This window comes from Hordeum vulgare, chromosome 2H, assembly GCF_904849725.1.
Source record: "Hordeum vulgare subsp. vulgare chromosome 2H, MorexV3_pseudomolecules_assembly, whole genome shotgun sequence".
In the NCBI taxonomy this organism is placed as follows: Eukaryota; Viridiplantae; Streptophyta; class Magnoliopsida; order Poales; family Poaceae; genus Hordeum; species Hordeum vulgare.
Genome location: NC_058519.1, coordinates 234,318,404 through 234,390,492, shown reverse-complemented (window position 1 = coordinate 234,390,492; position 72,089 = coordinate 234,318,404).

The following is a 72,089-nucleotide window of genomic DNA, read 5'->3' as shown; positions in this document are numbered from 1 at the left end:
GAAGAGGGAAATAGCTTTGTATGTCGCTAAGTGCGACATATGCCAGAGGGTCCAGGCTGAGCACCAACGACCCGCTGGGCTGCTTTAACCTCTCAAGGTGCCAGAATGGAAGTGGGACAGGGTTGGGATGGACTTCATCACTGGCTTCCCAGATCAAGCAAGGGACATGACTCCATCTGCGTCATTCTCGATCACCTGACCAAGGTGGCCCACTTCATTCCCATCAATACCACCTATGATGGTATCTAGCTAGCCAACCTCTACATCAACATCATCTTGAGCCTTCATGGAGTTCCAAAAGAGATTGTGTCTGACCGAGGCACGCAATTCACCTCAAGATTTTTGAAGAAGTTCCAAGAAGCCATGGGAACCAAGCTCTCCTTCAGCACATCTTTTCACCCTCAGACCGGTGGTCAGACGGAACAAGTAAATCAAATACTCGAAGATATGCTCCGCGCTTGTGTTTTGGCATATGGAGCCAAATGGGAGGATTGTTTTCCCTTCGCCGAGTTCTTCTACAACAAATGTTATCAGTCCAGCCTACGGATGGCACCATTTGAGGTTTTGTCTGAACGCAAGTGCCGCACTCCCCTCAACTGGTCAGAGACCGGAGAAGGACAGATATTTGGGCCGGACATCCTCCGTGAAGCCGAAGAGGAAGTCCAACTTGTCAAGGAACATCTGGAAACCGCCAAGTCACGACAGAAGAGTTACGCCGACTCACCCCATCGTGAAGTGGAACTCAACAACGGAGACTACGTATACCTCCATGTCACAACTCTCAAGGGAATAAAGCATTTCCATGTCAAGGGGAATCTCGCACCGAGATACATTGGCCCCCTCAAGATAACCGCAAGGCGAGGAGAAGGTGCTTACCAGTTGGAGGTACCTTCTAAGCTTTTGGGTGTGCACAACGTTTTCCATGTGTCACAGCTCCAGAAGTGCCTCCAAATTCCCTACTGTCCAGACCTCTACAGGGACATCGATCATCACGCCATCGACCTTCAACCAGACCTCACTTATCGCCAGAGACCGATCCGGATCCTGGATGAAGTCGAGCGTCACACTTGAAGCCGCACCATCAAGTACTTCAAGGTCCAGTGGAGCAACCACACCGAAGTAGAAGCAACATGAGAGCGTGAAGACTACCTCGGATCCGAGTTCCCTTATATTTTTAGCGCTAAGCCTAGAAATATTGGGGACGAGATTCTTCTAAGGGGTGTAGGTCTATCACACCTTGTGTTTGTACCACATTGACACATTATGTTTTACAAAATTTGGAACCAATTAAAACTTTATCAGTGATTGTGATGACTGAGTTGATTGCAACTTGCTTGTGTTTTAGTTCACCAAAACTACTTTATTTCTAAAAACTCCTATCCTTGGCCCCAAACACTTACCCAACGATCATCCCATGTGTATAGGATCATAAACTATTCTCAATAAAATGTTATTTCAGCAAAAGGCGTTTATTTATTTTTAAAGCTTCAAAACCCCTAAATTGGGATTTGCACTACAAGTCCTTAATTTAGGAGTGATGTTTTACCCCAAAGATTTTCCTTTGATTATATTATTAAAATGACATCCCAAAACCACAAAATAATTATTTTAAAAGTTATTTTCCTATTTTATTTAAATACCCTTTTCTGAGGCCAGAAATGGTATTTCACAAGGAAAATTTATTTTCCTACGTGAAAAAGATTTGAGAAAATTTAGGGAAACTCACACTAATTATTTTCCATATATGTGAGTTTCAACACATGGTCGTGTTTAAGATATTGGGCAAAATCCCTCAAATCTCTTTCTGCCTATTTTATGCTTTTGAAATATTTCCATAGGAAATATTCTTAATAAATCGCAGGAAAATTCTACAATGTCCCACATGTTATTTGAGGTGACCATGCAAAGTTTCAACCCCATCCAAGTAGATTTGGTTCACCAAATAAACCCAAAACAATTCCTGTCCAGAACCAAGTTTGAACAACTCTACATTGCCAAGTTTGCTCTATTGCTCTCAAACACTTCATGAGCGATCCAACCCCCAAATAAGGATGCCACACCAATTTGTGGATTTTTGGTAGTTGGTTTACTCACCTTGGTTCATAGGAACCTGATTCTGCCCATTTCTAGGGTTTTTCCATGTCTACATTGTCAATGTTGGGGAATGTAGCATGGAAAACAAAAAAATTCATACGCACAGCAATACCTATCCATGGTGATGATCATCTATGAGAGGGGAGAGTGAATCTACATATCCATGGTAATGGAACATATTTGCGATTCAAATCACAGCTCGTCCCGCTATCTCATCACGATCCGTCCCGCGATCCCATCAAGATCCATCCCGATCTAGTGCCGAACGAAAGTCACCTCCGTGTTCAGCACACGTACAGATCGATGATGATCCCTGCCTTATTGACCCTGCAAGAGGGGCGGAGAGGTAGATGATTTCTCCAGCATGGTGGCGTGGTGGTGGTGGTGGTGGTGAACTAATACAGCATGGCTTCGCCTAAGCACCGCCGAACTAGACTAGAGGAGAAACCGATCTAGATGAAGTAGAGGGAGCATGTGTCAGTTAGAGTTAGGGTTGCCTCTAATTCCTCTAGTATATATAGGAGGGAGGAAGGGGAGGAGGCAGCCTCAAAACCTCAAGGTTTGGCCGAAATTGGAGGTGTAGGAGTCCTACTCCAATCCTACTAGGAGTAGGATTCCTCCTCTCCACTTGGAAACCCTTTCCTCCTCTTCCACCTTTGGGTTTTTTCCTTCTCAAATCTCATGGGCCTTAGTGGGGGCTTAGGCCACCCCACTAGGGGCTGGTTTGTCTCCTCCCACAGCCCATGAGGCCCCTCGGGGCGTGACACCCCTCCCGATGGTCCCCGGCACTCCCGGTACACTACCGAAGTACCCGAAACTTTTCCGGAGACCAAAACAGGACTTCCTATATATAAATCATTACCTACGGACCATTTCGGAGATCCTCGTGACGTCCAGGATCTCATACGGTACTTTAAACAACTTTCGGTTACCAAAACCTATAACTCAACTATACCGGAACGTCACCGAACCTTAAGTGTGCAGACCCTGCGGGTTCGAGAACTATGTATACATCACTCGAGACATTCTACGGTCAATAACCAATAGTGGGACCTGGATGTCCATATTGGCTCCTACATATTCTTCAAAGATCTCTATCAGTTGAACCTCTATGTCAAAGATTCAGTTAATCCCGTATGTTGTTCCCTTGGTCCTTCGATATGTTACTTGCCCGAGATTCGATCGTCGTTATCTCCATACCAAGTTCAATCTCATTACTGGCAAGTCTCTTTAGTTATTCTGTAATACAAGATCATGTGACTAACTCCTCAGTCACATTGCTTGCAAGGCTTGTTGTGATGTTGTATTACCGAGTGGGCCCCGAGATACCTCTCTGTCACATGGAGTGACAAATCCTAGTCTTGATCCATGCCAACCCAACAGACACCTTCGGAGATACCTGTAGAGCACCTTTATAGTAACCCAGTTATGTTGCGATGTTTGATAAACACAAGGTATTCCTCCGGTGTCTGGGAGTTGCATGATCTCATGGTCATAGGTACAAATACATTGACATGCAGAAAATAGTGGCAATAAACTAACACGATCATATGCTACGCTCATATTTTGGGTCTTGTCCATCACATCATTCTCCTAATGATGTGATACCGTTATCATGTGACAACACTTTTCTATGGCCAGGAAACCCTGACCATCTTTGATCAACGAGCTAGTCAACTAGAGGCTCACTAGGGACAGTGTGTTATCTATGTATCCACACATGTATTTGAGTTTCCAATCAATACAATTCTATCATGGATAATAAACTATTATTATGAACAAGGAAATATAATAATAACCAATATATTATTGCCTCTAGGGCATATTCCCAACAGTCTCCACTTGCACTAGAGTCAATAGTCTAGTTCACATCACTATGTGATTGTAATGAATCTACAACCCATTATGGTCATGTCTTGCTTGTGAGAGAGGTTTTTAGTCAACATGTCTGAACCTTTCAGATCTAAGTGTGCTTTAAAAATCTCTATGTCATCCTGTAGGTGCTGCTACCAACGTGCCATTTGGAACTATTCCAAATGACTGCCCTACTATACGAATCCGGTTTACTACTCAGAGTTATCTGTATTAGTGTTAAAGCCTGCATCGACGTAACCCTTTACGATGAACTCTTTAATCACCTCCATAATCGAGAAAGTTCCTCAGTCCACTAGTTACTAAGGATAACTTTGACCGTTGTCCAGTGATCCTTTCCAGGATCACTCTAGTACCCCTTGACAGATTCATGGCAAGGCACACATCAGGTGCGGTATACATCATGGCATACTTTAGAGCCTACGACTAATGCATAGGGGATGACCTTCGTCCTTTCTCTTTCTTCTGCCGTGGTCGAACTTTTGAGTCTTACTCAAATTCACAGCTTACAACACAGCTAAGAACTCCTTCTTTGCCGATCTATTTTGAACTCCTTCAAAACCTTGTCAAGGCATGCATTTCTTTGAAAGTTTTATTAAGCGTCCTAATCTATCTCTATAGATCTTGATACTCAATGTTCAAGTAGCTTAATCCAGGTTTTCCTTTGAAAAACTCCTTTCAAACAACCCTTTATGCTTTCTAGAAATTCTACATTCTTTCCGATCAACAATACTTCAACCACATATACTCATCAGAAATTCTGTAGTGCTCCCACTCACTTACTTGGAAATACAAGTTTCTCATAAATTAGTATAAATCCAAAAGCTTTGATCATCTCATCAAAGCTTATATTCCTACTCCGAGATGCTTGCTCCAGACCATAGAAGGATGGATGGAGCTTGTATACTTGTTAGCATTCTTAGGATCGACAAAACCTTCGGGTTGTATCACATACAATCTTTCCTCAAGGAAACCATCGTGGAAACAATGTTTTGACATCCTATCTGCAAGATTTCATAAATAATGCAGCAACTGCTAACATAATTCCAACAGACTTTTAGCATCGCTACGAGTGAGAAAGTCCCATCATAGTTAACTCTTTGAATTTGTCTAAATCATCTTTGCGACAAGTCGAGCTTTCTTAACGGTGACATTCACCATCATTGTCTGTCTTCCTTTTAAAGATCCATCTGTACTTAACAGTCTTACAACCATGACATATTTCTTCCAAAGTCCACACTTTGTTTTCATACATGGATCCTCTCTTGGATTTCATGGCCTCCACCCATTTGTAGTAATTCGGGCCTACCATCGCTTCTCCATAGCTCGCAGGTTCATTGTTGTCCAACAACATAACCTCCAAGAGAGGGTTACCGTACCACTCCGGAGCAGTACGTGACCTTGTCGACCCACGAGGTTTGTAGTAACTTGATCTGAAGCTTCATAATCACTATCATGATCTTCCACTTCAATTGGCGTAGGCGCCACAGGAACAACTTCCTGCTCCTAGCTACACACTGGTTGAAGTGACGGTTCAATAACCTCATCAGGTTTCCACCATCCTCCCACTCAATTCTTTCGAAAGAAACTTCTCCTCGAGAAAGGACCCGTTTCTAGAAACAAACACTTTGCTTCCGATCTGAGATAGGAGATATAGCAAACTGTTTTGGGTATCCTATGAAGATGCATTTATCCGTTTTGGGTTCGAGCTTATCAGACTGGAAATTTTTCACATAAGCGTCGCAGCCCCAAACTTTTAAGAAACGACAACTTAAGTTTCTCCAAACCATAGTTCGTACGGTGTCATCTCAATGGAATTACATGGTACCCTGTTTAAAGTGAATGTGGTTATCTCTAATGCCTAACCCAAAAACTATAGTGGCAATTCAATAAGAGACATCATAGTATGCTCCATATCCAATAGGGCGCGAGTTTGAAGTTCGGACACACCATCACACAATGGTGTTCCAGGTGGCATGAGTTGTGAAACAATTTTCACATCTATCTATCTATTATATACTAAAAGGAAAATACGGATAAAAAAATAAGAATTAGCTAGAAAATCCCACATTAATTAGAAACATCCGGCCATCAGTTTAATACTTTAATTCACCCCAAAATAACAGCCATTAGATTTGATAATAGCACTAGGCACTAAAGTTCAGAGAAATAACCACCTTTGCCATTATAAAAGAAAATGTTTCATCTCATTTACACACATACAACATCAGAAATAGATCAAAAAATATTTTCCTCCGCTGCCTCTACTTTCACAATCACACGTTCTTCCATTGGCCATGGAATCCTTCGCTCCAAAGCCCTGCCTCCTCCTACGGGCGGTCGAAACGAAGAACCCTCTACGGCCTCCTTCAGTTGGCTTCGTTAAGAAAGCCTGCTGCTACCGCTGTTCTCTATCCTTCCCCCAGTTGCTCTCCCATTGTTCTCAGTTTCAATCATGGCTGAATCTAATGTCGAAAAGAACATCCCTTTGTGGCTTCATTCCTTGAGAGACCTGGCCGCTGCCATTGTTCTTTAGCCTTGCCGCAACTGCTATCTTGATGTTCTCAGTTTCCATCTTGCAATCATGGCTAAATTTGTTTATTCAAACATACGACCAAATGTAGGCTCCTCGGCTCTCCTCTCTAATCTCCTTATTTTGGTTTGTTGTTAATAAATATCTTTTGCTTTGCCGCCGCCGTCATCAGGAGTCCATCGTGTGCCGCCTGTGTTGTTGCGATATGAATACTTTTCGATGGAGGCACGCACATAGGTGCGGGCATGAAGCATACTTTTCCGACGAGACATAGTTTTGTTATATAAGCACCTATGGCGATTTTTTCTGAAGGCTGGAGCTGGCTCGCGCATTTAGCGGTTCGATCAAGCTGACTCGATGCGCAGGTACAGACTATACATATGCACATTGCACAATTGGCAGACTTGCATACGTACGTCTTAGTAAGACCAAACTTGCTTCATTTAGGTCCTGGTCGTTGCTCTTGTTGCCAGAGCGCTGAAGATGTAGAAACTGAACAAGACAGGAGTCATCGGCCTGGACAAATTACATGTACAAACTATCACCCAGGGAACGAAGGAATAAGATCCTAAGCAGGAAACTATATGTATACTTAAAACCATGTATATTCCATCACCCTGTTTTGTTGTCTTTCAATTTTACTACCTGCATGCACGTGATGTACATATTGCTGTTACACTTCACGGTCCATGTCAGGAAAAGGATATATGCCATTCCCCGGGTTCATAGTTGGCGTTGATATAGATAAATATTATTATATAATTGATAAATGGAGTACTAGATAATATTAACAGTCTAATTTTAGTTTTTTTTGCTAATGAAGTTTAGGTATGTAAGTATTTAGTTCATGGTTGAGCTCGAACTGATGACAATTGATTTGAAACAAATTGGTAGGCTGCCAGCCTCCATGGAGCCCAGTGTTTCATCTCCCATGATATGACCTGTCGGTGCCACTTCTTCTCTCACCGCACTTCCTGCTGGAGTTGTGTGGTTGTGCCCGTGAAAAAAAGGAAGTCCAAGTGTGAGATGGACCTTGCATGGCTTGCAGCAAAAAGGAAGTTTATGTAAGTGCACAACGGTCTATACAAACATTTCCGCACTGAGATGCATGTTCACTAAATCAGCTACAACGAATGTATTTTCTTTGTACAAAACAGCCACGATTTTTTCTGTCCTACTTTATATGCTAACTTATTATTTTGAACAAAATACAGATATTATGCTGGGCTACAAATGGTGGAGGCGGTAGATAATGAAGATTGGAATATATATGAAATTACATGTTGTAAGCTAGCATGTATATATTCTAACTAACCCAACCAACTCCAATGCGTGAATAAGGACACAATGATTCAGTTTGATTGGTATACCATTTGCAAACCCAAGTAGTTATAAATAGTTTACTCTCTCTAAACCGTTTTTGATTTTGAGGAGTCAATATCAGGTAAAACTAACCAATCTGCTTAGAAAAGTGACCAATGGACTAATCTACAGTAGTATATTTATTCGTACCAACATAAACATAATCTTAGTAAAAAATGATAATCTACAATTCCATACTATGGTCCGTGTTACATTAAAATGTATCAACCTCTAAATTGTCGTGTGTTTTGCAATAAATAGGGTAGATATCTATATTTTCAATTGAAAACTGTTCATCCAGATATTACCAATAAAGATGATATTCTATTTAATTTGATTTTAGTGTTCATCCAGAAGTAGATAGGATAAATTTAAATATTCAACACTTTCAATGTAGTAAAGATGATGCCCTCGCATTTGCGAGGGCCATCATGCTAGTTGTCTTAAATGTAAACTCGCAACTCAGATATTCATCTCTACGATCATATCGTAGACATTTCATCCTCTTGTCACGACGATCTTCAACTTCACTCTGAAATTACTTGAACCTTTCAATAATTCATACTTGTGTTTCATCAAGTAAATATATTAGTATCTACTCAAATCATCTGTGAAGTAAGAACATAACGATATGCACTGCGTGCCTTAGCACTCATTGAACTGCATACATCATAATGTATTACTTCCAATAAGTTACTTTCTTGTTCCATTTCACTCGAAAACGAGGTCTTCAGTCATCCTGCCCATGTGGTATGATTTGCATGTCTCAAGTGATTCAAAACCAAGTTTGTCCAAACGATCCATCTCCATGTAGTTTCTTCATGTGTTTACACAAATAGACATGGTTCGCATGTCTCAAACTTTTAAAAGACGAGTGAGCCCAAAGATCCATCAGCATGGACCTTCTTCATGTGTTTTATACCAATATGACTCAAGTGGCAGTGCCAGAAGTAAGTGGTACTATCATTACTACTTTATATCTTTTGGCATCAATATTATGAACATGTGCATCACTACGATCGAGATTCAATAAACCATCCATTCATTTTAGGTGCAAGACCATTCAAGGTACTATTCAAATAAACAGAGTAACCATTATTATCTTGAAATGAATAACCGTATTGCGATAAACACAATCTAATCATGTCTATGCTCAACGCAAACATCAAATAACAATTATTTAGGTTTAACACTAATACCGATGGTAGAGGGAGCGTGCGATGTTTGATCACATCAACCTTGGAAACACTTCCAACACATATCGTCACCTCGCCTTTAGCTAGTCTCCGTTTATTCCATAGCATTTATTTCGAGTTACTAACACTTAGCAACCGAACCGTTATCTAATACATTGGTGCTACTAGGAGTACTAGTAAAGTACACATCAATATCATGTATATCCAATATACTTTTGTCGACTTTGCCAGCCTTCTCATCTACCAAGTATCTAGGGTAGTTCCTCTTCAGTGATTGTTCCCCTCATTACAGAAGCACTTAGTCTTGGGTTTGGGTTCAACCTTGGGTCTCTTCACTAGTGCAGCAACTGGTTTGCCGTTTCATGAAGTATCCCTTCTTGCCCTTGCCTTCTTGAATCTAGTGGTTTTACTAACCATCAACAATTGATGCTTCCTTTTGATTTCTACTTTCGTGGTGTCAAACATCACGAACAGCTCAAGGATCAGCATATCTATCCCTGATATGTTATAGTTCATCACGAAGCTCTAGTAGCTTGGTGGCAGTGACTTTGGAGAACCATCACTATCTCATCTCGAAGATTAACTTCCACTCGATTCAAATGATTGTAGCACTCAGACAATCCGAGCACATGCTCAACGATTGTGATTTTCTCCCTAATTTTGTAGACAAACAATCTTGTCGGAGGTCTCATACCTCTCAACAAGGGCACGAGCCTGAAATCCCAGTTTCATCCCTTGGAAAATCTCGTATGTCCCGCGACGTTCGAAACGTCTTCTGCACCTCAATTCTAAGCCGTTTAAGCATTATGCACAGAACTATCATATAGTCATAAAAAACGTGTATGTCAGATGTTCGCAACATCTATAGACAATGCTAGGGGTTTAGCACACCAAACGGTGCATGAAGGACATAAGCCTTCTGTGCATCAGTGAGGACAATCCTCAGTTGACGGACCTAGTCCGCATAATTGCTACTATCATCTTTCAACTAGATTTTCTCTAGGAACATATTAAAGACAATAGAGCTACAACGCAAGCTACAACATGATTTGCAAATACCTTTTGACTATGTTCATGATAATGAGTTCAACTAATCATATTTCTTAAGAACTCCCACTCAAATTGACATCCCTCTAGTCATTCGAGTGTCGCATGATCCAAATTCACTAACTCCAGTCCGATCATCACGTCAGTTGACTTTAGCTTCAATGGTGAACATCTCCATGTTAATCATATCAACTATATTATTCATGCTCGAGCTTTTGGTATATTTTGTTCTAAGGCCATGTCTATACATGCTATGCCCGTCAAGTTTAACCCTAGTGTTCTGCGTGTGCAACTGTTTTGCACCCATTGTATGTGAATGTTGAGTCTATCACACCCGATCATCACGTGGTGTCTCGAAACGACGAACTGTTGCAACGGTGCACAGTTGGGGAGAACACAATTTTATCTTGAAATTTTAGCGAGGGATCACCTTATAATGCTAGCGTCGTCCTAAGCAAAACAAGGTGCATAAAAGGATTAACATCACATGCAAATCATAAGTGACATGATATGGCCATGAACTTGTGCGTCTTGATCTCCACCATCAAAGCACCGGCATGATCTCCATCATTGTGCTGCCATCGAGGTTGTCGCGCTAACTATGTCGTTACTACTAAAGCTACTGACTAGCGATAAAGCAAAGCATCTCCAAGTGCAAAATAATTAAACACAACCCTATGGCTCCTGCCGGGTGCCGTAGCATCGACATGCAAGTCGATATTTAACTATTATACAATGATCATCTCATACATAAAATATATCAGATCATTTCATTGGCCTTATCATATCACAAGCATACCGTGCAAAAACAAGTTAGACGTCCTCTAATTTGTTGTTGCAAATTTTACAAGGCTGCTATGGATATCTAGTATGATCGCATCTTACTTACGCAAACCCACAATGGTGATATGCAAATTTATATTTAACCTTCTCCAAAGACCGCCTCGGTCAAATCCGATTCAACTAAAGTTGAAGAAACAAACACCCACCAGTCATCTTTATGCAACAAGTTGCATGTTAGTTGATGAAACCAGTCTCTTGTAAGCGTACGAGTAAAGGTGGTCCGGGCCGCTTCAATCCAACAATACCGCCGAATCAAGAAAAGACTAAGGAGGGAAGCAAATTGAACATCAACGCCCACAAACTCTTTTGTGTTCTACTCGAGATATCATCTAAGCATGAACCCAGATCATGATGCCACAGTTGGGGAACGTAGCATGGGAAACAAAAAATTTCCTACGCACACGCAATACCTATCCATGGTGATGATCATCTACGAGAGGGGAGAGTGAATCTACATACCCTTGTAGATCGCTAAGCGGAAGCGTATATAAGACAATTGATGTAGTGGATCATCTTCGCAATTTAAATCGCAGCCCGTCCCGCGATCTCATCACGATCCATCCCGTGATCCCATCATGATCCATCCCGATCTAGTGCCGAACGGACGGCACCTCCGTGTTCAGCATAGGTATAGCTCGATGATGATCCCCGCCTACTTGATCCAGTAAGAGGGGCAGAGAGGTAGATGATTTCTCTAGCACGGTGGCATGGTGGTGGTGAACTAATACAGCAGGGCTTCGCCTAAGCACCGTCGAACTAGACTAGAGGAGAAACTGATCTAGATGAAGTAGAGGGAGCACATGACAATTAGAGTTAGGGTTGCCTCTAATTCCTCTAGTAAATATAGGAGGGAGGGGAGGGGAGGAGGTAGTTTCAAACCCTCAAGGTTTGGCCGAAATTGGAGGTGGAGGAGTCCTGCTCCAATACTACTAGGAGTAGGATTCCTCCTCTCCACTTGGAAACCCTTTCCTTCTCTTCCACCTTTCGGTTTTTTCCTTCTCAAACCTCATGGGCCTTAGTGGGGGCTTAGAACAGCCCACTAGGGGCTGGTTTGTATCCTCCCACATCCCATGAGGCCCCTCGGGGCATGACACCCCTCCCGATGGTCCTCGGTACCCTTCCGGCATTCCTGGTACACTACCGAAGTACCCGAAACTTTTTGGGTGACCAAAACAGGACTTCCTATATATCAATCTTTATCTACGAACCAATAAGGAGCTCCTAGTGATGTACGGGATCTCATATGGGACTTCGAGCAACTTTCGGTTACCAACCTATAAATCAACTACATCGAAACGTCACCGATAGTTAAGTGTGCAGATCCTGCTGGTTCGAGAACTATGTAGACATGACACGAGACATTCTCCTGTCAATAACCAATAGGGGGACTTGGATGTCCATATTGGCTCCTACATGTTCTACAAAGATCTCTATCGGTTGAACCTGATTGTCAAGGATTCAGTTAATCCCCTATGGTGTTCCCTCTGTCCTTCGATATGTTACTTGCCCGAGATTCGATCGTTCGTATCTCCATACCTAGTTCAATCTCGTTACCGGGAAGTCTCTTTACTCGTGCAGTAATACAAGATCCCATGACTAACTACTTAGTCACATTGCTTGCAAGGCTTGTTGTGATGTTGTAGTACTTGCCGCCCTAGTCCTGAACCCCATACTAGACGGCTTCAAACTCAACAAAGTACTGATGGACAGGGGCATCAGCCTCAACCTCATTTATGAGCACACACTTGAAAAAATGCAGTTCGACCAATCTCGAATCGAGCCGAGCACAACCACGTTTCGGGGTATTGTCCCCAGGAGGCCCGCTGCACCGGACCAGTAGCGCTCGATGTAGAATTCTACAAACCCGATAATTACCGATCCGAACAGTTTCTCTTTCATATCATCTCGTTCCACAACGGTTACCACAAATTCTTGCGACACAAAGCCTTCACACGATTCCAGGCCATACCACATTACGGGTACATGAAACTCAAAATGCGAGGGCGAAACAGAGTGGTCACAGTAAACAGTGACCCCAAAAGAGGCCTCCGAGCCGAAACAAAACGACACTGCTCGCCCTGGAGGTGCTAGCAGAGACCCTTGCCGCAGAAGAACTCACGACACTACGTGTCGTGGTGGACAAAGGAGACTGGCCCAAGTCCACATCCTTCAAACTGGTTGGCGAAATCGTCAAATACCAGGTACATCCAATTGTCAGTTCACTAGAGACTGTGGTCTCCTGTGCCCCAGACTTGTGCACGGGTACCAACAACACACTTGGTGGCAACACACCAAGACAGCCGATGGGAAAAGGAACCCCTGGCTCACCAAGACTATGAGGTGTGAACAGCCAACCCAGGCTATGAGGCCCCAACGAGCCCTCATCGCCGGGAAGACTCACAAGGCCCCGGCGAGCCCTCCTCGCCGGGATGATCCACAAGGCCCCGACAACCCCTTCTTGCCGGGAACACTTGCAAGGCCCCGGCAAGCCCTCCTTGCCGGGAAGATGGCCAAGACCCCAACAATCCATCCTTACCGGGAAGGTGGGTATAGCCATGGGCAAGGGCGCCAGGCCGGCAGGCTCTCTTCGCCCGCCACGTGTCCCTCCTGCCACAGTGCCGCCGACCGCCACCGCTCCAGCGCATCCCTCATGCGCCAGCGCAAATCCCAGGTGTGAACACACCTGGGCACGTGCCGAAGCCACCTTGATGCAGGTCAGGGGCCAGACAAGGCATTTACTGCTCCTGACACCACAGTAGAAAGATAAGCGATGAACCCTGTTCACTATGCAACCCGTGAGCGCACTGTTGGTGACCCCTTTGCCTATAAAAGGAGGCCCAAGGCTCATTTTCTATGGGTTGGACCTTTTTGGGTTTTGAGACTCCCTAATCACCAGCTAAATTGTTGTAGCAAATAACCCTACAATAAGCTCCCAATACAAACAAAGTAGAAGTAGGGTTTTACGCGCCAAGCGGCCCAAACCTGGGTAAACGACATTGCCGGTGTTGATCGCTAGCTCCGCTCTTAGAGCCACCTCTCTCCCTCCGCTGAACGATCAAGGCACCCATAGAGCATCCCACAGGTGCGTCGGTCTCCCCGACATCTTTGGCGCGCAAGGTAGGGGGCGCAGCTGCTGAGAGCTTTTTTGCGGATTCGAGCAAGTTCCGCACCAGATCTTGGGAAATTGAGCGCACCGCCGCGGTTCCGAGAGGCGGAACGCAGCGGTGATTGCTCCACTTCGCTATGGCCTCCTAACGCCTCCGCGAGTGCACCACTGCGCGAGCACGGGCCAAGGAGGTGGAGACACCGAGCTTGATGGCATCAGGTTGATGCGCCACTTCAGGACAGTGCGATGTTGTTGAATGTGTGCCTGGGGGCTTGGCCGAGGATGCGCCGCTCCAGGACAGTGCGACGTTGTTGAATCCATACTCCGGCCGACGCACCTCGGCGGAGTGATGCATAGCCGTCGAGGATGCACCAACAGGCCCTGAATCCCAGGCATGCACTATAGCAGAAACGTTTCCCCCCTTGGAAGCGTCACGTCGCCACCGAAGATGCGCTCGGGGGCCTCGCCAACACAGCGTGGCAAAAGAAGAAACGGACTTATACTCCGGCAACCCCTTTCCTGTAAGATAGTCAAGGACTATTGGCATGAACCTTGCCGGAGGGGAAGTTGCCAGGAGAGTGTAAACTCCTGCTTTCCGGGGATCTAAGGCTCGGCAAAAGACCTAAACGCCGCAGGAAGAAGTGTCGCGGCACAACAGATAAGTGAGAGAGATTCTCGATGAAATTTCAGAGTAGACAGGTTGTTTCCTTTCTAGAAATCCCAATCTTTGTTTGAGAAACCTGCGCGCAGTTGGAACCTTGTCAGGATCAGTGCATCTTGGCTCTGTTTTGACCTCGTTCAATGACCTGAATGGCCACAGAGCGCCTTCAAACTGTTTCAAACTGGTTCAACAGACCAAGCGGCTACGCAAAGCCTTATTTCGCCTCGAGCCGCGCTCAACGATCTAATGGTTGCACTGAGTACAGCAAGGAGCCTTTCCGGTAACGACCCCTCAATTGAACTACTAAGGATCCATTCCTCCAAGCCCTAGTGGCAGGACCAGTCACGCCGGCAAGCTTCCGGAAAACACAAAGGGTGTATCATACAAAGAGAAGGATTAGATGCAAAGGAAACAACATTTCATTCATCTGTTTGAGGCAAAATCGAACATATTACATGGATGATTTTTACTACTCTAACCTATGATACTCTCTTTTGGCGAGGGACATGCTTGCCGGACAGAAGTTCAAGAAGATAAAAAGTGGGACGGCCCCCGACGCAACCTAGGCTGGTTTCTCCTGGACCAGCACTACGCAGAGGAGAACGGGGCCGGAGGACAGGGTGACAGGAGGGGATGAAGAAGACGGAGCCCGCAATCGTGCCTCCTCAAAGACGAGGCGTTGATGCCGGCTCCGGCAAGGTAACCCCGCCGGGCGGGGGAGAGGCGTGAGCTGGCCTCGGAGGCGTGGCCGGCGGTCAGTTAGAGCTCGGCGTGTCGTGCTCCGACTTGATGCCCCGAGATCGTAACCTGCCAAGAGCGCCACCGCCACCGCTGTCCTCCTCGTCGCTATTGCTCGAGGAGGGACACTCGGCGTCACTCGAGCTCTCGTCGCAGTAGCCGAGACGCACACCTGAGCGCCCATAAAACTTGACGGATAGCATATTATCTTCCGCTAGCTTGAAGCGGAGGACATGCCCATCCTCGAGGCTGTGGGCGTGGGCGAAGGCTTTCGAGCCGCGCCCGAGCAGCATGGAGCGACATTTCAGGTACTCCACGTGCACTTGCATAGCGCCGTGGGAGCAACCGTATGCCCGCAACCACAATACGGGAGGCTTGGCGGCCTCCATCGCCCTAGCAAAGGTGCAAGGTAGGTGCAGATGGCCCCGGGGAATGTCGTGCAGATCCACGACAAACTCCAATGTTGTCTCGTCCGAATGCTCGCCCCACGAAAGATAAGCTAGCACTGGGGGAGAAGATAGGGGTGCTGGAGTAGCACTCCGCCTTCCCCGGCCACGGCCTCCGCGTTAACCGCGGCCACTCGCCCCACTACCACCTTGGGCGCTCGGGCCACCCTCCGAAGTTGCGGCCCCTGAAGTTCTGGCATGATCCGAATGGGATCCTCTTGCCATCCTGGCGGCCGATGGTGGCCGCCCTTGTCCCCTAGCCATGATTAGGGGCGAGCTCCACCTGATGCTGAAGAAGACACCGCAGACACGAGCCGGGGATGCTGAATGTTTCAGGAGTTAGATGGATGAGCAAAACTCCCTCGCAAACTTCCTAATTTATAGGGTGAGGCGTGGGGGCTAGCTCTCCTCACTCTAGAAACCGCTGCCACTCTCGCCCAATCACTCATGATCAAGGGAGAACAGGGAACCGCCCTGTTGCACCAATGCATGCGGGGGCGGGCCCTACCATGACTGCAGCCTTTAAGGCGACGAATGCCACTTGCCTTACCATTATTGTGCATGCCTCACGTGTGGCAGTAATGCTTCGGGAGGTGGGGAGGCCACTCCGCGCGCACCTCTCCACCCCGCGTGATCGATGCGTGATGTGGGGAAGGGCCACTTGCAATGGCTACGATCTACCAAGCAGGAGCCCGTGCACCACTTTGGGCATGCATGTGTGGCCCAGGCCTGGGGGCTCCTGTCGGTGCACTAGAGACTGGGGTCTCCCGTGCCCCAGACTTGTGCGCGGGAACCAGCAATACACTTGGCGGCAACACACCAAGACAGCCGATGGGAAAAGGAACCCCAGGCTCGCCAAGACCACACCCCACCAAAGGTGTGAAGAGCCAACCCACGCTATGAGGCCCCGACAAGCTCTCCTCGTCGGGAAGACTCACAAGGCCCCGATGAGCCCTCCTCGCCGGGAAGACTCACAAGGCTCCGGCATGCCCTTCTTGCTGGGAAGACATGGAAGGCCCCGGCAAGCCCTCCTTGCCGGGAAGATGACCAGGACCCCGGCAAGACATACTTGCCGGGAAGGTGGGCCAGGCCATGGGAAAGGGCGCCAGGCCGGCAGGCTCTCTTCGTCTGCCAGGTGTCCGTCCTCCCATAGTGCCGCCGACTGCCACCGCTCCAGCGCATCCCTCATGCGCCAACGCAAAGCCCAGGTGTCAACACACCTGGTGCCGGTGCACTAAAGACTGGGGCATCCAGTTCCCCGGACTAGTGCGCGCACACCGGAAGCCCCTCCGCAACGGCAAGGCGCGTCGCTGGGGCTTAGGGCGAAAGCAAGACTCAGAAGCCACCAATTGCTGATTGCAAGCCCCGGCAAGCACTCGCTTGCTGGGAAGGAAGAAGAGACCCCGGCAGGAGCTCCCTGCGAGGGAGATAGACAATGCCACGCCGAGACCCTCCCGCCGAGGAAGAAGGGCTGAGCCCCGGCAAGCCACCTTTGCCGGGAAGATTGACAAGGCCTTATTAGGCCATCACCTCCATGCCGAGAGGAACAGGAAGAGCTCTGGCAAGGTAACCCTATCGGGAAGGGAGAGAAGGCCTGAGGAGAGGTGCGGGCCCAAGGCACCCTCCGTGGGGCCTGCGAACGCCACCACCGACGAGCACGCCACCAACGATGCATGAGCCATGCGTCCGCCCACACGCCAGCGCAACACCCTGGAGTTGCCACGTTTGGGTACGTGTCCACCCCCCCCCCCCCCCCCGATGAGGTCAGGGAAGTCTGTCGAAGCATTTAATGCACCTCAGACAAGGCAGTAACATTGTAACTGTCGGTCGGCAATGTTTCACTCGTGAACCCACCGTTCACCCACTGAGCCACTATGGTGACCCCTTCGCCTATAAATGGAGGCCCGAGGTTCTGTAGTAGGGACTTTTGGCTTTTTGACCAATCGAAAGGTTGTAAAGAGGGACAGATCTACAGTAACCCAAAACGAATAAGTAAACGCATGCAGGAGTAGGGTTTTAGGCACCATGCGGCCTGAACCTGGGTAAAAAGATCTTGCCGGGCCCTGACTGTTGGTTCTGCTGTTGCCGTGACCCTCTGCCCGCCAAACTAGCAAAAATGGGACCATTGAGGCCTCATATGTGACGATCCTTCACCGACATCTTTGGCGCCAGGTAGGGGAAGGAGGGTCGCGTAGACCTGATCTAGCGGTTAGCGGCTGGATTTCTTCATCCACACCACCGCCATGGCTCCCAACAGGAGGAGCGTGATGACGGCCGAGACACCCATGCCCAGTGCACCTGCCACGGTGCAGGCAGGAGGGGGCACGGGCGTGGGAGACGGAGGTGGAGCCCTGGAAATCCCACAACATTCCGTAAATCATACGCGGGCGAGCGGGATCGTCCACGGCCCTGGCGAGTCCGCGCGCGCCAGAACGTCCAAGGACAGATATGCGCATCCAACAGGCAGCGTGGCTACTTCTAAGGACACCAGAGGGCCTGCGACGAGTCCTACGTCGCCGCCTTCCCAGGCCACGCACGACGCGCGGCCCCGGGATGGCGATCCTTCGCCACCGCGATGACAAACCCGTCGTCCTCAAACCCAGGACACACACGGGAGGCTGACGCGCACAACCAGGAGCAAGAGCCCCTCGTGTTCCACCCACGTGTCGCCTCCCCCCTCGTGGGCGGAAGCGCTGAGGCGCACACAGTTGCTCCTAGATTTTCCTCCCACGGTGAACAAGCTCAAGGAATGGAGGGCCACCATCCAGAGCCTCATCGCCCTCGCCAACGGAGACGGGCCACAGAAGCCAGAGACGTCGAAACGACCCTCCAACAGGCCTGCCCGCGTCCACACGAAGAAGGGCAGAGATGTTTCCGCCATGGTGTATTCCCCGCCGAGGCGGAGGCAACAGGTCGTGGTCTTCGACGACTCCACTCGATCCTCCGACCTGCGCACCCGCCGTGACCAGCATCACGTCCTGCGAGAGAGACACAAGGAAGATGCTAGGACTCTCATCGAGCGGCAGCGGGAGACGCGCTGCCAGTCAGACAAGCGAGCTGAGACCATCGCGGACGCGCCGTCCTCGGGGCACCCCGGCGCTCTACCCTACGAGGTGGGTTGACCGACCTTTACCTCCGAGGTCCGGCGAGTCCGGTGTCCAAGTTCTTGTACCTTCAAGACAGAGATACCTGAGAAGTACGATGGCAAGACTCACTGTCTGAGTTCCCCAGCATCTACACCATCGCAGTGCAGGCTGCTGGGGGCCAGGATGATAAGATACTCGCCAATTACTTCCAGTTGGTGCTTAAGCTGAAGGTGAGGTCTTGGCTGATGCACCTTCCCAAGAACTCCATATCCTCCTAGAAGGACATGTGCCAGGATTTCATTGGCGCCTTCACTGGCGGCCACGGAGCCCTTGGCTAGGAGAGCGACTTGCACATCATCCCCTAGAAGGAGGGAGAAACTCTGCGCAAGTACATCCAGAGATTTAGCCGCATTCAGCACAACATCCCGGATGTCCACCCAGTTATCGTCATCAGCGCATTCCATTAGAACGTGTGCAACCGGAAGATGCGGGAGGAACTGGCGATGAATAAGGTCCGCGACGTAACCGAGATATACGCTATGGCTGACAAGTTCGCGCGGGCAGAGGAAGGGAGGAGGATTCCTGGTGAAGGTGCTAGTGCAGAAGCCGACTCCAAAGACGATGAAGCTGACCCTCCATCGAGGAAGGGGAGGAAGCACAACAAGAAGAGGAAGACCAAGGCCGTGTTTGCTATGGAGAGTTCCCGCGATGTCGACGCCGCCAAGAAGGCTAAGGTGGAGACCCCCGGTAAAGGTGCTGCCGGGTGCGACTCCTGCCATGCCTTGGCGGCCACCAACAAGTCGGATGACTCCGGCAAATAGTACTGCAAGATCCACCGTACCAAGGGCCACGACCTCCAGGACTTCCGCCAAGTCGAGGAACTAGCCAAAAAGCAAAAGGCTGAGTACGAGAGGCACGATAAGGAGAAGGCCCAAGATGGTGCAGAGGGATCCGACAGGAAGAAGGGTGGCCACGGAGGATACCCCGGCAAGGCCCGATACAAGCGGGAGGCGCCCGCGTGACGGCAAGACAAGAAGTAGGAAGATGAGGACGAAGGCAGCCCAGAGGACGACTCCAGCGACCATGAATTTCAGAGGGCCACTGATATGTTGTGCCTCGATGGAGGCACGTCGCTACACTCTTCCCACCGCCAACTGAAAAAGTGGGCGAGAGAAGTGAGCGTTGCCGAGCCCTCCGTCAGGATCTATAAGCTCCTGAAATGGTCGAGGAGGCCCATCATATTTGACTCTAAGGATCACCTTGACCGAGTTACCACGGTCGGGTGTTTTCCATTGTTGGTTTCGCCAAGGATCCGCAACCTCAAGGTGACGAAGATGTTGGTGGATGGTGGATCTGGCCTGAACCTCATCTCCCCTGACGTCATCCAGAGGCTGCGAATCCCAGACGGGGATCTCGAGGAAACGGGAGCGTTTCAAGGGATCAACCCTCGGAAGATCCAACCAAAGGGGAAGATCACGTTGCCGGTAACCTTCGGCAGTGGCCAGAACTACAGGACCGAGAAGGTCGTTTTCGACGTCGTCGGCAACCCATTCGCCTACAATGGGATCCTCGGGCGCCCCGCGTTGGCCAAGTTCATGGCGGCATCACACAACTCCTGCAATACGTTGAATATGCCCGGTCCCATCGTCGTCATCAACGTTAACACCTACAAGAGGGGCACGCTTGTTTTCACCAACCGCCTCTACTGGGAAGCCGTCGCAGCGTCCGCCGACAAGGCGCCAACTCCCACCACCACGGCTCCCTGCAGTAGGAAGAGGAAAACCGGCAAGGAGGCCCGTCAATCTGGCCCCAGCAAGCGCACCTCCTCAGATTGTTGCGCTGCCGGAGCAAAGCCGCCAGAGAGCTCCGCCGGCAAGGACAAGAAGTCAAAAGCTTCCCCGCCTGAGACCAAGAAGGTGCCCGCCAAGAAGAATGGTACGGGTGGGACTTTCACCATAAGTTCCACCCTAGACATCAAATAGGAAAGCACGCTCATCGCCTTCCTGCGGGCGAATCTCGATGTGTTTGCCTGGCAACCATCAGATATTCCCGGCGTCCCCAGGAAGGTGATTGAGCACCACCTACCTGCCTGCCCTCACGCGTGGCTGGTCAAACAGAAGGTGAGGAAACAAGCTCTCGAGTGGCAAGAGTTCATTGCCGAGGAGATCAAGAAGCTAGAAGCAGCAGGCCTAGTTAGGGGAGTCATCCATCCTACATGGTTGGCCAATCCGGTCGTGGTGCGCAAGGTGAAAGGATGTGGCGACTGTGTATCAATTTCACTGATGTCAATAAAGCTTGCCCAAAAGACCCTTTCCCTTCCCGCGCATCCACCATATTGTGGACTCCACTGCTGCCTGTGATCTGCTGTCCTTCCTCGACGCCTATTCGGGATGCCACCGGATTTTCATGGCCGAGGAAGACGAAGAGAAGACCGTGTTCAGTACCCCATGCGACACGTACTGCTTCATGTGGTATTCCTTTAGGGTTGAAGAATGCCGGATCCACGTTCGCGAGGGTGATCGAGATTGGTTTTGAGCCCCAACTCACAGAAACTTGGAATCTTATATGGATGACATAGTGGTCCAAACCAAGGACAAGGCGACACTCATACAAGATTTGGAGGAGACGTTTGCCAGCCTACGCAAGCTCAACCTGAAGCTCAACCCTGAAAAGTACTTCTTCGGCGTCCCATCCGGCAAGCTTCTCGGGTTCTTCGTGTCCCGGCAGGGAATCAAAGCTAATCCCGACAAGATAAAGGCCATCGAATAGATCGAGGCACCGAAGCGCATCAAGGATATATGGCGCCTGGCCGGCTCTGTCGCCATTTTGAGCAGATTCATCTCCAAGTCTGCTGAATGTGCCTTGCCCTTTTTCAAAATCTTGAAAAGGTAGGGCCCATGCAATGGACCGCGGAGGCAGAAGCGGTGTTGCAAGACCTGAAGAAGTATCTTTCCACCGCGCCAACCCTGGTCACGCCTAGGCCACAAGAGCCGCTGCTCCTGTACCTGGCCGCCACCAACCAAGTGGTTACGTCGCTTTGGTGGCGCAGAGGGAAGAGGTTGAAGCTACGCCGGCAGAAGCTGCACCATCGAGCAAAGTAGAGTCGACATGCGAGCAAAGATCCCCAGCAGAGGAGGGGACCAGCGATGCTAGACCGCCGCCATCCGGCGAGCCAACGCGGAAGAAGAAAGTGGTGCAGCGCCCCGTCTATTTCGTCAGCTCCCTCCTACAGGGAGCGCCGTCGAGATACTCGGGGGTGCGAAAATTCCTTTTCGACCTCGTCATGGCCTCAAGGAAGCTGCACCGTTACTTCCAAGCATATGAGGTCACCGTCGTCACCCACTTTCTTGCTACAGAGGATTCTGCGGAACCCTGATGTCATCGGCAGGATAGTGGAATGGGCATTGGAGTTATCCAGTTTCAGCCTAAAGTTTGAGAGCACATCAACCATCCAGAGCAGAGCCCTGGCAGAGTTTATTGCTGAGTGGACTCCAACACCCGACGACGAGATTCAAGAATCAGCCCTCCCGGGCAAGGAAGCAAGCCAAGAGTGGATCATGTACTTTGACGGTGTGTTCTTGCTCCAAGGGGCAGTGGCCGGCGTGCTGCTTGTCGCCCCCACCGGAGAACACCTGAAGTACGTGGTGCAGATGTAGTTCCCCCGGGAGCAGTCGACCAACAATACCGCCGAGTACGAGGGGCTCCTCACCAGTCTTAGGATCGCAGCAGACCTCGGAATTATAAGGTTGATCATCAGAGGCGACTTGCAGTTGGTCGTCCGGCAAGTCAACAAGGACTACCAGAGCCCGCTGATGGAGGCATACGTCGAGGAAGTGAGGAAGCTGGAAGAGCGCTTCGATGGTCTACAGGCAGAGCACATCCCCCGTGCCGAAAGTACTATCGCCGATGACCTGTTGAAGCGTGCAACCCTTAAGTTACCTATGGAACGAGGGACTTTCGTGGTACCGCTCACCCAACCATCCGTGAAAACATTAGCCCAGCAAGAAAAGACAAGGAAGTTGGACTCCGTCGAGTACTTCCCAGCAGACCTGCCGGGAATTCTGGCAAGGGTCTTGTCGGGGGAGAGGTTGCTGGGGAAGCGGCAGGCCCTCCGTTCCAAGCAAGCGGAGGCAGATATGTTGTCCGTCAAGTTCGATGGCCGCCCACATGTGCTTCTCGGCTGCTGCGAAGATCGCTCGAGCGGCATTGAATGCCCCGCTTCGAGTGACGGCGACGGAGGGCGGCAGTGGTGACGGTGCTGGGCCTAGTCCCAAGCCCGGGGGAATCGAAACAGAAGGCGATTAGCTCGGCCGGGACTGAGTGCTTCCAGCACTGGTGCTTCCCAGTCACGCCCCTCCCTCTCCTCGGAAGGGGGGGGGGATGTCAATCGGATCTGTCTCCCCCTTCCCGCGGCTTGACGAAGTCAAACCCGCTTCCGTCGGTACAACGCTAGTCCCGGGGGAGCCAGCATGGATGTACCGCGGGCCTTGCCACGCCTTGTCTTCATGAACTCCAATTCCTCCTCTTAGGTTGATCCTCGTCAAAAGACAGAGTCTTTAGGTTAGGATAACAACGCTTTGTAAGTGGAGTTAAATGTATCCATTCAAATGAATGAAAATACTGTTTTCCCTTTTCCTGATTCTCTTCTTTGTATGATTCGTCTTTGCATTCTCTAGGAGCTTGCCGGCAACTACCGGCAAGGCTCCTTGTCGCGTTCAGTGCAACCATAGAAATCGCCAAGCGCACCTTGAGACGAAATCAGGCGCTACATAGCCGCTTGCTCTGTTGATCAGGTTTGAAATAGTTTGAAGGCGCTCTGTGGCCGTTTAGGTCGTTTGAACGAGTTCGAAACAAAGACAAGGTGCACTGATCTTTGGAAAGGTCCCAGTATGCGCAGACTCCACACACAAAGATTGGAAACTTTAAAAGGGAAAATAGAGAATCTATCTACTTCAGATCTGAATCTTAAACTTAGAACTTATCTTCACATGCCGTGGTTGCATGGCGCTTGAATCTTTTTCCGGGGCGTCGGGGTCTCCGGCAAGCAGGAAATTCTGCTCCCGGTAGATTTTTCTCCGGCAAAGATGTCACATCCCTAACCCTTAAGCAAGTTAGTCTTGTGCTCATGTCTTCTTTGCATTTGCATCTAAGATTTTCCAACAAGAACAAAGAAAGAGGTGAGGGAAAAACTCAAACCATAGCCACTTCTTTAAACAAAGGAAATCTCAAACTAGTTAAAATCAATGAAACCAATGGCCTCAAGAAAAGTTCAAACTTTCTGATAAATCATGAAAGTAAATGAGCATTGGAGAAAACTATTTTCTTGACACTTTAGGCATTTTAAATAAATGCAAAAGCTACTGGTTTCAAGTTTTAAATTTGAAAACAGAAACTTTAAATTTTCAAAAATGTTGAAAACTTTGGAAATGGTTGGGAATATTATAACAAATATTCAGGTGTGTTTAAAATAGTTTTTACAACCATTTTGGAGCTGAAATAAATAGCAAAACAATAGTTAGCAAAACAGAAACAGAAATATAAAAGAAAGAAGAGAAAGAAAACCTTACTTGTCGCCTGAGGAGGCCCAGCCCACCAGGGGCAGGGTCGTCTTGTTCCTCTGCCTTCTGGCAGAGGGGAGATCGACGACGGCGGCCCCCTCCACCTCCTGGTTCACCGTGGCGAGCTCCAGAGCCCCCGGGACAGCGCGACAACGGGGTTATCCTCCCCGAGGCCGACTCTATCCATTCCCAGCGTTAGCTCTCTCCCTCCTCCCGGATCTCTCCTTCCCCGTGTGCCGCCATTGGAGCCGAGCAAAGCTCGAGCTGCCCGTGCCCCTAGCCTTAGCATCCTCTTGCTGAGCACGCCGTTAGCTCCGCCTCGTCGGTCTGGTCATCCCTGCAGAAGCCGAAGTCTCCCCGAGCTCTGCATCGCCCCAACGCCATCGTCTTCCACCTCCGGCCGCCGGACCTCTCCCGTCGATTCGCTCCCTCCGGTGCACCCCCGAGCCCTACAACAACACCATCGGAACCGTCGTGAGCTTGTCTTCGTTTCCCCTCTCACCCCACGCTCTTCCGTGCACCGTAGCCCCGTTACCCACCAAGGCCGAGAGCTCCTCGCCGCCGGTCATGTCGTCGCCGTCGCTGTGGTGTCTGTTCCACGCGCTCGAGCTAGGGATCGAGCTCCTGGAGCCTCCAGGAGTGTGATGAGCCCAGCAGCTGTCCAACCCGTGCCCTAGAGCCATCAACCGCGGGAGGCCGAGCTTCGGCCGCCGCTTCGGCTCGTCGCCGGCGCCTCTCCCGGCGACCCTAGCCTCCCCTGATGCCCCCGCTAGATGCGGCGTTGCACCAGCTACCCGTAGCTCCTTTCTGCGCCCAAAACCGACGGCCGATGCGCTGTCTAGCTCTCTCCGGCGAGCCCTTCGCCGCGCCCGTGGTCGCCGCCGGCCATACTCCGGTGGGGGCCGACGTGGCCAAGTTAACCCAGCAGCTTAGGGGCTTAATCACTCGCTGACAGTGGGCCCAAGGCCAAGTCAACGTAGTTAAGGGACTAGTCAGCGCGGGATTAGTCCCAGAGAGGCTGACCAGTGGGTCCCCCCTGTCAGGTTTGACCTGAACAGGTTGGCTGACCTGCTGACGTCAGGCTGATGCAATAAAGAGAATTTCCAGTATAGAAATAATTCCAGGAAATTGCTAAAACTTGTAATAATCATAGAAATTAATCTGTAACTTCAATGAAAATAATTTATATATGAAAAAGTATCAGAAAAATTCAAGGATTCTGAATATGCTATTTTCAACCATGTTTGAAAAAGTTACAGGACCCTAACATGTAGAATAAGGAATAATTCAATTCTTATAATTACTTTTTAAATGGAATTTGGAAAATATTCAAATTTCATTATGAATGCCATGATCTCACACTGTCCTAATTACAAATCAGTACCTTAACATGACATCTCATGCATGCTAACATCAAGTTGATCTGAGCATCAGGTCGAATCAATTAAACCGGTATCCGAGACTACCTCGTTTGAATTGATATTCGAATGTGATTCAAATCAACTCTAAACCTAATACATATTGATTATAATAACTTATCACCTTGCATTCTCATGCCATGCTCATGCATCATTTTAATCGCATATGATTGTTATTGAATGTTGCCATTCATTTTGGTAGGCTCCGCACCCCCGGATTCCACCGAATATCCGTCTGACGGATATCGTCCCCCCTTTGAGCAACAATGCAAGCAACCCTTTTGATCATCCCGATAATTCCCATGTTCTTGCTCCTGCACTTATTTATTGCATTAGGATCAAATGCTACAACTGCTTTTGCCACGTTAGTTGAACCCACTTCCTTTGCATGACCTAACCTTGTCACAGTAAATAGCCGAACCTTGCAACCTAGCATACCTGGTAGTTGCCTGAGCTATGATGTGCCTGATCCTGCTATGCATGCTATGCTTAGAGTTGTGTATGGTCTGTCATCTAGGAGATGAACAGAATTGTGAGAATGTGTTCGGTAAGTAGAGGTTGTGTGTTGAACCTGATTTGGTAAAGGTACCGGTGAAAGGCTGTGTAGGAGTACATGGCGGGTTGTTTCATTGGAACCGTCCTTAGGAACTGAGTTCCGTGTATGTAATCCATGACTAGATACTACCACATGCTGGGCCCTGAAATATGACCCCGCTCGGCCTATTAACCGCGTAGTACTCGGTCCAGGAGTTGCAAGTAGTTTCTGATGTTTATAGTAATGCTGGAGGCCGTGCATGGTGCTGACCTGAGAGGTGGGCTGTGATGCGGTAGGCAGTGGCACGGTGTACCAAGTGGCACCCGGATGGTGGGCTTGGGAACACTGCGCACATCGTTTGAGGCCGTGGCGGAAACCCCGGCTGGACTTCCGTACGGGTTACTCTCAGATAGGCGATAAACCTGGACTAGGTACTAGTGTGGTTAACGGTCGTGGCCGACTCCCTCGCTGGGCTTCCGCTTGAAGGTTGCCGAGGTGCATGACGTGCACATGGCGATAAGTGGCGAGAGCGTGTGTCACGAAGTACACCCCTGCAGGGTTATGATCTATTCGAATAGCCGCGTCCGCGGATATGGACTACTTGGAGACATATGTTGTTCATAGATAACTTAAATGGCTACTCATAAAATTGCCAAGATAAGCGTGAGTGTCGTGGATGGCATTTCCGTACGGAGACGGAATGATTCCACGATAGTGTATTGTTGTGGTGTTAGTGGACTCGTGTGCGAGAAATCAAGTTGTCAAAATTATTTAAAAATGCAAGTTGTCTAGCCACGAGTCAAATGCTGGCTTTCCGCATGAAACCCCACAATACCTTTTGATACCTTGCATGAGTAGTTAGTTATCCTAAAGTCTTGCTGAGTACCTTCGTACTCATGTTTGCTTAATACCTGTTGCAGAGGTTGCTAATGACCCTAATGGAGGGTTCTTCGTAGACATCGACGACGACGAGTAGCTGGTGTCCCAGCTACGATCTGGCCCTACGTTGGTCTGTAGTATAGTCAGGCCATGTGCCTTCTAGTTGTCCTGTCTGTACTCAGACCGTTTATAACTCTTCCGCTGGCTTGTAACTGAATGACTGCTATTATGGGTCGTGAGACCCTTAATGTGTAATATTATGTGTGTGGCTCTTCCGAGCCTCTTAAATAAAGCTTGTATGTTTATGGTTATGTTGTGATGACATCGATGTATCTATACATATCGGTATGCCATGCGTACGTGTGTCGTACTTGATATGTATGGGGTTCGATTACCTAGTCATGAACTTTAGTAGCACTCCTTACGAGGAAATGCCCCTTTGTGATCCAATGAGCCTTGGTAGTTCGCTACTGCTCCGGACACATTGGTTGACCGGCATGTATCCTTCTTAGTTGCTGTGTCTGTCCCCTTTGGGGAAATGTCACGCGATGTAATGGAGTCCTTGTAGCTTGCTATGACTCGTCTACATTCGCTGATGACCGACACCTGCTTTGTTGGGTCATGTATGCCTGTCCTTGTGCGGTACTGCCACTTTGGTCTATGACTAGACATGTCGATCCGGGTTATTTGACATTGGATTGCTAGCGACACTATCGCATACGTGAGTCAAAAGACGCAAACGGTCCCGGCTAAGGTAAGGCTGCAGCCGTGGAGTTAACCATGCGTGAGACCACAAAGGGATGCGATGTGTTACAGGCTGGATTCCTATGGCTTAGGATCGGGGTCCCGACAAAAGACTTCTTGCCGATAGTTGATAACCCACAAGTATAGGGGATCGCAACAGTTTTCGGGGGTAGAGTATTCAACCCAAATTTATTGATTCGAGACAAGGGGAGCCAAAGAATACTCTCGAGTATTAGCAGTTGAGTTGTCAATTCAACGACACCTGAAAGACTTAGTATCTGCAGCAAAGTTTTAGTTGTAAAGTAGTATGATAGTAACGGTAGCGGCGGTAACAGTAGCAGTAGTTATTTGTATAGCAAGTGTGACAGCAGTAGCGGTAAAGTAACTTAGCAAGGACCAGTCCAGGAAAAGCTCGTAGGCATTGGATCGGTGATGGATAATTATGTTGGATGGCATTCATCATGTAACAGATATAACATAGGGTGATATGTAACTAGCTCCAGTTCGTCAATGTAATGTAGGCATGTATTCCGTATTTAGTCATAAGTGCTTACGGAAAAGAACTTGCATGACATGTTTTGTCCTACCCTCCCGTGGCAGCGGGGTCCTAATGGAAACTAAAGGATATTAAGGTCTCCTTTTAATAGAGAACCGGAACAAAGCATTAGCACATAGTAAATACATGGGATCCTCATACTATGGTCATCTCCGGGAGTGGTTCCGGCTATTGTCACTCCGGGGTTGCCGGGTCATAACACATAGTAGGTGACTACAACTTGCAAGATAGAATCAAGAACACACATATATTGATGAAAACATAATAGGTTCGGAACTGAAATCATGGCACTCGGGCCCTAGTGATAAGCATTAAGCATAGCAAAGTAGTAGCAACATCAATCTTAGAACATAGTGGATACTAGGGAATAAACGACATCAAAACTAACTCGATTACATGATAGATCTCATCCAACCCATCACCGTCCAGCTAGCCTACGATAAGATTACTTACGAACGATCGAGAGCATCATGGAATTGGCGATGGAGGATGGTTGATGATGACGACGACGTCGATTTCCCCTCTCTGGAGCCCAGAACGGACTCCAGATCTGCCCTCTCCAGGAAGAACAGGCGGTGGCGGCGGCTCCGTATCATGAAACACGATGAACTCTTCTCTCCTATTTTTTTCTGGGCGAGAGAGGTTATATGGAGTTGGAGATGAAGTCGGGGGAGCCACGTGGGCCCCATGAGCCTGCTAGGCGCGCCCTAGGGGGGCGCCTGCACGGTTCGTGGCCCACTAGCAGTGTATCTTCAGTTGATTCTTTCTCTGATATGTTTTATATATTCCATAAAAATCCTCGTAAGTTTCCAGGTCATTCCGAGAATTTCTATTTCTGCACAAAAGCAACACCATGGCAGTTCTGCTGAAAACAGCGTCAGTCCGGGTTAGTTTCATTCAAATCATGCAAATTAGAGTCCAAGACAAGGGCAAAAGAGTTTGGAAAAGTAGATACGTTGGAGACGTATCAACTCCCCCAAGCTTAAAGCCTTGCTTGTCCTCAAGAAATTCAGTTGATAAACTGAAAGAGACAAAAGAAAAAATTTACAAACTCTGTTTGATCTTGTGGTTGTAATTATGTCTAACTCATATTCAGATTTTCAGCAAGATCATAAGCTAACCACATAAGCAATGACATTTAGGTCTCATGGTATACTCATATCAATGGCGTAATTAACTAGCGAGCAATAATAATAAGTTTCAAACGTCAACACTTCAATCAAAATAATCATGATACAATATGAATAAATGATATCTCGCTAGCCCTTTCAGAGACCGCAAAACATAAATGCAGAGCACCTTCAAAGACCAAAGGCCGACTGGAAATTGTAATTCATGGCAAAGAACATCCAGTCATAGTCATACTCAATGTCAATTAATAGCAACGCATATAAATGACGGAGGTGCTCTCTAACTGGTGCTTTTTAATAAGAAGAGGATGACTCAACAAAAACGTAAATAGATAGGCCCTTCGCAGAGGGAAGCATTGATTTGTAGAGGTGCTAGAGCTCAAGCTTTTTAAAACAGAGATAAATAATTTTGGGTGGCATGATTTCATTGTCAACGCGATGACCAAGAGTTTTCACCATATTCCATGCTACACATATTATAGGCGGTTCCCAAACAGAATAGTAAAGTTTTGACTCCGCCACCACCGATCAATCACACTCCACGACTAGCCGAATCCTGGGGTGCCGTCCATACCAACAACAATCGAGGGGGAGTTTTGTTTGCAATTATATTTTTGATTTGATTTGAGCATGGAACTGGGCATTCCGATTACCGGCCTCTTTCTCGTGAGTGATAGTGAATAAACACGTATCGAGGATAACACGCCTAGCATGGAAGATATTGACCGCCCCTTGTCACCACATGAGAGGTTCGGGCATACAAAACAAATTATTATTTGAAGATTTAGAGAGTGGCACATGCAAATTTACTTGTAACAGCAGGTAGATACCGCATATAGGTAGGTATGGTGGACTCATATGGAACAACTTTGGGTTTATGGAAGTGGATGCACAAGCAGTATTCCCGCTTAGTACAAGTGAGGGCTAGCAAAAGTTTGGGAAGCTACCAACTAGAGAGCGACAACAGTCATTAATATGCATTGAAATTAACCAATGTTGAGTGCAAGCATGAGTAGGATATAAATCACCATAAACATGAATATCGTAGAGGCTATGTTGATTTTGTTTCAACTACATGCGTGAACATGTGCCAAGTCAAGCCACTTGAATCATTCAAAGGAGGATACCATCCTATCATAGTACATCATAATCATCTTGAAATTCATGTTGGCATCCAAGACAAACCATTGTAAGCTCCTAGCTAATTAAGCATGGCATCAGAAACTGTGATCTCTAAGTTGTCATTGCAAACATGTTTCTCTCATAACAATGTTGAATTAGGAACAATGGGCTAGTCATATTTACAAAAACAAAATAGGTCGAGTTCATACCAGCTTTTCCAGGCTCAGTCACTACATCATATATCGTCACTATTGCCTTTGACTTGCACGACCGAATGATGTGAATAATAATAAGAGTGTTCGTGCATTGGACTAAGCTTGAATCTGCAAACAAATTCAGAGGAGAAGTCAAAGTAATACGGCTCTTTGACGGATAAACAATAATGCATATGAGAGCCACTAAACATTGTAATAATGGTCTTCTACCTCGACCCAAAGAAAAAGAAAACAGTTTACACAGGAAAGCTCCCAACAAGAAAAAGAAAAAGGGAAATCTTTTTGGGTTTTATTTTTAATTACCTCAAAGCATGCTGGAAAGTAAACGTACAACTAATTTTTTTTCTCATTTTTAAACAAACAAACGAGAAGAATGCAAGAAAAATAAATAAACTAGTATGGATGATACAATGGAAGAGTGTGAACACCGACTATCGAAGTGAATGTGTGAGCATGAATATAAAGTCGGTGAGAGACACGTACTCCCCCAAGCTTAGGCTTTTGGCCTAAGTTGGTCTAGTTCCACGGCTGGTCCGGGCGATGTCCAAAATCATAATGGGGGTTATTATGGGACGCGGCAGCTACCGCCTGAATAGCTACATCACGGAGGCGAGCAGCCTTCACCTCCCTCTCATACTCCTCTGCCTATCCTCTGGTTATGTAATATCTCCATTTTCCCTGAAAGTCAAAGAAGGCAGGAGCAGGAAGGGTAATATGGAAAACACGCTGTCGGTTAAATATTAACCGGTATAGGAGGGATTCATTATCCCTCTCAAGGAACTGATAATGTATCATAGCGGCGCGATCAAGGAAAGCTGTGTGGAGCGGGGGATCTCCTGTGCAGATGGGTATACCAGGAGAATTTGCTATGCAAGTGGCATAGATCCCACTGAAGAAATCCCCTTCATTAGCAGTATTATTTAGCCTCCTAGCAATTATAGCTCCCATGTTGAACCTTCTATCACACGTTACTGCGCTCTTAAGAATACTAAGGTCAGGTGCGCAGAGGTGACTATGGTCATGCTTGCCGTTAATGCATCTACCTACGAAGAGGGCAAAATAATGTAAGGCAGGAAAACGAATGCTCCCCATGGTAGCCTGCGTAATATCTCTAGTTTCTCCAATAGATATACTAGAAATAAAATCTCTAACCGAAGACTTAGGAGGGTCATTGGTACTACCCCAATCAGGTATCTTGCATAATCTATTAAAATCCTCTAAATCCATAGTATACGATTTGTCATAAAGATCAAACAGTATGGATGTGTCACGACCAACTAAAAATTTGAATACGAACAAAAGAGGCAGTGAGTGTAGTATACAGTTCACATTTATTGGAGATGAATTCTTCGAGCCCGGCGTTGCGAACAAATGTATCAAACTCATCCTTGAAACCTGCATCAACCATGAATTCATCGGAAGGCCATTCACATGGTTGCACCGGTGCGTTTCCCGGCTGATAACGCTCCCGAATCGCGAGACGGGGACCCCTTTTGCTTGAGGAACCACCTTGATAGTTCTTCCTGGACATCTTCCTTTTTCTGAAATAATTCTGAAATTTTTAGTGAATCAAAATAAAAGTGAACAAAGTTTAACAAAACTCATAGCAACTACTCCTACAAGTGCCTAGAGGCCATATCATGCATTAAAACTACTTGGGACCAACTAAAATTAACATGCAAAGCTCAAGAACAGGGTCACCAAGGCAGCAATAATATGCAATGAATAAAGCACTAAAATAAAAACTAATTGGACCAATGGAGGGGTCACATACCAAGGAACAATTCCCCAAAACAGTTTGTTGAATGGGGCTTTGCACAAGTATATCGAAAAATGCAGCAAAATGAGCAAGAACACGGGTTTGAGCTCTTGAATGATTTTTTTCTGGAGGTAGACGAAGAAGATGGGTGCTGGAATAAGTGGAGGGGGGCCACGTGGGACCCACGAGCCTGCGAGGCGCGCCTAGGGGGGTGAGTGTGCCTCCTGGGCTCGTGGCCCACTGGTGCATCCCCCTGACTAATTATCTATCTCAGAAATTCTTAAATATTCCAGAAAAAATCATACTTGAATTTCAGGGCATTTGGAGAACTTTTATTTTCACATCATTTTTTATTGGATGGATAATGTAGGAAACAGGAAAATAATGCTATATTTATTATTTTTCTACTAATTAACAGAAAGTAAAAGTTGGGAATAGAAGGTTGTGACTTCTAGATTCATCCATCTCATGGTCATCAAAATAAATCTATCAATGATGTTGATCAAGTCTCCTTGACAAACTTTTTTTTGAATCACATAAAACGAGAGAATTTTCGAATAATCACTAGGTTACCTCAATGGGGGTGTGCATATCCCCAATAACAAGTATATCATATTTCATCTTGACAGTAGGTATAGGGAATTCAAGGCTTCCAATAATAATTGATGAAGATTTTTCAATAGCATTAATGCAATGAACTTGATATTTTTTCTTCAGAAAGTGCACCGTGTGCTCATTACCATTAACATGGAAAGTGACATTGCCTTCGTTGCAATCAATAACAGCCCTTGCAATGTTTAAAAAGGGTCTTCCAAGGATGAACACCATGACATCATCCTCGGGAATATCAAGAATAACAAAGTCCGTTAAGATAGTAATGTTCGCAACCACAACTGGCACATCCTCGCAAATGACGATAGGTAAAGCACTTGATTTGTCGGCCATTTGAAAAGAAATTTCAGTAGGTGTCAACTTATCCAATTCAAGTCTACGATATAAAGAGAGAGGCATAACACTAACACCGGCTCCAAGATCACATAAAGCAGTTCTAACATAATTTCCTTTAATGGAGCAAGGTATAGTGGGCACTCCGAGATCACCTAGTTTCTTAGGAGTCCCACCCTTAAAAGTGTAATTAGCAAGCATGGTGGAAATCTCAACATCAGGTATCTTTCTTTATTAGTAACAATATCTTTCATGTACTTAGCATAAGGAGACATTTTAAGCATATCAATCAAACGCATTTGCAAAAAGACAGGTCTAATCATTTCAACAAAGCGCTCAAAATCCTCATCATCCTTTTTCTTGGATGGTTTGGGAGGAAAGGGCATGGGTTTCTGAACCCATGGTTCTCTATACTTACCATGCTTCCTAGCAATAAAATCATTCTTATCATATCTCTTGTTCTTAGGTTATGGGTTATCAAGATCAACAACAGGTTCAATCTCCACATCATTATCATTACTAGGTTGAGCATCAACATGAACACCATTATCAATATTATCACTAAGGCTCATGTTCATCATAAGGTTGTGTTTTGGCATCAGAAATAGAAACATCATTTGGATTCTCAGGTGTAACAGCAACATGTTTACTAGCATGCAGGTTCCTATCATCTTTCTTTTTCTTCCTATTACCAGGATGGCTATGTGCATCAGTATTAACTCCTTGAGAATCTTGTTCAATTCTCTTAGGATGGCCCTCAGGATACAAAGGTTCGTGAGTCATTCTACCACATCTAGTAACAACTCTAACAGAATTATCATTCAATTCACTAAGCAAGTCATTTTGAGCCTTAAGTACTTGTTCTACTTGTGTAGTGACCATAGAAGCATGTTTACCAATAAGCTTAAGATCATTAACATTTCTATCCACACAAGCACTTATATGATTAATCATACGAGCATTTTGTTTCAGTTGTCTGCTAACATAATCATTAAAACTTTGTTGTTTGGCAACAAAGTTATCAAATTCATCTAAGAATAAGCTATCAGGTTTATCATAAGGAATATCACTCTCATTGAATCTACGAAGAGAATTTACCTCTACTACCTGTGTCGGGTTATCAAGACCATGTATTTCTTCAATAGGTGGTAGATTCTTAACATCTTCAGATTTAATACCTTTCTCTTGCATAGATTTCCTGGCTTCTTGCATATCTTCAGGACTGAGGAATAGAATACCTCTTTTCTTCGGAGTTAGCTTCGGAGGTGGTTCGGGAATAGTCTAAGCTTTATCATTGCTCAAGATAGTATTCAATAGAATTTCAGCTTGTTCCACAGTTCGTTCCCTGAAAACTATCTAGGTGGTCCCTAGAAGCATCGGTTAGTCAATTATAAAATATATCAACTATTTCATTTTTCTTAAGAGGGTGATCACGCAAAGCATTTAGTAACTGTACAAGCCTCCCCCAAGCTTGTGGGAGACTCTCTTCTTCAATTTGCACAAAGTTATATATATCCTGCAAGGCAGCTTGTTTCTTATGGGCAGGAAAATATTTCTCCGAGAAGCATTATATCATATGCTCGGGACTACGTACACAACAAGGAGCAAGAGAAGTAAGCCAAGTTTTAGCATCACCGTTTAGTGAGAAAGGAAACAACTTAAGGATATAGTAATAGCGAATTTTTTCCTCATTAGTGAATAGGGTGGCTATATCATTCAGTTTAGTAAGATGTGCTACAACAGTTTCAGATTCATAACCATGAAAAGGACCAGATTCAACCAAAGTGATTAAATTAGGATCGACAGAGAATTCATAATCCTTATCAGTAACAAAGATGGGTGAAGTAGCAAACTTAGGATCATATTACATTCTAGAATTCAGAGTTCTTTCTTTCCACTTGTGTAATAAATTCTCAAGATCATAGCTATCCTTACAAGCAAGAAAGTCTTCAGCTACCTCTCCCTCCATAACATAACCCTTAGGTATATTAGGCAGTTCATATCTAGGAGAGCTAGGTCTAACAGGTGTCACAGCAGGTTCAACTTTAATAATTTCATCAGTTTCAGAAGTATCATCAGATTCAGCAGTAACTCTAGCAATTTGTGCATCAAGAAATTCACCTAATGGCATATCATTATCAAGCAAAGCATCATCATAAGCATCATGTATAGCAGATGTTGCATCATCCAGCAAAGGCGACATATCAGAATTACTAGTAGGTGGTGGTGTCGCAAATTTACTCATAACAGAAGGTGAATCAAGTGCAGAGCTAGATGGCAGTTCCTTAACTGTCCTCGTAGTTGAGGGCAAGAATTTAGTTTTTGGATCTCCCGGATTCCTCAGAGTGATCAACAGATATAAATCCCAAGTGACACAGAGAATAGAGCTATGCTCCCCGGCAACGGCGCCAGAAAAAGGTCTTGATAACCCACAAGTATAGGGGATCACGATAGTTTTTGAGGGTAGAGTATTCAACCCAAATTTCTCGATTCGACACAAGGGGAGCCAAAGAATACTCTCGAGTATTAGCAGTTGAGTTGTCAATTCAACCACACCTGAAAGACTTAGTATCTGCAGCAAAGTTTAGTAGCAAAGTAGTATGATAGTAACGGTGGTGGCGGTAACAGTAGCAGTAGTAATTTGTATAGGAAGTGTGACAGCAGTATCGGTAAAGTAACTTAGCAAGGACCAGCATAGGAAAAGCTCATAGGCATTGGATCAGTGATGGATAATTATGTTGGATGGCATTCATCATGTAACAGTTATAACATAGGGTGATATGTAACTAGCTCCTGTTCGTCAATGTAATGTAGGCATGTATTCCGTATTTAGTCATATGTGCTTATCGAAAAGAACTTCCATGACATCTTTTGTCCTACACTCCCGTGGCAGCGGGGTCCTAATGGAAACTAAGGGATATTAAGGTCTCCTTTTAATAGAGAAACGGAACAAAGCATTAGCACATAGTGAATACATGGGATCCTCGTACTATGGTCATCTCCGGGAGTGGTTCACACTGGCTCACGTGGAAGTTGGAGATTAAGTCGGGGGAGCCACGTGGGCCCAACGAGCTTGCTAGGCGTGCCCTCGGGGGGCGCCTGCAGGGCTCGTGGCGCACTGGCAGCATATCTTGAGTTGATTCTTTCTCTGATATATTTTATATATTCCATAAAAGATCCTCTCGTAAGTTTCCAGGTCATTCCGAGAACTTTTATTTATGCACAAAAACAACACCATGGCAGTTGTGCTGAAAACAACGTCGGTCCGGGTTAGTTTCATTCAAATCATGCAAATTAGAGTCGAAGACAAGGGCAAAATAGTTTGGAAACGTAGATACGTTGGAGACGTATCAACAGTCCGCGACCGTTGTTTGGAGAAAAAGTTCCACAGGGTGTAACCCCTTTACTTTTCTCTTGCTAGGCTATGCTTGCGGAATGCCCGAGTGCATCTTGGGCGACTATACGACGCTCTTAGGGCACAACACTTACGCTGGAGTCGCGCAAAGGTGCGTCCGCTGGAGTATGCACCGAGGCCTCTGTGAATTTTCCAGGTACGCACCCGACAGCTGCGCGTTGGCCCCTAGCGACGCATCGGCCTGATGGCGCCTCCTTTGGAGCCTCCCCCTCCCTGCCTCGCGCTCGCGCAGAAAAAGCGCTCGCGCGGGCCTTGGGAAGCTGTAGCAGAACAGGGCGTCTGCAGCGGTACCCCGTTTCCGAGGGAACTATGGCGTAGCGCCCAAACTTCCAAGAATCTGGTGCTAAGTTTGCTCAGGTTCACGTAAAACACCACACCCCCTACCTGGCGCGCTAAAGATGTCGGCGGTGCGAGGTCGACACCTATGGGAATCAACGTGAAACCCTTGTGGTTGTAGGGTGGGGAGAGGTGACGTGAAGAGCAGAGCTAACAATCAGCACTCGCCAAGCATTTTTACCCATGTTCGGGCCGCTTACGCATAAAACCTTAGGTCCTGCTTGTCTGGTTGTATTAAGCGTTTTGTTGTCGATTGTTACAATGATAGTTGATGACCGTATTATGGGTCAATGTCCAAAGAGTCTAACCCCTTCAAAATGAGCTAAGGTCCTCCTTTTATAGGCAAAGGGGTCACCTACAGTGCTCGGTGGTGGGTTCACGAGGAGGTACACTGAACCTAGGGCGGTGCTTATCCATCTACCGTTGTTAGGTGCATTTAATGCATGTCTTGTCCTTGTCAGCTATGTACTAGTGAAGAAACGTATCCAAGTATTTCGACACTTGGAATTTGTGCTGGCGCATGCGGAATGCGCTGGCACTTGGGGGCGGTGGCACTATTGCATGGGTGGTTGCCCACCAGGCCAGGCCCGTCATCCCAGCAAGGAGCTTGTCGGGGTCTTATACTTGTTGAGTTCATGACGCCCACCAATGGGACGCGGCCTTGGTCATCTTCCCTGCAAGGCAGGCTTGCCGGGGCCTCGATAATCTTGGGGGTTGCATCTTGACTGGGTCCTGCCATGCCCTGCCGACAGGGGCTCTTCGCGCCCGTGCACAAGTCTGGGGCACTAGGATTCCCCTGTCTTTAGTGTACCAACATGCTGCTTCAAAGCGTCCACCATGCCTCCGAAGAACAAGGTCTACCGGGTGCTATGGGATACCGCCTCGTCCGAAGGGTAGCCTTAGTCCTGAATGCCCATGGCGGACATGTGCACGTCAACCCTTCCGGCCACATCGACAAAACGCTCAGTACACAGCTCGACGTCGCACGCATAAGCTGGGAAGGCAGCGGTAACGGACTTGAGCTCGTCCGCCTTGCCCTCGAGCTTCACGGCCAGGGCCTCCTCGCGAACTCGGCTGTCCTGGAGATCTTGCTCCGAAGAGGCCAGTTTCCCTTGCAGCACGGCGATGACATTGTTGGCGGAGAGGAGCTTGGTGGAAGCATCGGAGGCGATAGCTTGAGCCTCCGCCAGGCTAGAGAGGGTCTTTTACCTCTCGGTCCTGAGCTCCGAGGCCTCCTTCTTGAGCTCGATGAGGTGCGCTTCTAGCTCCCCCAACTTTATGGCAAGCTCCGCCATGGCCGCTTCGGTGGTACCGGCCCTGCCCGCCATCCTATTCAACTCCGCGGCAAAGTCAGAGGCCTCGGTGGCAAGGGCACTCTTATGCTGCTCCGCCAACCCTTGGGTACGTTGCACCACGAGACGCTCGACCTCCTCGTCTTTTGCACGAAGGCGGTCGCTGAGCGCCCTCTCGCAGCCAGTGATGTCCCCCCCCCAATGCGTCAGGGCTGATACGGAGGGAGTTGAGGTGGACCTCTTCGGCGGCGTGGTGAATTTTTGCCTCCTCCTCCTCCTTTTGGATGTCGTAAGACTTTATGAGGAGCTCCTCCCTTTCGGTCTTCGACCGGGCGCGCTCCTCCTGCAGCTCCTGAAAGGCTTTGGCGAGCTGTTCTTGCGCCTCATCAAAGCGCTGCTGGAACGCCTCCTCCCTCGCCTCCATAACTGCCGGCCTCCAGCCCGGTAACGACTTCGAGCCCATCGGCGGTAGAGACCTCTCCATAAATGGCCACTCCCGCAACGATCTCGCTGACGCAAGTCATCCCCGACAGGCTAATAAATCGCCCCTTGCCTACACGGATGTACTCGCCGGAAGGAGGGACCGTTGAGGAGGAAGGATGGTATCCCCCGTCTTCCTCGTCGATGAGTGGGGAGCCCGCGTCCGGCGCGGCTTCCTCCATGGCGGCAACCGAGAAACTACCAGCATGCCCTTCAGACTCTTTGGAGCTCTCCTCCATCGAGTCCTGGGCGGCCTGCTTCCGCACCTCCACCGCAGACTCCCCGACAGCAACCTTGTCGGCCTCGGCCGCGGCTTCCAATGCAATCTCGTCAATAACGAGGTCAACATCTGCCTAACCCAAACAAAGAGAGAGGAGGAATGAGCCTGAGGTCCGGGAAGAAGAAAAAGAAAAGGAAGGGAAGGGAAGCACAGGTGTCCCCATACGGGATACTCACCTTGGTCCAGCAGGGGTGGGGTGGCTGCCCTCTCTATGGCAACATTAACGGCCGGCGCGAGGTCCTCAGTCTCCAATCCTACCGGATCCTCCTTGGCGGGACTGACCTCAGCAGGGGGTCATCCCCGTCTGGCATGGCCTTTGGTGATTCCGCCTGCTGTCGGGCCTTCCCTGCACGATGAGTAATGTTAGTGGTGAAGATCGTTTTACCGGTGTTCGGCAAGGGGAAACAAACAGTGGACCCATGCTGGGGGCTCTGCTGGGGGCTGACTGAAGTCAACTCCAGCGCCCCGGGGGTGTTAGCCGAGGGTTTGTCGCTCGCCGACACGTTTTCCCTCTTGGCTATCCTCTGTGCGAGCGTCTCCGTTTCCCTGGAGAGGCCAAAGTCAAGACAAGTCTAATGAGAAATAACAAGAACGGAAGAGTGAGGGCATGGATGCCTACTCTTCTTCCTCCTACGAACTGAAGGTCGAGAAGTCGAAGTTCTAATCCTCCTCGCCGCCAGTAGGAGGTGACGCGCCTCTTGAGCACTTGGCAGGGACGGATACAGGAGTTTGCCGCACCGGGAGCCGAGTGTCGGCGAGTCGAAGGACCCGTTTGGGCCTTCGGTGGACCAGAGGCTCCTCTGCCTCTTCCTCCTCCTCTTCCGTCTCTTCGGGCACATGGACAACGGAGGGGCCCTGGGTAGAGGAGCTACCGGCCTCCCCGGCACGCGCATCTGCCGCCGCGATCAACTCCTTGTCGAATTCTTCTTCATCAAAGGAACCGAACTTCCCTACCGCCTCGGCGAGGACCCTCTCCTAGAGTCGGCTAGCTATGTATTCCACCTCCCCTTTGGTGGTGGGGTGGATGAGCACGACCTCCTCCACCCTGGCAACCTTCTCCAACAGGCAGTCGAAAAAGGACAAAACAACCTCGTCCGACGGTTGAGCCCAGGTCGGAAGGACACCATGGGCGTTGCACTCCGGCATTATTGCCATGAGCGCCCCAAGGCCGAGCTGATGAACAGGGGAATAACACCCGCCGGAAGCCGGAGCTTGGGTTCAAAGTTGAACTGCTTGCCACAGACGAAGGCATGCTGCAGGATGGTCAGGTTGTTATACAACCCCGGCCATAGCCGCATTATATCTGCTGCGTTCGAGTACGCCGATGCCAGCCTCCCCCTCTGTGATGAAGGGGGGCGATATGCATTCGGATGAAATCGGAGGCCACCATTTCCATCGTTAGCCCTGCGGCCCTCAGGCGCATGATCCTGGTGATGGGGATGGCCAATTTCTCATCAGCAGGGTCGTGGCTTCTCCAGTCATCTCCCCGAGCCTCAATCTTGGTGGTTCTGGGCTCGCAGATGGGCAAAAACCTCTTTTCCCGAATCCAACACCACTTCACTCGCCACTCCTCCCACTTCTCCCGAAGAGTCCCTTCCAAATATCCCTCCTTGCACCCGATCCGCGGAATCCAGGTGATGCAGCCGGAAAGGGCGTCCCCTCTTTGGATACGAGGGATGAACTAGTGGTGGAAGAGGGTGGTGTTGGGGATGATGTCGACGAAGTTTTCGCAGAGATGTGCGAATATCGACATGCACGTCACGACATTCGGCGTAAAATCCAGAAGCCAAAGCCGTAGGTCTGCATGATATCAACGAAGAACTCCGAGAAATGTGGACAGAGCCCGCAATAGAAGAAATCGGTGAAGAACAGGCCCGATTCGCCGGCGTTCACTATGGTGGCCGGATGCGCCGTCGTCATCACCGTCCATATGAAACGGTAGCGGTCCGACAAGGCACGCGCCTCTATCCCCGGAGGGAAGAAGGAAAGCTCTTGCCGCTTCTTCTCCATCTCCTTCTCCGTGTTGGCTGGCTTCCCCTTCTTGCCTCTGCTCCACATCGGCAGCATGTCGACTGCAGGTGGGACGGCTACTAGGGGAAGCGGTTTCGGGAAGGAGAAGGGGAGGAACAGAGGCTCTGTCTGAAGGAAGAAGATGACATCGGCGACGAGATTGGAGGAACAGGAAACTAAGGAAGCAACTGCGCGCCTCGTTCTTTTCCTTTATGGGGAACACAGGCCCAACCTTGGTTGCCCAACTAACGGCCCCACGCACACGCCACTACCTCGACCACTACGTGCACGCCGCGCATCCTCCCAGTTCGCGCGTTCAATGCGCGACGTGGGGAAAGAAAGCCTGTAACAACTCGATTCCGATAAGCCCGGCGCCCGCGAGTCCGTGCACCGTTTTGGGCCTAGCCCAACAATGCCTCGCATGCGTGTGTGGCCCAGGCCCGAGGGCTCCTGTCGGTGCACTAAATACTGGGTCTCCAGTTCCCCGGACTAGTGCGCGGACACCGACAGCCCCTCCGTAGCGGTAAGGCGCGTCCCTGGGGCTTAGGGCGAAAGCAAGACTGAGAAGCCACCAAGTGCTGATTGCAAGCCCCGGCAAGCACTCACTTGCTGGGAAGGAAGAAGAGACCCCGGCAGGAGGTCCCTGTCTGGGAGATAGACAATGCCACGGCGGATCCTCCCATCGAGGAAGAAGGACTGAGCCCCAGCAAGCCACACTTGCCGGGAAGATTGACAAGGCCTCGGTAGGCTATCACCTCCCTGTCGAGAGGAACATGAAGAGCCCCAGCAAGGTAACCCTGCCGGGAAGGAAGAGAAGGCCCGAGAAGAGGTGCGGGCCCAAGGCGCCCTCCGTGGGGCCTGCGAACGCTTCCACCGACGAGCACGCCACCGACGATGCATGAGGCACGCGTCCACCCGCACACCAGCGCAACAACCGGAGTTGCCACGTGCGGGTACGTGTCCAACCCCCCTGACGAGGTCAGTGAAGTTTGTGGAAGCATTTAATGCACCTCTGACAACGCAGCAACACTGTAACTGTTGGTCGGTGCTGTTTCACTTGTGAACCCACCATTCACCCACTCAGCCACTGTGGTGACCCCCTCGCCTATAAAAGGAGGCCAGAGGATCAGTAGTAGGGACTTTTGGCTTTTTGACCAATCGAAAGGCTGTAAAGAGGGACAGATCTACAGTAACCCAAAACGAATAACTAAATGCATGCAGGAGTAGGGTTTTACGCACCACGTGGCCTGAACTTGGGTAAAAAGATCTTGCCGGGCCATGACTGTTGGTTCTGCTCTTGCCGCGACCCCTCTCCCCGCCAAACCAGCAAAAAGGGGACCGTTGAGGCCCCATAGGTGTCGATCCTTTACCGACACGTGGGCACGTGTCGAAGACACCTTGATGCAGGTCAGGGGCCAGACAAGGCATTTACTGCCCCTAACACCATAGTAGAAATATAAGTTCTGAACCCTGTTCACTATGCAACTCGTGAGCGCACTGTTGGTTACCCCTTTGACTATAAAAGGAAGCCCAAGGTTCATTTTCTTTGGGTTGGACCTTTTTGGGTTTTGAGACTCCCTAATCACCAGCTAAATTACTGTAGAAAATAACCCTACAATAAGCTCCCAATACAAACAAAGCAGGACTAGGGTTTTACGCGCCAAGCTGCCCGAACGTGGGTAAACGACCTTGCTAGTGCTGATCGCTATCTCCGCTCTTAGCGCCACCCCTCTCCCTCCGTTGAATGATCAAGGGACCCTTATAGCTTCCCATAGGTGTTGGTTTCACCGACACCAACGGATCCCAATAAAATAGCATCTATCGGGGCACAACTGGAACCCAAAATTGGCAAACCACTACGTGCATATCTACGTAAAAATTGGGACATATTTGCCTGACACCCATGGGACATGCTAGGAATACCCCGGGGGCTGGCGGAGCACGGCCTAAACATAATCGTTGGGTTCAAACCTGTCAAATAGGCCTTGCGCCGATTTTCCGAACCTAAATGCCAATCCATGGGCGAGGAGCTTGCCAAAGTACTGGAAGCCGGGTTTAACAGGGACACTAACCACCCTGACTGGTTGGCAAACCTGGTCATGGTACCAAAGAAGGATAAATCTTGGTTGTATGTGTCAATTTTAAAGACCTAAATAAAGCCGGTCATAAGGATCATTTTCCATTGGCATGAATAGACCAAATTATCGACGCTACAACCGGACATGATTCCTTGTGTTTCCTCGATGCCTACTCCGGATACGATCACATCAAGATGAAGGAATCCGATCAGGCACCAACCGGTTTTGTAACACCCTGTGAGCCATTCTGCTTTAGCACAATGCCATTTGAGCTAAATAATGCGGGCACCACTTACCACTGCATGATCCAGACTTGCTTGGGGAAACAAATCGGCAAAATGGTAGAGGCATATGTGGACGTTGTGGTCGTTCAGACCAGATACGTAAACCGGCTGGTGGAAGGCCTCAGGGAGACCTTTGCCAACTTATGGGAATACGATATCCGGCTTAATCTGAATAAATGCGTCTTTGGAGACCCAAGTGGAAAACTCCTCAGATTTATCGTGTCGCAAAGAGGAATCGATACCAATCCAGCCAAAATACAAGCACTGTCACAGCTCGCGACACCAACAGAGCTACACCATGTCCAAAAGCTAGTAGGCTTTGTGGCGGCCATAAGCCGATTTATATCGCATCTAGGCGAGAAGGCCCTCCCGCTGTATAGATTGCTGAAGAAAACTAAAGACTTCAACTGGACTGACGAGGCCACAACGTCTCTGGAGGACATCAAGGTGATAATAGACGACAAGCCCATAGTAGGAGCACCCTTAAGAGGGGAGCTAATGTTGCTATACATCTCGGCCACCAATCAAGACGTTAGCGTTGTACTCGTCGTAGAACGAAAAGTTGAGGGCCAACAACTACGGATCCAAAGGTCGGTTTACTATGTATCCGAGGTACTCATCCCATGCAAAACCAGGTACCCACACTACCAAAAGATTGCCTATACAGTGTTTATGGAGTCACGGAAGCTTCAACACTACTTCCAGGAGTGTGCGGTCATGGTGACTTCGGAAGTTCTGTTGAATGATATTATCAAGAATAAGTATGCTACTAGCCGAATTGAAAAATGGTTTCATTGATCTCATGCCATTCGAGATCACCTACAAACCATGATGGGCCAAAAAATCTCAGGTCCTGGGCGGCTTCATAAATGAATGGACCGAGGTCGAACTTACCAGAGAGTACATCACTTATGCTCATTGGACCATGTGCTTTGACGGGTCGAAAACTCTCGCCAGTCTGGGGCATGGAGTGATTCTCACATCCCCTACCGGGGACAATGTTTTGTACGTGCTACAAATAAAGTACACCGACTCAAACAACACAACGGAATACAAAGCACCATTACACGATCTTTAGATAGCAGCCTCAAAGGGTATACATCGGCTCGAGGTACGAGGAGACTCCAATCTTGCCATCTCAAAAATTAACAGTGAATTTGATGCAAAGAATCCAAAGATGCCGGCTTATAGAAATGTCGTCCTGAAAATATGAGCATGATTTGAAGGGTTATAGTTCCACAACATCTCAAGAGACAACAACCAAGCACCGGATGTTCTCGCCCGCTCAGGTGCAAAGTGTGACCCTGTCGGATTTCGGGCTCTGCAAAACCCTAAAGATTTGAACTCAGAGGCGTGTACAAAGAACTCTCGCTGGGTCGCCTCACCTAACTCGCTACTCGCTAGGAATGGAGGGAACTCACTCGATGGTGAGGAAGACACAGAACACGGCAGTTTACCCAAGTTCGGGCCGCTGAGAAGCGTAATACCCTACTCCTGCTTTGGTGGATTGCCTCTCGTGGAGGTTGGTGGATGAACAAGTAGAGTGTTCGAAAGCCTCCGGAGGATGGGTGGCGTTTTCGTGATGCTTGTCAGCGAATGAATGGATCGGATCCCCTCTATGAAGTAACCTACTCTCTATATATAATGTTGGCCCTGGTCCTCTTCCCTTATCGTTTCGGCGGGAAAGGACCCCACAACCGCCAATTTCGAAGGGGGATAGGGGAACATGCGCCCCTGTCCAAAAGTAGTCTTCGCCTACAAAGTGGCTGCCGACACAACAGGGGCTGGTCCAGGGATGACCTCCATCCTACCGGCTGGCGGTGGTGGCCTTGTTGCGCCAGAATGGAAACCTTTGGGAGATGCCTTGGAATCCTGTGTGCGTCCTTGCCCCCTTTGCACTATAGGGGAAACTGCACCGTCCTGTTGTTCGCTACTCGCCTGTCCTTTCCCCACGTCATCCTAGACTCCTGAAGCCGGGTATCGCCTAGGAATATCCGTCGCTCCGGAGGGGTCCTGAGGAGGCCCCTGCGGGTCTTGATGTTGTTCCTCCTCGCGAGGCTTGGCCCCTCGCGAGGGCCTTGTTTTGAATGATGCCGGGCCTGCTGGTTTTTGGTCGATGAAGTGGGCCAACCCTGGGCCGCATGCAGGCAGGTTATAGAGAATTTCTTCACATAATATTTTTAGTCTTTTTGCATCACTTCGTAATCATATGAGAACTTTATTTACTCAATAATATTCAAGTACCCCTATTGTGCTAGCTTTACAACACTTCTTCATGTTTGCAGAAAAGGGCAAAAAGGCCCCAAATTCTTCTATTGTGAACATGAGGAGAAGTTGTTTCCGCTGCAAATTAACCAAGGGGCCAAGCTAAAGATGGGAGGACCAACTTGGGAAGAAAGAAGAGAAGTAGGAGGGCTAAACAACAAGAATGCAGATGAGATCTTGAGGGATCAAAATCCCTAGCGCAGCTTTCAACCCCCTTTAGGCCTGGCACCTCCATCTTCTTCTTCCCTCAACCCTCCTTCTCCACCTCTGTCCGCCGCCACGGCCAGGCCGGTGTGGTAGGTGCACCAACAGCACCACCCTGTACCACCATATCCATCCATCCGTCCACCGTGCCACCCCAAGCGTGCCATCCATCCACCATCACCATCGTTATCCATCCACTATCACCAGCACCACCTTGCGCCCACCATCAGACCAATGGCAAGGGTGTCTTCCTCTGCACGTTACTCCCTCTAGCCAGTGCGCTCGACCAAACAGTGTCTTAACACCCACGTGACTCTCTCCTTTCTCTCAACTTCTCTCAACTTCTCCTGCCCTTCTCTCAATTTCTCTGCACTACTCCCTCTGCTGAAGATTCTGCTGCCCTTCTCTCAACTTCTGCTGCTGCTCTATCCCTGATCCCCAACCCCTGTTGCTGCTTTTCTCCACTCCTCACTACTTCAACTCCTCCTCTCAACCTCCTTCCTGCTGCCTCTTATTGTCCCACGAAATTCCTGTTGCTTCCCTCTGAACCCAAACCGCTGAAGGTCTGCATTACCACAATCCTGGTGCTGCACCTTCTCCTCTAAACGTCTTATTTTTCCTCACTCCTCCTCTGGACATCTTCTTTCGACCATCTGCTTCGCTCCCTCTCTCTCTCTCTCTACATCTCCATCTCTCTATCTCTAATATTTAATAGTACTGCATAATGAAGTGATTTGTTTAGCTTTAGATTTGTGCTTGTAGTGTTAAATTGGTGATCTCTGAACCGGACCGTGACATGTGTCACTAGTTTGTATGCTTGATACATGGCTATATATATTCCCTATGTAATTCTTGCTTAAGAACATTGTTACATTTTGTAGTCCTTGTGTTAGCTCATGTACGTTACGTGTGTGTGTGTATTTGTGATGTGAAACATATATGCCCTATCATATATAGTGTTGTTTCTTCCCTCTGTTAAATGCTAGATAGTTACATATATGTTCATGTCTTTTTAATTCATTGATGTTTGCTTGGGTTAGCATTTTATTTCTCTCTTAAAACTAAAATAGTAAAAGAAAGTGAGTAAAATCTGAACCTCCCGTTGTTTGTTTACATTTTCTTGGTCAACGATTTTTCGGAATGATCTTATATAATTTTAGGTTTATTTTCCCGCAATCATTCCCATAATTGTGTGATCTAGCTTTAGCCGAGCATAGTCGCTGATCTGCCTAGTCCCTGTGGAGAACACGACAACCCGCAGTTTGGGCGTAAAAACCAAATGTACTTACACTCGATCATTTTGGCACCATTGCCCGGGACTAGCATCGAGCTATTGTGTTAGGCTATAGACTAGGTTTTTCTTGTTTTATTTTTTGTGACATTTATATGTGATACAAATCTGACAACTAAACCCTGTTCTAGTATATTTCCTCTTTGTTTCTTTTTCCGTTTTGCAGGTTAGAACAATCTTCTTGGAAATGGGATTCTACTCCGATCATCATGCTTATGTGAGCAATAGCACAAATAGCACCGAAAGTGTTCAAGACCTGATAAGTAAGATGTCCCATCAATTAGATGAATTACCTCAGTGGCGAGGTATAGATGTTGAGAATGCACCTAGTTGTTATGATCCTTATTATGTAGGCCATCCTTATGCTACTCCTACATGCCATATTTGTGGATTTGAGGGCCATTCAACCGTTGAATGTCAACGTGGTTAGTCTTACCCTCCAGATTGTTTTGGCATGACCTTCGCCCCACAGGATAGCTCATACCACAAAAATTACTCACCTGGGTGCCCTGAAAACCAGAATATGTCATATAGGAGCAACTACCCCGAGAGCTCATCATTTGCTTCAAGAAATCATATGCAGGGATTTAGGTATGAACACGAGAGCCACAACTATGCACCACAACAATTCTATTCAGCTCCTACTAATATACCTCAACATCAGGAGATGTGTCCAATAGAGTTAAATGGTCCTCCATTTGGTGAGCCAACACCTCCAGCGCATGTTGAGTATTCAGTGCAAGTGCCTACTCAAGATGACTTTGACGACATAAAGAATCTCACACTTCTTACCCTCGATTTCACTTGGAGCGCTCAGGATGATCCTATTAGGAAGGTTATAATAGTGGAAATGAAGAAGATCAAGAGTGGGAAAGAGCTAGTGGAAGAAGTGAGGAAGATTGAGAAGAATATCAATGCTGGAGGTACTATCTCATCACTGCTTGAGCTTAGTGTTGCTGGGATATCCCTGGATACAGGTGAGGTTCCAATACCTTCACATTTACTTGAGAAAGATAGCATACGCCAAGAGGAAAAGAAACCTCAGAGTGAAGATGTACTTGAAGCCAAGGCACAAGATGATCCAAAGCTCGAATTCCCAAGTGATCAAGTAGAAGAACTATCATCTCTCACTCTTGAAGAAGTAAAATAAGTTGTTGTACTTGAAGATGAAGAACTAGAGATTCATTTGCCAATCGTCATACAAGAGTGTGATGTAACAGGTTTATCTAATCCTCTTGATGACATGCGTCCTTATGATTTCTTTGCTTCTACATTGCATTACAAGATACCATCAGTTAAAGTAGACATGAAAAATTATTTGCTTGGAGATGATGATACTTACCCAGTTAGTGACATTGCTCATATCAATGATGATCGCACCTACTTTTCTCATGCTAGACCTATGCTTAATGATAAATATCATCCCCATGCTAATATTGAGATTGCTGGTTCCTACCATGCTAAGCATGTGCTTTATTGCTATGGTTATATAATTGGGTACTCTATTGATGATTTAGAGGGCATTGTCCCTACTGCTTGCATTGTCTATGTTGTTGAGTGCTCTTTCAGGATTTTGCTTGTGCATGATCTACTACATGCTGACCAGGTTCGAGGTGACATTCCTTGGGACGCTGGAGGATTCAAAGCATGGTCAAGAGGAGAAGCAAGGGGCACACAGGAAGAAGAGTGATGGTGGAGTATGCACGAGGAAGCACATGAGAAGGGCTGCAGTTGGTGAGATGATCGAGCGAGTACTACATCATCCAAACCCGGTGAGCTGTTTCATGACCCATTCTGAAATAATCATACATTGATACATGCTGAAATAATTCGATATTTGGCTTTCTTGTGACATTTCTTAATTGTGTCATCCTGAAATTACTTATCTCATATATCGCTTGATGTGAATTAGTGTACCAGGATTGTTGAATGCCTTGTAAACTAGTGATCTACACAATGCTTGCTTTACTGAAAGTAGTGAAAACTATTAGTTTTGAGAGCTCAAATCCCAGTGCACTAGTAAACTCCACCATTTTCTGCTTTTGCCTTGATACACCCAGATCACTATGTTTAGATGCTAAATTTGTGCCAACTGTGTTCCCATTCAGAGCAATTACTTGACCACTATGGATTAGCATGCTATGTTCCCTAGATCGGTAGAAAGTGAACCAGACATGGATGAGTGATGATTCTTGTTTTTGTTTGTTTGAAAAAAGAATTGCAATGTATAATTATCTGATCTACCTAACAGTAGCATGCCATGTTCCATGGATTGATGGCTTGTGAAATGTGGGTAGGTCACATATGAGTTAAGTATTAAAAAAATGTAGTTCTTGAACCAAGTGTATACCATGTTCTGTGGATCAGTGGTATGTTCCTTTGGGGAGACAACCTAAAAAACTACTAATTGGTCGAGGTAGGTGTATAACATGTTCTCGGGATTGGTGGTATATTCCTTTGGTGAGACCGATAAAATATTATCATTGCTTCTTTCAAATTCAATAAGTGGTTTAACCACATTGCGTTATTTCTATAAACAAGTGATTTGATCACAACTTGAAGTTCTTGTTCTCGGGATCATGCTCCCTTTAGGAACCTTTTGGCAAAATCATCATTTCAACTTGTTGATCCACTTTTATCATTGTAGAAGTTTAAAATGAGTGAGTATACTAGTATCCTATTGCTTTGTAGCACTCTTAACTATTAATTTTCACTAGCTAAGTCCAAAGCATGCATTGTTTGGAGATCTACTTCACTTGGATTCTCTAGTCAGCCCACTATTCACTCGCGTGCTCTTGTCATATGCCTTTACTTGAGGACAAGTAAAGATTTAAGTGTGGGGGAGCTTGATAGAGCATTTCTTCACATAATGTTTTTAGTCTTTTTGCATCACTTCGTAATCATATGAGAACATTATTTACTCAATAAATATTCAAATACACCTATTATGCTAGCTTTACAACACTTCTTCATGTTTTGCAGAAAAGGGCAAAAAGGCCCCAAATTCTTCTATTGTGGACATGAGGAGAAGTTGTTGCCACTACAAATCAACCAAGGGTCCAAGCTAAAGATGGGAGGACCAACTTGGGAAGAAATAAGAGAAGTAGGAGGGCTAAACAGCAAGAATGCAGATGAGATCGTGAGGGATCAAAATCTCTAGCGCAACTTTCGATCCCCTTCGGGCCTGGCACCTCCATCGTCTTCTTCCCTCACCCCTCCTTCTCCACCTCTAGCTGCCGCCACGGCCAGGCCGGCGTGGTAGGTGCGCCAACAACACCAACATGTACCACCATCTCCATCCATCTGTCCACCGTGCCACCGCAAGCATGCCATCCATCCACCATCACCATTATTATCCATCCACTGTCACCAGCACCACCTTGCGCCCACCATGAGACCAACGGCAAGGGTGTCTTCCCCTGTGCTCTACTCCCTCTAGCGAGCGCGCTCGATCAGACGGTGTCTTGACACCCGCGTGACTCTCTCCTTTCTCTACTGAAGCTTCTGTTGCCCTTCTCTCAACTTCTTCTGCTGCTCTATCCCTGATCCCCAAGGAGTGCTGCTTCTTTTCTCCACTCCTCACTGCTGCACCTACTCCTCTCAACCTCCCTCCTGCTGCTGCTTATTCTCCCAAGAAATTGCTGCTGCTTCCTTCCGAACCCAAACTGCTGAAGGTTTGCTCTACCACACCCCTGCTACTGCACCTCCTCCTCTAAACATCTTATTTTTCCTCGCTCCTCCTCCTCTGGACATCTTCTTTCAACCAGTTGCTTCCCTCCCTCCATCTCCCTCTTTCCATCTCCATCTCTCTATCTCTGAAATTTACTAGTACTGCATAATGAAGTGATTTGTTCAGCTTCAGATTTGTGCTTGTAGTATTAAATTGGTGAACCTTGTTAAGAACCTTGTTACATTTTGTTTAAGAACCTTGTTACATTTTGTAGTCCTTGTGTTAGCTCATGTACGTTAAGTGTGTGTGTGTATTTGTGATGTGAAACATCTATCCCCTGTCATATATAGTGTTGTTTCTTCCCTCTGTTAAATGCTAGATAGTTATATATATATGTTCATGTCTTTTTAATTCACTGATGTTTGCTTGTGTTAGCATTTTATTTGTTTGTTAAAACAAAAATACAAAAAGAAAGTGAGTAAAATCTGAACCTCCCTTTGCTTGTTTACATTTTCTTGGTCAACGATTTTCTGGTCAACGATTTTCTGGAATGATCTTATACAATTTTAGGTTTATTTTCCCGCAATCATTCCCATAATTGTGTGATCTAGCTTTAGCCAAGCATAGTCACTCATTTTCCTAGTCCCTGTGGAGAACACGACAACCCGTAGTTTGGGCGTAAAAACCCATTGTACTTACACTCAATAAGCAGGTCTGGGTACCCCCATTCCTAGAAGGCCGACATTAGCCCCCGAGCCCAAGGCACCCTTGGGTTGGCTTCACGGCGTAGCCTTGAGGGCAGCCTGAACCGTCATGGGCCCTAATTGCCTGTGGGCCAGGCAGCACACGTGTCCAGCCGCCATGTGGCGAGGCTCTCGCTCCCCGAGGGATCCGGGGCACGTCAGACCACGATGGCACGATCTCCAAGATCCACGCCGGTCATCATTGTTTCATTGAATGGCATCGGTGCAGTCGGCCCACGCCCAACGGCCCTCATGGACGTGACTGCTCGGTTGTCAGGTGAGGCGATGTGGGTGGCAACGCGCCTGCCGGCCCACCTCGCGGCACCCGAGGGGCACATGACGCTCGCGCTCCCATAACGCTTGGTGGCTGCATCTCGCCTATAAATCTGCCCCGCCCCTATCAAGGGGAGGCACTGTGATCTTGAGCTTCCTCTCCGCTTCCCTTGCTCTGCTTAGAAAAACCTCTTCTCCCCTTCGCTTCTTCGTCTTCCATGGCGGCTCCAGGAGGTGACCCTGGAAGGGGGAAGCGCGATGCTCCGTCTGCGCCCTCATTTGCCCCCGGGAGCAGTGGCGGAGGGCCCTCAGGGTTGCCGCGCGTCCGCTGCCGCTGGGGCCTGAGTGCTGAGTAAGTCCCCCTTCTGCACCTCCTTTTCATGTTGTCTCGTCCGCTGCTTGGTGGTTGATATCCCCTTTTCTTCAGAGTTCCCACAACCAAGAATCTCAAGCTTGGCGAGCTTCAGGAGGAAGCAGAGGGGTTGCGGGCTCGGCTCGAGAGTGCCGAGGCCGCCCTCCTGGCCGCTCGCCAGGGCGAAGCGAAGGCCAAAGCGGAGTTGGCGTCGCTGCAGCGGTAGTTCGAGGAGGCGGTCGACATCGTCCAGGCCGCCCAGGACGAGGGGCATACATCCGGGTGATGGCGTCCCAGCGGGCCAAGTAGTTCAAGGGCATCACCGGCCGGGCAGCGAGCGCAATGCGCCGCTTCGTGGGGGATGCCCGGTGCTGCCAAGGGTGAGCAGCGAAGGGGGCTAGCTCGCCTTCTATAAGAAGGTGTTGGAGATGCTGGAGGCCGGCGTCTTTCGCATGGAGGAGGACAACGCGTCCGATGCACGCAAGCTTGTGGGCCTTGCCTTGACGCTCGTCTTCTCCAACATGCACCGCCTCGTCCCGCAGCTCGACCTCTAGCGCGTCATCGAGCCGGTGCCCGCAGAGCCCCGGCTTCTTCTTCGGGACGGAGTGCGCCCGCACGTGGACGCCCTGGTGGAGCGATATGTTCGGGTGCCCGTCTCCAGTGAAGAGGAGGGCTCCGACGCCGAGCCTGCCGACGCCAAGGGTGGTGTCGGCGAGCTCTCCCCCTAGGCGTCCCCTAGCTTCTGTTTTCCAGCCCCTGCAATGTTGGATCATGAACTCTGCCCTATCGGGCATTAAACTTTTGTATGTTACCTTCGCCGTTTTGCTTTTTTCCCTTCACTCCTGAATCGATGGCTTGCTCACTGGTAGTCGTTGCGGCTTGGCTTCCTTGCCTAGGGCTCGTCAATGACCCAGCCGTTGCTCGGGGGCAACAGCGGCCAGGTCCCTCTGGAGGTCCCATCCTCCTGAGGCATCGCTTGTGTCGCTGCACGCTTGGTCGATGGTCTCGTTCCTTGCCACAACTTAGTCCTTAGGCCCTGCATCCTTTCATTAGTACACGTCTTTCTAGTTCATTGTTTGTTTGATGCGAAACCAGATGGCCCCCGTTTGGGCCTGCGGGGTACTTAGCTCGTGGGTTTGCGTTGATCCCTTTCGTAGTTCTTCCTGAGTAGCCCCTGCTTCATGGGTGGGACGGGGTGGAGATCCTTTCGGCACTCCATGTCTACGGGCCCTGGTCCCGCACCTTATAACCGACGAGTCTCCTGAGGCTCGATGCTTAGGAGCCCCCTTTGGCACTCGAGCGATTCCTCATCCCGTCCCGTTGGTCATCCCTCGAGGACGCCTTGGGGCCTCCCGAGACTCTTTGTGGTGGTATCGTGCTTCGATTCGAGCCCCAAGCGGGGTTCGACCGCTGAAGAAGTTTTCCCCTCGGACGGCAAGTCCTCGCTTTCACGCTCCTTGGTGCCTAGAGGCGGTGTGGAGTGTTCAGCTCCTCAGAAAATGTCATCCAGAAAAAGAGGCTTCAAAATCGGCGAAACGAGAAAGCGCAAGAGAAAATCCCCCCCCCCCATTTCAGTTTTTCAAACATCAACTTTCAAAATCGACAAATTTAAGTCCGGGAGAAGATAGTTCAAGATCCAAGAAGAAGCAAGCAAATGCCGCGTCCGACACCTAGGCTGGCATAGTCATTGGTGGACTGTGTTCATTTCCTTGCCAGCTGCGGGCATAATCATTTGTGGACTGAGTCGATTGCCTCTGTATTCTCCCCAACGCGGAGCGTAGGGCAGCCACTAGGAGTGGGATGGACCCCTCCGCGTCCTCGGGGGGTGGGGGGGCGTAGGCGTATACATCGTTGGCTCGTTTTTACGTGAGAGTGTCATGGTGAGGGTGTATCTGGGAGGTCGCGAGGACCCTTTGGCCTCGCGAGTGTCCCTACCCCCGAGGCATTAGGCGTCTGATTCCTTTGGGTTGAGCATACTCATTGGTGGATTATGCTCATTGACTCTGTCTTCTCCCCAACGCGGAGCGTAGGGCTGCCACAAGGCGTGGGATGGACCCCTCCGCATCTTCGGGGGGCCCTGGGCGTATACAGCCTCGACTCGGTATTACATGAGAGTGTCACGGGATGAAGTAGGTTCCGGAAGGATTAAAGGATGATGCAGAGATGCGACGGGTTGATGTAGGTCCTGCGTGCTCCTTCTCCTGAGACTGGTTGAGGGCTTTTCTACTACTCTACATCGGCAGGTCCCAGTCCCGCACATTTCCCTGCCGCCGTGAGGCGCCTCACGGGGCAAGGCACCGACACCCGTGATACCGACTAAATCTGTTTGGATGACACGAGGGTGGCCAAGTGGCTTTGTGAGTGGTAAAGGCTCTTGAGGCGCGATGCTCAGTAGCCCACTTTGACGTTCGAGCGGCTCTGCGTCGCCAAGACCTAGTCCTGCACATTTCCCTACCGCCGTTGCTTGCAATAGAATGAACGAAGGCAGCTACGGGGTCAAGCCCTACCACCTGTGATAACGACCGAATGTCTGTGGACGGCATCAAGGCTGGCAGGTGGCCTTATGACAGGTAAGGCCCCTCATGCTCGATGCTCAGGAGCCCCCTTTTGACGCTCAAGCGGCCCCCATTTCATCCTGTTGATTGTGGCCCTGGGAACCTGCGGGGCCTCCCCAGGTCCGGCGACGGGGCGACGCACACCGGCCGGAGCCCCCGAACGGGGGGCAGATCGCCCAAATATGCAAGCAAGGCAAGATGTCAGATCTCTGAATGGGTGCAACGGAAGTTATGGAAGCATGCGTAAAGGCGTGCCCTCAAGACTTGAAGTTCCTGCAGTTAGCAGACACTCCCTAGGGCGGTGAACCCAAAAAATTACCTCGCATGGCTTCTTCGCGTCTGAGGGGTGCCTCGCGAGGCCTGACCCTCTACGCCCACACCAGCACCATAGTCGCCGCGGGTGACTCGCGCCACTTGTGCCTTGTCGCTTTCTCTGGCTTGTCCTCCTAAGGTCGGGGATTGGGTTCTTCGTAGTTCCTCTGCGGGGGAGGCGGCTGGCGTCATGCCCTACGGCTTGGGGGCACCTCCCTGCCCACGCTCCCTGGGCCCAGCGCTCAGCCAGTGGGGACCCTAGGGGCCGGCTCAAGGGGGACCCCTAAAGTGTTCCTTACTCCTGAGGAGGACTAGCGCCTAGGGTGGACGCTTGAGGCTCTTCCTCGATGAGAGGGTCAGGTGATATTACATAATCTGGTACGTAAGGCTCCATGTAAAGCTCCATGTAGGTGTTCGATCGACCTCCAAAGCCGTTCAGCAACACGACGGTGGGACTCCCTCTCTGCGGCGGTGGGAGATCCCCCAGTCGTGTTGCTCGAGGATCTTCTTGCGATGGGCCTCCGCACGAAGTCGCTTGCTCCTGTTGCCGCCGTTGGGTGGTCCCGGCATTGCCTGGTGCAGACCCCCCCCCCTTGGTACCCTAGCGTGTTTCCGTCGCCGTAGTTCGCCCGCGCCAACGCCTCCGCCTTCTACTGGATGCGCTTGAGGGAGCGCTCCCGCCAAGCCACTCAGGGTTGTCGGGGGCCGATCTGGTCTTGGTGGTGCGCGCCGGTGTGTGCATCGAACATCCTGTCGTTCTCTTCGCGCCCCTGGTGGTCGCCAACATACTGCGCCTCGAGGCCGGCCACCGGAATCTGGAGGAGGAGGAGGGCAGCACGCGACGCGTCTCCCTCGGCCTCGCCCATCACAAGAGGGGCCCTGTCGCTCGTAGGCCCAGGGACCGGCACGAGGCACAACCCTGTGGCCTAGAAGAAGAGTGGGGTCGACTGGCCTTCTGGGTGATGGCGATCAGCTCCGCGATTTGGTCCGCCCACGCGTCGAAGCCCGCTTGCGTTGGTCGACAGCAGAGCATCTCGCTCGCCATTTGCAGTGTGTCGTGCGCGCCGAGGTCCCCCAAGTTGATGCGGGGCGTCGTGGACGCCGGGGGCGCCGCCCAGCCGTCGTGCGCGTGGGTGACGCAGGTGGTTGCAATGGTGGGGACGATGTTGACGATCTGGTACGAGCCGCCTATTACCACAATGGCGGTACATGCGTTTTTGGCCGCTGTGGTGTGACGGTTGGAAGCCAGCTCGACGAGGCTCGAAGAATCTTGTTGGGCGTCGGTCATCGGAGCAGCTGGGCTTAGGGAAGACGAAGGTCGGAGAAGACGAAGCTCGGAGAAGATTCAAACTCAGGGGCGTGTACGAAGATCTCTTGCTCGTTCGCCTCACCTAACTCGCTACTCGCTGGGAATGACGGGGTACTCACTCGATGGTGAGGAAGGCACAAAACACGATAGTTTAGCCAGGTTCGGACCGCTGAGGAGCGTAATACCCTACTCCTTCTTTGGTGGATTGCCTCTCGTGGAGGTTGGTGGATGAACATGTATAGTGTTCGAAACCCTCTGGAGGCTGGGTGGCCTTTGCGTGATGCCGGTCAGCAAATGAATGAATCGGATCCCCTCTATGAAGTAACCTACTCTCTATATATAGTGGCAGCCCCGGTCCTCTTCCCTTATCGTTTCGGCGGGAAGGGATCCCACAATGGCCAATTTCGAAGGAGGACATGGGAACATGCTCCCCCTGTCCAAAAGTAGTCTTTGCCTGCAAAGTGGTTGCAGGCACAGCAGGGGCTGGTCCAGGGATGTCGTCCATCCTGTTGGCGGGTAGTGGTGGCCTTGTTACACCAGAATGGAAACCTTTGGGAGATGCCTTGTAGACCTGCGTGCGTCCTTGCCCCCTTTGCACTAAAGGGGAAACTGCACCGTCCTGCTGTCCGCTACTCTCCTGTCCTTTTCCCGCGTCATCCTAGACAACTGAGGCTGGGTCTCGCCTCGGAATATCCACCGTTCCGGAGGGGTCCTGAGGAGGCCCGTGTGGGTCTTGATGTTGTTCCTCCTCGCGAGGCTTGTCCCATCGCGAGGGCCTTGCCTTGACCAGTGTCAGGCCTGCTGGTTTTCGGTCGGTGAAGTGGGCCAACCCTAGGCCACAGGCAGGCAGCTCTGGGTACCCCCATAGCCTGGCAAGACGAGATGGTCCGCACAGGAGCCGATGGCGAAGAGCAGGTGGTTGTTGGAGATATGACCTAGAGGCTATAATAAAGTAATTATTATTATATTTCCTTGTTCATGAAGATCGTTTATTATCCATGCTAGAATTGATCACACTATCCCTAGTGAGCCTCTAAAGGACTAGTCCGTTGATCAAACATGGTCAAGATTTCCTGGCCATAGACATGAGTTGTTATTTCATAACAGGATCAGATCATTAGGAGAATGATGTGATGGATAAGACCCAAACTATAAACATAGCATATGTCCGTGTCAGTTTATTGCTACAGTTTTTCTGCATGTCAAGTATCTATTTCTATGACCATGAGTTCATGCAACTCCCGGACACCGGAAGAGTGGCTTGTGTGTATCAAATGTCACAACGCAACTAGGAGACTATAAAGTTGCTCTATATGTATCTACGAGGTTGTTTGTTGGGTTGGCGCGAATCGAGGGTGGGATTTGTCACTCCGGATGACGAGGAGGTATCTCTGGGCCCACTCTATAAAACAACATCACAATGAGCTTGCAAGCAATGTGACTAAGGAGTTAGTCACCAGATCATGTATTACGGAACGAGTAAAGAGACATGCCGGTAACGAGATGGAACTAGGTATGGAGATACCGACGATCGAATCTCGTGCAAGTAACATATCGATGGACAAAAAGAATAGCATACGAGATTGATTGAATCCTTGACACTGAGGTTATTTGGAGTCATTGAGATCCTTGCCAAGGGAATAGCATACGGGATTGATTGAATCATTGAGATCGAGGCTCAACCGATGATAATTTTTGTAGAATATGTAGGAGCCAATATGGGCATCCATGTCCCGCTGTTGGTTATTGACTGAGGAGTATCTCGGTCATGTTTGCATAGTTCTCGAACCCAGAGGGTCTACACATTTAACGTTCCGTGACGATATAAGCAAAATTGAGTCATTGTGTTGGTGACCGAAGGTTATTTGGAGTCCCGGATAAGATCCCGGACGTGATGAGGAACTATGGAATGGTTCGGAGGTGAAGATAGATGTATAGGATGAAGGTCATCGTAGTCCGGAAGTGTTTCGGAGTGCACTGAGGGAATGATAGAGTGCCGAAAGGGGTTTCGGGAGGCCTCGGCAATTGATGGGGTTGCTCATGGGCCAAGAAGAGGGGGCACCGCATCCCACCAGGGGGCTGAGCGCAACCCCTCACCCCTGCCAACTTTGATGGAAGGGGAGTAGGCCTTCTCCTAGGGCGCCGCCAGCCCAACTTGGGTGGCAAGGCACCCAATTGGAGGGGCCACTGTAAATGCATCTAGTGCCCCTTAGTGATTTTGGTGGTTTGAAGACTTATAGGTTAAGTATCTAATGTGTTTGTGAGTATACACAGGGTCTATAAGTCATTGAGGAGTTTGAGATATTTGAAGAATATCGACCCCTAAAAATATATGTCTTCAGTTGAAGAAATTGGTCTGAAGCTAAAGAAATGAATCGCGAGGAATCTGCGTTGAAATTGATATTCCTCATGAAGATACTGATATCGAGAAGTTCGGCGGTTCCTCAAGAAAATCATTCTGAAGAATTTGAAGCATGAAGATTTACACTTTCTGTTTTACTTTCTTCGCATTTGAGTAATAGGAACACCGTACTGTTAAAGGGGGTCGAAGTTACACTATGGAATGAATTTCCTCATGATGCTCAACCCAAGCCTAATCCTACCAAAAGCCTCAAGTGAGGAATATGAGTGACATGAGGACTCTCACAGTTGAGGGTTCCGACCGTTTTGATAACCACGCCAAGTTACTGGTCTTATCCACTCCAACGGTCATATTATTTAAGGGCATTAGTGTCAAATCATGTCGGGATGCGCCCAGGCTATAAATAGCCACCCCCACAACCACTAGCTGGTTGGCTGCTCCGTTAGAAACTGACACTTGTCATAAGAGCAACCCAAATTCCTCACAGCCTTCGAGAGTAATTCATTAGTGAGGAAATACCCCATACACCAAAACCACAAACCAAACCTAGTGATTGAGCATCACTGAAGAAGTCGTTCCTGTGTGGGACTGAAGCCTTTTACCTTTTTGGACTATGGATTCTCCAAACGGTTAGGCGTCATGGTCTAGAGCAATCCAGCAGTCAATTGTGGATCTCCCGATGACCAAGTTTGTGAGGGTTTGGAAGTCTGCCCTGAAGACTTACCACGAGTGTTGGGCGAGGACTGTGTGTCCTTAGCTCAAGGAGAATACGGTAGGGACTGTGTGTCCCGGGACTGGGTGTCCTTTGGTTCCAATACCAAGCCGCTCCAAACCAGATGTACAACTGTCACAACAGTTGGAACTGGGTCATCAACAATTGTCTTCACTGAGAAACGGGTTCTAATTCCTCAACTATTTACTTTCCCTGTATTGTGTGTTGATGACTTTCACTGTGACTGTTTGAAGAATCTGCTGAAGACTTTCTCTGAATTTCCTCAACCCCAAATTCTTCACGATAGTTAGTCATCATCTGTATTCTGCGTGCGTGCTTACTATGCAATCTGTTTTCACATTCTTCACTTTGAAATACTGCTGTTGTGAATGTTTGCACGTATGATCCTTTACTGTTTCCGCCGTAAGTTAGTCATCAGTGAGGAATTTCCTCAAAAGGAATTTCCTCAGTGATGAAATTCTAAAAATCTCCTATTCACCCCCCTCTAGTCGCTATAACACACTTTCAATTGGTATCAGAGCAAGGTACTCCCTTGTTCTGTGTGATTTTGGTTTAACCACCTGGAGTTTTAGTTATGTCGACTGCAGGCATGTTTAAGGTGACTGCAGCATGTCCTACCTACGAAGGAAAGAACTTTCCCTTCTGGAAGAACAAAATGCAAATGCATTTACAAGCTATTGATAATGATCTCTGGTATATTGTGGAAAATGGTGTCCCCATTATCTCTGCCAGTGTCACTACTGCTGATATGAAGAAATTCAAGCAACTCGATTCCCAAGCGAAGAACATCATCTGTGGCCATCTGAGCCCAGGACAGTTTGGAAGAGTAAGTGCTTTGGGCTCTGCAACACTGATCTGGGAGAGACTGTGCAAGGTAAATGAAGGAGTATCAACCCAGCGTGACTCTCGTGTTGATATTCTTCGCAATCTCTTCAATCGCTTCAAGGGACATGACAATGAAAGCTGCCAAGACACCTTTGATTGCCTCACTGACATATCAAATGAACTGCAAGCACTGGGAGCTCGAGACATCACTGATCACGAAGTTGTGAAGAAACTGCTGAGATCTCTGGATTCTTTATTTGATACTTTAGTTCTGATGATTCAAGAAAGACCAAATTACAAGATGCTTGATCCAGCTGATATACTAGAAAGGCTAAATACTCATGAATTCCAGCTAGAAGAAAAGAGAGATCTATATGGACCAAGCTATTCCAGACCACGTGCACTGAAGGCTAGAGCAATTTCCTCATCTGAAGACGAAGGCACAGATGAACCCATTTGTGACCCTGAAGAATTTGGACAGGAGCTTGCAATGCTCGTGAGGAAATTCCAGAGATTTACACGACGTGTCCAGTTCGGTAAATCTTCAAGAAGAGACATGAGGAAATCATAATCTTCATCTGAGGACTACAAGAAACGAACTTGTCACAAGTCCAAGAAATCATGTCATTACATCACTGATTGTCCTCGTTGGGGAAAGGAATCAAAGAAGAAGAAATACAAGGATGACAGTTCTGATGACTCGAAGACAAAGAAGAAATCTTCAAAATTCTCATCTTCAAATCCCTCATCGCACAAGAAGACTAGTTTCAGAAAGGCTCGGGCACTTATTGGCAAGGAAATGGACTCCGAGCCAGAATCAGAGGAATGTGATGAAGAAGAGGGTTCTGATGAAGACTCAGAATCCGGACAGGCTAGTCTTGCACTGGCAACCACTTTTGTCAGCAAGTCAATCTTCATTGAAGAAAATGATTGCACCATCCATACTGATGACTATGCTGATGACTTCGCTCCAACCTATTGCTTCATGGCAAAGGGTTCAAAGGTATCAAATAATGCCTCCTCCTCTGATTCAAGTGACTGTGAATCTAATGATTATAAGAAACCCAATTACAGTAAACTTTCTATCATTGCCCCTAAACAACAAACTGCTCTTGAAAAGCTTCAGAAACTGCTAGACAAAAGTGATGATCTGTTGAATGACGAAATGAACCTTACCCAAATCCTCACTAATGACATGGAAAGTCTTCAGTCTAGATTTGATAATCTACAGGATCGTTATGATACACTCCTCACTGATCATGAGAATCTTTCCTATGAATTTCTTCAAAGGAAGCTTGATCTTGAGAAGCTGAGGATGTCTCATGATGATCTTCGTATGGAAAATGATTCATTACTAGCTCAACAGATCAGCGCTAGTCAAGTTGAATTTATTCCTTTATGTCTTAAATGCATTGAACGCGAAACTGCTAATTCCTCACCAGAATCATCAAATGCTACCATTGCTACAAATTCTTCAACTGCACCTGTTGTGTCTATTTCCTCACTTGAGGAAAACACAAATGTTACTCATGAAAATGCAGGGTTGAAGGAATTGTACGTGACAGGCATGTACAAAAGCCTCAAAGGACATCAAACCCTTTGTGATGTGCTCAAAAAGCAGATCTTGAAGAGGAACCCGAGGAAAGAAGGAATTGCCTTTGAGAGGAAATTAAATGCTGATGGATCTTATTGGAAACCTGAGCAGTATCCCAAAACCTCATGGGTTGCTGCTACTGGGCCTCCTTTTGATCCATCTAATCTAACTGGCTTTTCATGTGAATTATCCTATTCCTCGGATGAGTCATTTGATTCCAACTATAAACTGTTCAAAAATCAATCTGGTGAAGTATTTGCTCGATATGTTGGAACTAACTGCAGGAATGGCCCTCCTATGAGGAAAATATGGGTTCCCAAAAGCTGTCTTGAAAATCTTCAGGTGAATGTCCTCATGACACCACCACTGAAGAATCTGAACCCCAGATCAAATTCCTTAGGAGGACCAAAGTCTTCAAGAGGATCAAAATCCTCAACTGGTCAAAACTATGCTCGTACCCATGCTTATGCGTCTAACATGCAGGGAAACTACAAGGAATATGAATATGAGCGTTACTCCTCAAATCATTATGTTCATAAATCCTCAAACTAGTTCTCTACATATTCGTATGAGTACTTTAATCCCCCTACTGTTAAGAGAAGTGCATTAGCTTCAATGCCACCTTTCTCATATGGTGCTCGCAGGATGATGAACGCTTTGCCACCCCTTCAGATGTGGGTGGTGAAGAAATCAAACTAATAACTTCTATAGGTCAGGTCTCCAGATGAAAATCATCATCTGAAGAAATTTGCCGGAGACCTGAAGAAATGCTTGATAGGACGCAAGCTAATGATTGATGAAATAGAAATATTTCACACGTCCTTACATTTCTGTTATGATGAAATTGCTGATCTGATGAAATTAGTATCATATTCCTCAAATATGAAGCATATGAGATGGTAAGCTGTACTAATTCATCTGCAGGATGAGAAACCGAAGAATACGGAGTGGGTTCTTGATAGTGGCTGCACACATCACATGACTGGTGATAAAAGCTTACTGATGAATATGCCACTAACTCCATCACCTCTCAAGCAAATCACATATGCTGACAAAGGTAAAAGCAAGGTATTGGGACTTGGCAAAGTGGCTATTTCCAAGGATAGGCACATGGACAAAGTGATGCTTGTTGAATCCCTTGGTTTTAACCTCATGTCAGTCTCGATGCTTTGTGATCTTGATATGATTGTCATCTTTGGAAGATATAGATGTGTGGTCATCATGGAATCTGACAGATCAAAAGTCTTCGAAGGTGTAAGAAGAGGGGATTTGTACATTGTTGATTTTTCTACAGGTCCTCAACCAGCCACTTGCTTAATTGCAAAAACCTCAGAAGGATGGTTGTGGCACCGAAGACTAGGTCATGCAGGCATGAGGAATTTGCACACGCTCGCGAAGAAGAAGCAAGTCATCGTCATTGAATCAGTAAAATTCCTCAAGGATCATCTCTGCGGGGCTTGTGAATCTGGGAAAATGACCAGATCCAAGCATCCCTCTAAAACCATCATGACCACTACACGTCCATTTGAATTGCTTCATATGGATTTATTTGGACCTACTCACTATGCCATACTAACCAATGTAGCATCTTTATATGGCTTCGTCATAGTTGATGATTATTCCAGATATACTTGGGTGCATATCATAGTGTATAAAACTAAAGTGCAGGAAATCTTCAAACGATTTTCTTCAAGGGCCTCGACGAACTTTGGCATCAAGATCAAACATATCAGGAGTGATAATGGAACCGAATTCAAAAACACTGGTCTTGATGATTATCTTGATGAACTTGGTATTACTCACGAATTATCTGCTCCTTATACTCCTCAGCAGAATGGTGTCGTCGAAATGAAGAACAGGACTCTAGTTGAAATGGCTAGAACTATGCTTGAAGAATATCAGACTCCTCGTCGCTTTTGGCCTGAAGCAATCAACACTGCATGTCATATCATCAACAGGGTATATCTTCACAAATTCCTCAAGAAAACCTCATATGAACTCCTCACTGACAAGAAACCCAATGTAAGTTATTTCAAAGTCTTCGGTGCAAAATGCTGGATTAGAGATCCTCACCATAGCTCAAAATTTGCACCTAGGGCACATGAAGGTTTTATGCTCGGTTATGGAAAGGACTCACACACTTACATAGTCTTCAACAACTATCACAACAAAGTTGTTGAGACTGTAGATGTGCAATTTGATGAAACTAATGGCTTGCAAAGAGAGCAATTGCCTTCTGATCGAGATAAGTTGTTTCCTGAGGAAGCAATAAAGCTTAAGCCTACTGAAGACATTGTTCCCACTGAGGAAATTGGTGAAGAAATGATCCCCATTGCTGACAAAAACCAAGAAGATGCTCCTGAGGAAATTGCACCAGCACCACTTCCTGAGCCCAGACAAAATCCTCAACCAGCTCATCCAAGGATTGCAAACGAAGTAGAACTTGACAAAATCCTCAATGACATCAACGCGCCAGGTCCTCTCACTCGCTCAAAAGCTTCACACTTAGTTAACTTTTGTGGGCACTTTTCCTTTGTATCCATCACAGAACCCTCAAAAGTTGATGAGGCTTTTCTGGAACCGGAGTGGATCCAAGCTATGCAAGACGAACTTCTTCAATTCAAGCTGAATGACATATGGGAGCTCGTCAAACGACCAGATCCTCGCAAACACAACATCATAGGCACTATGTGGATCTTTCGAAACAAGCAAGATGAGGACGGTCAAGTGGTGAGGAACAAGGCACGACTTGTAGCCCAAGGCTACACTCAGGTTGAAGGAATAGATTTCGCTGAAACTTTTGCACTTGTTGCTAGACTTGAAGCTATTTGAATATTACTTGCTTATGCTAATAATCATAACATCACCTTATATCAAATGGATGTGAAAAGTGCATTCCTCAATGGTAAGCTTGAGGAAGAAGTATATGTTGCTCAGCCTCCAGGTTTTGAGGATCCAAAGAATCCAGACAAAGTCTTCAGACTCAAAAAGGCTCAGTATGGCCTCAAGCAAGCCCCTCGGGCATGGTATGATACATTGAAGGAATTCCTCATGAAGAAAGGCTTCAAACCTGGTTCACTCGATCCAACTCTTTTCACAAAATCCTATGATAATGAGCTGTTTGTATGTCAAATATATGTCGATGATATCATTTTTGGTTGTACTGACAAAAGATACAGTGATGAATTTGCCTACATGATGAGTGAAGAATATCAGATGTCCATGACAGGGGAGCTGAAATTCTTCTTAGGTCTTCAAATTCGTCAACAAAGCAATGGAATTTTCATATCACAGGAGAAATACCTCAAGGATGTTCTGAGGAAATTCGACATGAACGAATGCAAAGGTGCCAAGACTCCGATGCCTACCAATGGCCACCTCGGCACTGATGAAAATGGTAAAGATTTCGATCAGCAGGTATACTGTTCTACGATTGGCTCTTTATTGTATCTGTGTGCATCTAGGCCAGATATAATGCTTAGTGTTTGCATGTGTGCACGTTTTCAAGCGAAACCGAAGGAATCACACCATAAGGCTGTGAAACATATTCTTCGATACTTAGCTCACACACCAACACTAGGATTATGGTATCCCAAGGGCTCCAATCTTCATCTGGTAGGGTATTCTGATTCAGACTATGCTGGTGACCGTGTGGATCGCAAGTCAACGTCTGGCACATGCCATTTCCTCGGAAGATCACTAGTTTGCTGGTCCTCAAAGAAGCAGAACTGCGTATCACTCTCCACTGCCGAAGCTGAGTACATTGCTGCTGGTTCTTGCTGTGCTCAATTGCTATGGATGAAGCAAACCCTCAAAGACTACGGCATCAACATGAAGAATGTGCCTATCTACTGTGACAATGAGAGTGCTATCAAGATTGCATACAACCCAGTACAGCACTCGAAGACCAAGCACATCCAGATTCGTCATCATTTTCTTCGGGACCATGTCCTCAAGGGCAATATCCTCATCGACCATGTGAAGACTGATGATCAATTGGCAGATATCTTCACTAAGCCCTTGGATGAGAAAAGGTTTTGCAAGTTGCGGTGTGACCTAAATATCTTAGAATCTTCAAATGTTTTGTAAAAACATGCACACATCCTAACACTTATGCAAAGTTGATGGCTTAGATGTGCAACACATGATGAATCGATTTTCTTCAACTGATGAAGAATGTCACTTTGAATGTGAAGAAATTAACGAGGAAATTGATTCTTAGGGCCCTACGACAATGGTATGCAGCGTCTGTAATCAACATTCTTATATGGTGGGTAACACCACCGCCCAATGTGAAATTCCTCAAGTTGATTTTCTTCAAATGATCAATTTCCTCACAATGCGTTTTTCTTCAAAAACAGCTGTTCTTCATTGTGATGATTTAATACAAAATCTTCAAAAACACTTGATGACTTTCATTTGACTAGATAGACTGTGATTTCTAGTCCTCAACAGCATTCACTTATTGCTATTTCTTCAAGTTGATGTTTCTGCTAAGTGAATGTGATCGGACCCTACTTTCCCTCTATGCTATACTTATCCAGTCTATTCAATTCTTCACATGCGTTCTATTTAAAACTTTGTTCAAAATCCTCACTGCATCCTTGTCAGTTGATGATTTTGTAATGAAAATCCTCAAATCTTCAAAAATTGTTTTCTTTAAAGGCACAGTAACTGAACCCCACTTCCCACGATCGGATAACCACGATCTCCACTATCTCCACCGCATCGTACGGGAGCTACACGTTTCCTGCGGAGATGTAGAGGCAGGGGCTATTTGGTCCGACATTTTCACGCCAACAGTAACTTTTGGCTATAAATATGTCCTTATCCCCCTCGGCATCCTCTTCCTCGCCTCATCGCTCTCCTGCCACAACACACTCCACCGAACCCTAGCGCCACCGCTGGTAGTCTCGTCGCCGGTGAGGAAGAGCTTCACTGCCTCGACTTCTTCGTCGCCAGAACCACACCGGAGTCGGACCATCTTCGTCCGCCGCCGCCGTAGACGTCCTTTGTCGCCGAGTTAGGGTGCATTGGACACTCGGACGAAGAGCCTCTCCACACACAACTTTCTGTGTTCTTCGTGCGCACCTTCCAGGGTAAATATATCCCATTTTTACAGCAAGTTAGATCTAAAATTTTACATCCTCAAGATACGATGCGCACTTGATTCCTCAAACACTACCTATCACCACAATCATTGATGAACTATACTAAGCATCTAAGATTATCATGAGATTCCTCAATTGTGCGAATTTTCGGATCTGTACAACTCTGGAACCCAAGAACAGTATGCTTAGGCAAATTCCTCAATCACTAGTTATATTCCTCAAACTGTCAAACTTTTCCATTTTCTTCAAATCTGAGAACGCATATGACCTCTCCAAATTCCTCGAACTATACTCTGTTCACAGGTACACACATGTCAGCTGATGAATCTCTCTGTTCTCATCACATTAACTCATTTGCAGCGTTTCTGGAAGAAACTCTTCAAGGCTCATCAGAATCCTCAAGAGTTCAAAATCATCAGCAAAATCCTCAACTGAGGAAAATGGAGGAAGACAGAAAACAGAAGGGAGGAAAGAAACTTGAGCAAAACATAGTTGCTGATATCCCTGAGGACATTTACTTGGACTATTGCACGCCTGATGAAAATGAGACAATGGCCAAGAGAAAGATACGACTGCAGAAGATTGAACGCCGATGGGCGAAGGAATGGAAGGAGTACAGGTTTGTGACTCCCAAATATGCGAAGAGATTCGCTTTGAAGCCCCCTGGCAGAAGGGCCCCACTTGAGGATCATCAAGTAGCACATCCCTCAAGCCTCAACACCATTGATGACTATCCAGATGAAAAGGAAAAGCATCTTGCCAAGCTCAAGAGGCAGGCAGAAGCTGCAGTGAGGAAATCTAATGAATCCTCAGCTGCTGCCTCCGGTGCTGCTAATTGCCCACCTGCAGAAACCTCAGGCTCAGAAGTTCCTCAAATGCAGTCTGTGCCGTCAAAGCCAAGGGCTCCAAAGCCTCAAGAGAAGTCTGCTGAGGCTTCTGTCACAAAACCCTCAGCAACAAAATCCTCATTACCAAAACCATCAACACCAAAACCATCAGCACCAAAACCCTCAATACCAATCTCCTCAGCATAAAAAACCTCAGCTCCACCTCCAAAGCCTCAAGAGAAACCAGTACAGAAGCAAGTCGTGAAGCCTACGACCGCCAGCTCCAGCTCCTCACTCCCAGCTGCAACTAACTCGGAGACAAAGTCTTCAACACCTCCTGTGAAGACTTTGGCAACTGCTGAACGTGCACCTCTGCCCAGCCCCAGCAAAATCATCGCAGTCCCGTCTGCATCAGAGGGAAGTGATGAATATGATGATGAAACCCTGCAAGCCATCATCAGAAACAAGCAAGAAAGAGTAGCTCAAGCATCAGGCAGTGCTATTCCTCTGGCCATGGACCCCAAGGTCCTCCTTGACTACATCAATATCTGGTATGAGGACCCAAACACTCCTATTGATGATTTAAAACTTCCCCCTGGCATCAGCCACATGGTGGCCACTTTCATAAATGAAGCCAAGTGGAAAGAACAGCAGGCCAGGCAGGCAAAGTTTGCAAAGATCAAAAAGGAGAAATTCCTCACGCAGAATCTCCTCAAACTGACTCCTGATGCACTTGTGACAACACAGGCAGAGCTGCAGAAATTGACTGACAAGTACGCAAAGTTGTCAGATCACAAAAGCATCAAGAGCAATTTCATCAAGCTGGCCACTAGTGCTGTTGATAACTACAACAAGAGAACCGCACCCCAGCACCAACTCCTCAGCCCTTGGCTGAGGAGCCAGCAGATGCATCTCCTCATGAGGAGGAAACTCCTCAAGCTGAGGAAGTACACCAAGAGCGTCATGTTGATGAACCGGCCATTGAAGAAATCATCACGGAAACTCCAACTGATGAAATTGCTGCCGCTGATGAGACTGCTCCTGATCCAGCTGCTTCATCAAAGCAGGCTGATGACTCTGTTCCAGCTGGTTCCTCACTACCAGCTGAAGAAACTGAATAGAGAACACCTTCACCAAAAGCTTCAAAGGTGAAGAAGATAATTCCGTCTGCATCAAACGTGAAGAAAACAAGGGCTGCTGAAAAGGAAGCAAAGAAGAGAAAAGCCTCCTCAGTAGTAGAAGAGACAGAGGCAAAGCGCCTCAAAGAAATTGAAGAAACTGCTCCTCTGGACCCGGTGCCTCTCAATGTCGCCCCTTCCTATGAGATGGTCGTCATTGATGACCCAGCTACGAAGGCAGATGAGGAAATGAAGGATGTCGCCCTTGAAGAACACACTGATGAGGAAATTCAGATTGACAACAGTCCTAAACCTCTTATTCCTCAGACATAAACTGCTCAAGCATCAGCTGCACCAGCTGATGAAACTGCTTCTGCCACAAAGACAGCTGAGGAAAAACAAACTGAAAATCCTCATGCTGACGAAATTCAACATTCTGAGAAGACTCCTGAAGATGAGGAACAAGCTGACCCAACTCCTCCAACTGAGAAAGAAGCAGAAATTCCTCAGCCTGAAGCTCGGCCAGAGCAAGCATCATCTCCTCACCATGAAGTACAAGCTGATGAAATTCCTCACCCTGAGGAAAATACTGAAGAAAATGAACCCGCCCGAGACAATGCATTCATTGTGCTTAACCCAGAGACTGCTATGGTTGTCTCCCCCCTATTCCTCAGCAAAATCTTCAGCCAGTTCAGCGTCAGCCATTCTCCAAGCGTCCAAAGTTTCAGAAAGAAAATTTCTTTGAAGAACGCATGTACTTCATCGGAGAGAACCCTTATGACAAGCCTCAAATGAGGCATCTGAAGTTTTGGACAAGGACTCAGATGAACTACTATGCCTCTGTGCTCCGTGGACAAAACAAGATATTCCAGCACGTGCATATTCCTCATGTTGAGCTTGAAGCAATACCTTGCATGGAGTCAGTCCTCAGTGTACTCCACGATGCAGGTTTGCTCCCAATGTGCTCAGACATATCAGACTGGAACAGCGAGCTTATTCTTCAGTTCTATGCCACTCTTCACATATCTGGCAACCCTGAAGACATCAACACTTGGGTGTTTGACTGGATGTCACAAAACACTCACTACAAGGCTCCTGCTTCTGAACTCCTCAGAGAACTGCCCGTAGCAATTCCCTCAGATGGGGCAGTGAAGCTTTATGGTGAGCGTGAGCTACCAAATGGAATGATGGAAGTCCTCATGAAGCCTTTGGCTGCAGGCAAACCTTCAAGAACAACCTTCCTCATCCACGAGCTGAAGTACACACCCCGGTCTGTCTACAGAATCCTCTGCAGCGTGCTCGCACCGATCAAAGGCCATGACGATGAAGAAGATGTTGTAGGCCTCATGAAGAATATCCTCTTCAACATCATTCACGGTATTCCTATCAATATCCATGATTTCTTCTTGAGGACTTTGGCCGACAATGCCATGTGCCCCTTTGATCACAAGATATATGCCCCGTGGACTATGAGATTCATCAGGACAAGGACAGGCATCAACTTCCACGCTGATTTCCAAAACCACATGGGTTATATGCCTCCTATCCGGGTCAACAAGAAGACTTTCGAGCCCGTTGAAGGAAAAGGAAAATTTGTGATTGAAGAAGGCAGCATGCCCCTTGATGGCCAGTTCAAAGAGCCAGAATCATATTCTTCATGGGAAGATACTGAGACTCGTGCAGCAAGCCCCGTTCCTCCTCGCGTGCTGAATACCAAAGAGCTCCTCCTCAGTCTTCACCAGAAGGTGGATCGCAACCACAAATGGGTCAAACGCCAGTTTGGTGCCATTGTGAAAACCCTCACTGAAACACAGAACTGTGTGAAGCTTAACCATCACTATCTGCATGAGGTTTTCGATCGCACCTGGGCTACACTTGCACATCTGAAGACTCAGACTGAGCTTGAAGAAATGAACTTTGAGCGAGACTTTGACTGGTCGTGGCCTCCCAAGAAGAAGTTCAGGCCCATTCCAGTGCCAGACCTTGAAGACAACTCCTTTTCTTCAGTCCGCACTGCTGAATCTGATGAAGAACAGCTCGACACTACAACCGGCCCAAGGAAGAAGACTACTCCCAAGAAGCATCACGGCTCTTCCTCAACCGCCAAGAAATGAAGTCTTCACGGGCGCCAGTCCTCAGTTTGTTCCTTTTTGTCACTTGATGACAAAGGGGGAGAAACTTGAGAGTTAGTCTTCAAGCGGGATATTTTTGGTGCTTATAAACTATATTTAAGTTACAAACTCTTGTCTCTTCTGAAGTTTTTATGTAATGAGTTGTAACTTAAGTCCGATGGTACTCTAACGCTTTTTGAACGTTTTTCTTCGCATGCTTATTCCTCAAGTTTTAATGCACGCATGCTGGAATTTGTCAGATACCATTTGCCATCATGCATCTTCATTTTCCTCATATGATATGTTATATGTCTGCATGATTTACAAGACTCAGGGGGAGATCTCCATGATATAAATCATCAATGTTCATTTGCTATAAAAGCAAAATCCTCAGGGTATGCACATCTTCAGGGG